At 39.5% G+C, this 62,182-nt stretch overlaps 1 protein-coding gene and 1 long non-coding RNA gene across 2 annotated transcripts in view; both read right to left on the bottom strand.

Moving 5' to 3' along the window:
• Nucleotides 1-1,546: 1,546 nt before the first annotated feature.
• On the bottom strand, nucleotides 1,547-22,330 carry MNS1 (meiosis specific nuclear structural 1). The gene is made up of 10 exons (XM_016224963.2): nucleotides 22,264-22,330; nucleotides 21,232-21,453; nucleotides 18,310-18,437; nucleotides 11,791-11,893; nucleotides 8,339-8,568; nucleotides 7,588-7,804; nucleotides 7,378-7,485; nucleotides 4,851-5,108; nucleotides 3,189-3,314; nucleotides 1,547-1,843 (listed from the first exon to the last, which is right to left on the bottom strand). Exons 1-10 carry the CDS (start codon nucleotides 22,264-22,266, stop codon nucleotides 1,751-1,753), a joined length of 1,488 nt encoding a protein of 495 aa, XP_016080449.1. The 5' UTR covers nucleotides 22,267-22,330; the 3' UTR covers nucleotides 1,547-1,750.
• Nucleotides 22,331-58,487: 36,157 nt separating this feature from the next.
• Nucleotides 58,488-62,182, bottom strand: part of LOC148094124 (uncharacterized) — a 7,646-nt gene continuing 3,951 nt past the window's right edge. Inside the window, exon 3 of the long non-coding RNA XR_015714054.1 lies at nucleotides 58,488-58,518. This is a non-coding gene — a long non-coding RNA (uncharacterized LOC148094124). The remainder of the gene's footprint in view (nucleotides 58,519-62,182) is intronic.

Here is a 62,182-nt window from a genome sequence, read left to right as displayed (position 1 = left end):
ATTTATATGGAACCAAAAAACACCCTGAATAGCCACGGCAATCCTGAGAAAGAACAAAGTTGGAGGGATCACAATACCAGATATCAAGTTATACTACAAAGCCACTGTAATCAAAACAGCCTGGTACTGGCACAAGAACAGACATACTGATCAGTGGAACAAAACAGAGAACCCAGAAATTGACCCATGCCATTATGGTCAATTAATATTTGATAAAGGAGGCAAGAACATACAATGGAGTAAAGACAGTCTTTTCAATAAATGGCGTTGGAAAAATTGGACAGATACATGCAAAAAAACGAAACTAGACCAACTTACACCATACACAAAAGTAAATTAAAAATGGATAAAAGACTTAAATGTAAGACATGAGACCATAAAAATCCTGGAGGAAAACATAGGCAGAGACATCTCTCATAGCAATATGTTTGCTGATACATCTCCTAGGGCAAGAAAAACTAAGGAGAAAATAAACAAATGGGACTGCATCAAAATAAAAAGCTTCTGCACAGCAAAAGAAACCAACAAAACAAAAAGGGAGCCCACTATGGGAGAACATATTTGCCAATGACTCATCGGATAAAGGGTTAATATCCAAAATATATAAGGAACTTATACAACTTAACAAAAGGAAGACGAACAATCCAATTAAAGAAAGGGCAAAGGACCTTAATACACACTTCTCCAAAGAGGACATACAAATGGCTAAGACACATATGAACAAATGCTCAGCGTCATTAATCATCAGAGAGATGCAAATTAAAACCACAATGAGGTATCACTTCACACCTGTCAGAATGGCTGCCATCAACAATCAACAAACTACAAGTGCTGGTGAGAGTGTGGAGAAAAGGGCATCCTAGTACACTGCTGGTGGGGATGCAGACTGGTGCAGCCACTATGGAAAGCAGTATGGAATTTCCTCAGAAGATTAAAAATTGACCTGCCATTTGATCCAGTGATCCCACTTCTAGGATTATATCTTAAGGAACCCGAAACAGCATTCACAAAGAACTTATGCACCACTATGTTCATAGCAGCACAAACTGCAGTAGCTAAGATCTGGAAACAGCCCAAGTGCCCATCAGTAGATGAGTGGATAAAAAAACTGTGGCATAGTTACACCATGGAATACTATGCAACTGTAAAAAAGGACCTTTTATCCTTTGGCACAGCATGGAGGGACCTAGAAAGTATTATACTAAATGAAATAAGCCATTCAGAGAAAGACAAGTACCACATGATCTCACTTATATGTGGAATATGATGAGCAAAATGAACTGATGAACAAAGTGGATCCAGAGACACAGAAGCTTGGAACAAACTGAGGGATCTTGGAGGAAGCTGTGCGTGGGGAGAGATTAATCAAGGAACCTATATGTTTATCAGCATGACACATGGACACAGACATTGGTTTGGGGAATGCCTGCGGGTGGGGTGGGTGTGGGGTGGAGGGGGTCTGAGGATAAAAGGGGGACATCTGTAATATTCTCAACAATAAAGATAAACAAAAACACACACAAAAAGACAGTTTGACTAAAAGCAATTAATTTTGCAGTTAAAAGTATTCAGTAATTTTAATTTTTATCAGAAAATAATTTTTTTCTTATAACCATTACAAATGATGAAATAGAGATGTTTTAGAAAATCCAAACAGACAAGATTCCTACTATCACTGAACTGTAAAACAACAGTTACACTGACATCTAGTGGTAACATACAAAAGAATCCAGGTTTTACCAAACCTTTATCACTTTCCTTCACAGCTTTCACTCCTCCTCTGATAGGCTTTCCGAAACTCTTCACCAAGCACCTCAATGTCATCCTCCTTTCTGAATACTCCCTATGAGAAAAAAATTTTGTGGGTTACTCTGAGTACCAGAATATTTCCCCAAGTGCTTGTAAGACTAGCAAATATAGACATGACATTTGCAAAGCTATTTCCAAGATAATAAAATCTATTTAATAGATTTATGGGAAAAAAGATTACTTTCTGAAAATTATGACTTGATATACAATACTGAATATTCTTACACTGACTTGACTTCCTGACTTATCGGTTCTGCTGTTGGAACTTGTCGTATAAAGTAGAAGATTCCTATGACAAGTACTACTGCTTGGACTGGCGGAATGGGAAGGAATTTAATCTGTACTCTGTGCTACTCTTGTCTTGAAACAGCCCTGCATATGATTATGAGGGGTGAGGGTGAAGAGTTTGAGCTTTGCCAGATTTTATGCATGAAATTAGCTCTTGCTTCAGTTCTTTGACCAATCAGCAAACATTCAGTCTTGCAGGAAAGAATCCAGGTTTAGAGTTAAGCCATTTGAGCAAGACTTTTTAAATTCTTGACGCTTTTGTTTTCCCTTATATTAAGAGGCTCTTTAAAACAAAACTGAACTTAAATATTTTCTTATAATGAAAGGATGTAAAGAATAATTTAGGTCATTTGGGGCCATTAGGACCCAGAGGCTAAAAAGTAATTTTAGGATATCAGGTTTATTTAGGCTCTCCCCATCTCCACAATTATTTCCCTACAGAAATATCTAAATCCCACGACTCTCCCAGAATTTATAGTCTATTTCACAGAATTTATCAATTCCATATGGCTTTTGTCATTAATACATCATTTTGTATTCATTAATCCTGTCTAAACAATTAGACTAAGGTCCTGTGGGCTGGCAATAATTACTCATGTTTCTTTCTCCTTCCTTAATCTGCACTGGACTAAATATAAAATATGCACTTGATTCTTCCAACTGACTAAAATGTCAAATGGCATAATTTCTATATTTGAAGGATGAAAATATTTACATGAGTCCAGATATTTATGTGGCCTGTGAAACTGTTTATAGTCACTGTATCTCAGATGTACATGAAAATTTCCTATCTTCTGGAAATTCTCAAGATTTTCCTGTTATTATCACAATTGCTTTATGGTAGTTTAGTTTTAGAACACCTACACTGAATGGTGAGAAAAGAATCTCTAAACAAATTCAATTCATTTAGCTCATACTTTTAAAATGTGCCAAGACTAGCTCTCATTTTCAGTGAGTGGCCAAGGTCCCACTGCTGCTTGGTAACAGCAAGAAGTGTACGAAACCCAGGACCCCTGTAATCCTAATACCACGGTTTTTTCCCCACCAAAAGATGTCATGAGGATTCCACTTTTGAGCTAAATCTCACTCACTTTAGGGAGATATCCTAATAATTTTGTAGCATGTTCTTTGAGAAGTTTTAGTCTTTCTTCTTCAATAATTGCATTAATACATCCTTGTCTTCTTTGCTGCAACTGCCATTCTTCCAGTTCATGTTGCTGGAAATGCAAATAGAATTTTGTCACACAATACATTAATCTTAAGTAGTTGTCAAGCCCTGCCGGTGTGGCTCAGTGGTTGAGCACTGACCCATGAACCAAGATGTCACAGGATGGATTCCTGGTCCGGGCACATGCCGAGTAGGGGGTGTGCAGGAGGCAGCCGATCAATGTTTCTATCTTTCTATCCTCCATTCCTCTCTCTTTAAAATCAATAAAAACATAAAAAAAAAAAAAGTTGTCAAAACCATTCTTGCAGTGAATTAGATAAAACTGATGAACTAACTTCAAAAGCTACTAGATGATGTACAGGGTGTAGCAAAAGGTTTACAGTTCATGTGAAAATGATACAATAATTAATACATAAGAATTGTTTTGTGTACTCACAACTGTAAACCTACTTTTGCCCCACTCTCTATATTGTATGTATTATATATACATAGCTTTTACAGTAATTTCTTAAAAGTTACAAGAACAATACAGGGTGGAGCAAAAGTAGGTTTACAGTTGTTCGTATGGAAAAATGCAATACTTAATAAATACAAGAATAAACTGTTTCACATACTTACAACTGTAAACCTGTTTGCCCTACCCTATAGTTATGACTGGGATTTTAGGAGGCAAGTACAGAGTTTTAGGACAATGTCTTCATTACCAAGGGAAAAAATGTTCAAAGAGGTAATTTCCTAATTCAATAACTATTTATTAAATCTTTACCATATGGCAGGTGCTAAAGGCAGCTCACAGTGTAAGACAAAAAATGTGGATACAACAGAATAAGGGATATCTAAAAGAAATATTTCCACGTGTGAAATTTTTAAAAGCCTGTATGAAGCACAAGAGTAGCAGCAAGAGTTCTACAGGGAGAACCAGCATTTCTCAGGAAAGAGTTCTGAACACTCAACCACACCAGAATTCGGTGCCATATAATATGGAAGAGATGTCTAGCTTTAAAAAGTTTTAGGACTTAAAAGAACTCTTGAGGAAATGTATCTAAAAAATCCTGTTGGACAAGGAAGGATGTTAAAAGGCAGCATTGAAATAGTGATGAATTCCTGCCAAGAATTATCGTAGTTCAAGTAGTAGTAATAACGCAAAGCTTTTCTTTGAAATAACTAGTTTACTAGGGTCACTATTTCTTCAGACCGCTCCTTGTCAAAGTCATGAAAACCAGAAAGGAAAAAAAATTATATATCATGTATGATTAATTAATAGCTAACATCATCTGGCACATAAAAGGTTCTCAGTTAACTGTTTAGTGGGTAAATACATGAGCTGATTGCTGTTAAATAATGACCAAAGCCTGGCTGGGTGTGGCTCAGCAGTTGAGTGTCGACCTAGGATCCATGTGATCGGGGTTCGATTCCCGGTCAGGGCACATGCCCAGGTTGTGGGCTGCAGCTGATCAATGACTCTCAAATCATTGATGTTTCTATCTCCCTCTCTCCCTCTCCTTTCCTCTCTCTGAAATCAATAAAGATATATTAAAAAAATAATAATAATAATGACCAAAAATAACCCCCCAAAAACACTTACTTTGTCTGCAAGGAACTGATTGCGGCGCTCTTCAATAAGTTTTTCCACGGCCCTCCTGTGCTCTAGCTGCTTCATCCTTTGCTTCTGCGCATTCATTAACTCTATCCGGTCATCCTCAGCGAGCTTCCTTAACAGAGCTTGTCTAAAGGCCTCCTCTTCCTCTTTTGCAGCCTGTAGTACCAGTTCCTTCAAGGCCATTTGTTCTATAAAATTTTGCTTCAACTCCTTTTGTTTTCTCAATTTCTCTTCTGCTTCTTCCTAAAAGAATTTATATATAGAAGTTAATTCAGTAACTGTTTCTTTAAAGCAGATTTATAAAGAAAAGGTAGAATAGTTTGGTTAAGCTTAGTGTTACAATATGAAATAAAACAGAAGCCTTTTCAAGGCAACATTTTGCCCTATTTTAAAGCTAGTTGGATAAAGGACATGTTACTTTTGAATTGCTTTCTAGTGTTTGTTTTTAAATTTTAATTTGTATATATTTACCATCTTGTTTCTGGATTCAGAAGAGAGCTGATATAAAAACTTTTTTTGCTCACCTAAGTTTATTAAATCTGTACTAACTATGAATTATTCTAGAATCTTGCATGAAACCTCTGTTAAAATCATTGATAAATACTTTCAGAACAATAACCTAGCAATGACAATCAGAATTTTTTCAGGGAAATTCAAATTTACTTGGAACAGTTAAAGTCCTTTTCTATAAAATTTAATTTTCCCAGCATTTTATTATGAAAAATTTCAAACATAACCAAAAAAACAAAGAATTTTATAGTGATCACCCACATACCTAACACCTGGGTTCTACTAATTATATTTTACTGTTTTTGCTTTATCATCTTCTATTCAGTTAGGACTAATGTAAATTTTAAGTCCTTCTCTAACCAAACTTGCCTAAGTCTTACACAAGCTCCATGAAGTCCAGTATCCTCAAGGCATTCAAAACACTGCCTTTACAGTAGCCATATGGATAGGGTTCTTACTTAGAGAGAACACACACTGTAAGGGATTTATTCCAGGCCATCAGGCGCACGTAGGACTTCCAGGAGCTCCAGGGAACCAGGCTCACACGCCACTGCTCGAATCCCCGCTAATAACCCTCCCAGAGCTGCCCCCAGGGACCCGGTCTCCCTCTGGCGGCTGCTGTCTCATTTTGCTCCTTTGCACCTTCACCTCCGAAAGGGGAAGAGAGACTGCTGGAGAGAGCCTAGCTAAAAGAGGACAAATGCAGTTTTAACTTTATAGTCTTTATAAAAACTAACACAAATGTTTTTAAAAAGGAATAGGAGTGGGTTTTAAGTGAGCGAATCTGCAGTATCAGCTGTAGCAACTTTGATCATTACATTGTATATTCAACTTCTTTTTCTTCATTCTCCCTGTCTAATCCCCGTTTCAGATCCTACCTTCTCATTAAAGTCTTTTCTTACCACTCTAATTCATACTTCTCTCTCTTTTTGGACTCATATACCATTTAATTTTTCCATTTTACTTCTTATGTACCTACCTTATCTCCTCACTAAAAATAACAGGCCATCCTATTTTTGGGGGGTGTACTATTTTCTTTATCTGTTTATTCATTGAGAGACACTTGGAGGTTATTTCTGTATCTTGGCTATTGTAAGGCTACAACTGGACATCCAAAAGCAAAAACTGAACCTTGACCTAAGTCTCACACTTTATACAAAATATTACTGAAAATGGATCACAGACTTACAAGTACAAAAGTAAAAAACCTTTAGGGAAAAAATTATTCAGGATTTAGGCAAAGAATTCCTAGAAGTAGTACCAAAAGTACAATTCATAAAAACAAATTGATAAATTGAACTTCCTAGAAATCGAAAACTTGCTCAGAGAAAGACCTTGTTAAGAGAATGAAAGACAAGCTACAGACTAGGAGAAAATATTTGTCACAAGGACTAGTACCTAAAATATATAAAGAGCTCTGAAGCTTTCATAATAAATGAATAAACAACCCAGTCAGAAAACGTGAGGTCAAGTTTGTTGATACTGCTTTTCAGCACTACTTCCTGTGGTTTTCTGACTAGTCTATACTGAGAAGGGGTATTGAAATCTTCAGTGATATGGATTTGTCTGTTTCTCCTTTCAGTTTTGCCAGTTCTGCCTCATGTATTCTGAAGCTTTATTTAGGTTCGTACACATTTAGGACTTGTATGCCCTCTAGATGAATTAACCCTGCTATCTTGATTTCCACTCTGACTTGCTTTTGAGTAGTGTCTGCAAGGTTTATCTTTCTCCATCCATTTGCTTTTAAACTACACGTGTCTTCATATTTAAATTGTGTTTCTTACAGACAACATAGTTGCATCGTGCTGCTTAAGCAGTTTGTGAACTGCTGCCTGGGTCTAGCTTTTTAAGCGGACTGAAATTTCTCTTAGTTGCAGTGTTTATACCATTTACATATAAGGTAATTATCAATATTGTTGGGTTTAAATCTGTCTTTCTACTGCTTCATCTCAAAGTGATATTATTCTCTATGTTAATCACTCTTTCAATTTCCAATACTTACTTTTAGTTTCTTCTTATGTATTTCAGCTTGTTCTTCCTGATATAATTCTTGTCGCACTTGTTCCAAATCTTCACGTTGCCGCAGCATTTCTTCCAATTTCTCAGTCAGCTATTGAATTAAAAAAGAACACACTTAGACATTTATAGGCACCAATCCTATAACACACATTCCAGAATTTCTCCAATGTTAAAGAAGTGAGTGTTTTAATACCATATTCTGAAGCTGTAGCCTTTTTTCTTCATTGTCTTGAACTCTTGCCATCCGCGCCTTTTCTCTTTGTTGCTGCAAGTTGGCAAACTCGATGATTTTTCTGTTTTCTTCTTCCATTTCCTCACGTTTCTTTTTTCTCCATAGAGCCTGCTCTTTCTGAAACTCTTCTATGTACCTTCGAGTTGCATTCATTTTTTCTAACTTTTGTTGTGTTTCTCTAAAATGCAATAGTGAGTACAGTTTTATAATAACAAACAATAATAAAATATCGAAAAATATGTGTCATTTCCTTCAGTCAATAATGTGGGGGAAATGTATAGTTTGTTCATTCATTCATGCAACAAAACATTCTGAGTGTCCCTTATATGCCACTAAATATATGACAGGTATACGTTTTTTCTGAGTAAAACACTACTGTGCCCCTTCTCTAACCTATTAAGCTTTATGCACCCACATCTGCCTCACATCACCTGTCTACCAAGGAAATACATCCAAAAACAAGTCCTCTGACATACGATATGGGCATATTTAAGAAAACCAAAGGTTTAGTCATTGTCACTTAGTAAGCACTTATTAACGACCAGATAATTAATTACCATGCCGAGAGACAGATAAAAGCGGCTCAGTTTGTGCAATGGTAACGTGGAGCCCTTCCTGTGCGGGAGGCACTGTTTGGGTGCTTTGCCTCTTCAACACAAGCCTGAGATTAATGTAAACGTGTAGGCACATGACAAAGCTGGGATTCGCTTACAGTTGATCTTCTTCATAGATTTTCCTAACGATTTCATCAATCATGAGTTTCTCCTTCAGCAGCTCCTCGTAAGCTTCCTGCTTCTTCCTCTCTTGCTCCTCAAGCTGTTTCTCCAAGTCAAGGTAGTACTGCGCTTTCACCTGACTGCGCCTCTCTTCCGCGGCATTCTCTTCCTTCATCGCTCTCTCCTGTTCTTCCATCATCGTTTTGGCTATTTCAGCATCACGTTTCTGTTAATAAAACAAAATTCACCTTTCCATTATCAAATCTGAGCAGAGTGTGATAGAACATTTTAAACAGATGTCATTGAATATGATAAAGCCTGTTACATAAACTCTTTTCATCTGTGTAGGTAAAAAGTAAAGGTAAGTCACTGTCACCTGGTTTGAATGGTGAGTCAAACTGTAAAGAGGCTTTCCTGTTCCTCCAGGCAGCTCTCGGGGCAGTACATAAGGATAACAACAACTGCACATGTGAAAAATATAAATAAAATGAGAAGTACTCTACTAGTGACTTGACTATGTTAACTGCCAAAGCAGTAGTCATCTTTTTCTTCTATTTAATGGTAGCAATTTTCACAAGTTTTAGCTCTGTTGTGTATGTGAATGAATAAAAGGGGTTCTATGGAAAGTAACCTCACAGGGTGATCTGACCAGATTCCTCACTGGGCAGGTCATGGTGGGCAGCCATGCCCCAGGCATATAACTTTTTAGTAAAAGGTTTATCTTCGCCTTAAGCAAGCCCTGTCCATTGTTTCTGTGCATCTAGGTTAACACACCTTCAACAGAGCACATAATCTCATTAACTGCCCAATAATCCAGTCCCTGCTTTGCTTTCTCCCACCTCCAATGTAATCTGCCTTATGTTCGTTCACTCCTTAATTTCAAATGCACAAAAGTAGCTGCAAAACTTATTTTCTGGAGCATTTGATATCTTACGCCCTGGCATATGTCATCAGCTTGGCTCAAATAAGCTCTTATAAAAATTCTCTACAAGTTTGGACATCTCTTACGTTCACATGTATCAGATGCTATTTAGAGTAAGGATGGTACGGCATACCTCGGAGATATTGCGGGTTCAGTTCAGACCACCACATAAAGCCAGTATCACCATAAAGCGATTCGTAATTTTTTTTGCTGGTGAAAGGTCTTGCCTTCAATATGTTAAAAAAACAGTATCAATGGAGCACAAGGAAGCGAAGTGCAATAAAACGAGGCATGTCTGCCTGTACTCTCTTGTTCATACAGGGTTGCTATTAATAGCTCTGAACAACTCAAGTTTCTCTCAGCCTAATCTTTCTTTCCTGCCACTGGCCTTTTAAGTCTCTTTTCTCATTTATTAAAGGCCCTTTGTAATCATTTTAACTTAAAAGGATCACATAGGTCACTGTGTCTGTTTTCTGCAGCTCTGACTTCACTCATTCAGTACCATTCCTTCTGAGTTAGTATTGCTTCTTGAATGGGTTAAACCCCTTATTTGTTTTGAGCATTTCAAAATAATTTAACAAAATAAGTTTTAGATTAAATATATATTGGGGCAATTTTTTAAATTCCCCTTTCCTATTATGATCACATCCCAAATGGTTAACAGCATCAAACATAAAAGATCAAAATATAAATGGTAAATGCCATTCCTGATCTAACTGATGCTTTTAACATATACACTGTTAATATGACTTAATCAAAATTGTTTTCTTAGCACATGTTGTACTAGGTTCTTTAGAAAAAATATAAAATGACAGAAACATGTATTACAGATTACCATACACTTATATAAAGACAGTGTTCTCATTTCACAGATAAGAAAACCAAGGCTTAGAAAGACTGAGCCAAAACTAGCACCTAGATATCCTGACACCTAGTCAAGTCCTAGGAGTATTTGACTTTAATTTTTGTGGATCAGTTTTATTTAGAAAATAGCTATTGTTTCATATGTCATAGAAAATGTCTACAATTGCCTTGAATAACTTCAATTATCAAGGAAATTAAAACTGCAAACTACAGTCAAATAGCATATTGTTTCTATTCTACTTTATTTTTGAAAGGGTAGAACAGAACTATATGGCTTAGGAAATTAAGTCTCCTCACCGTCTCCTGTCCATCACTGTTAAACACCTGCTGACCGGCTATTTCGAGCCAGAACTCGCCCGTGTGGCCGGCTACTGTTCGTCATGACCTGTCAGCAAGGTGTAACAGTATGCTAAGTAACCCTTCAGATTTTTTCTACACTCACATGCACATGCGTGTATACACACACACAAACACATCATTGTGGTCAAGATCTTTCTTTTTAATCCTCACCTGAGTATATACTTATTGATTTGAGAGAGAGAATCACTGATCAGTGACCTCTTGCCTCCACCAGATGTGTGTCCTGACCAGGAATCAAACTCACAATCCTTTTGATGTACAGACGATGCTCCAACCAACTGGGGTAGTATCTATTCTTACTTGGTGCCTATATTTCACTGTACCAGTTAAATATTTTGATATCACCCCTCTAATTGTATGTGTGTATGAGTATATGAGGGTATTGCTGTACGCAACACATATGAATATATACGCATGTCGACATCCACATACACACAGGTACAGGTTTTTTAAATAAAAATGGTCTATGATATGAATTATTCTCCAACTTGATTTTTTCTTCAAGTTTTTTCCCTTTAAACCTAAAATATATTCGGTCCAACTTTAAAAACCAGAACATTTACCTCTACCTGTCTCTCTAAAAGCCGTACATCTTTTGCAAGAGCTCTAGGAGGGAGCTCTACCAAAATGCTCTACAACACAGGAGGGGAATATAAAGGCTGTGTGTGTAACACTGAATCTGACCTCCCATCTACGTCTAGCCCTTCTTTGTGACAATGAGAGCTCAGCGAAGATACGCACCTGCTTTTAAGTGTTAACTCAGTAAACCCTATTTTATATTGGTGAGTGTGTCTGAAACTCCTTTGCCCAAGAGTAATTCTTGCCCTGAACTTTGCAGTATGTCAGGAGTTAGAAAAGGAGATAAAATAGAGGGAAACATGATAAGAGATTGCTGTTTATAAAAAAAAGTACCTAAAATTATAAAATAGTTTATTTCTTAGAACACTTAAAAAATGAAAAATTAACGACATTAAAATATATTAATTATGCTAACAACTTGTACTGTATTGGTTTGTCAAAGAATAATTGGTTAGAGATTATAAAGAATGCTGGGGGGTTTCTGAATACAGCCGTTCATTCTAAGCAGCAACCTAATCCTTTGTGTCTCTGAAAGGCTCTAATATGAAATTAAACAAGGCTCAATATTAAATAATATGATTTCTTATACTTTAAGGATCTGAAAAGTAGCAAGTATGAGAAATCTAGCACTGTAAATTCTTTATCGTATGTAACAATTTTCAAAAAATTGTATTTTAATGAACCTAAAAACACAGAAAACATAGTGGACAGAAACACGATTACCATTTGTTCATATTTAATGGCATCCTTTTCAGCAATCTGAGCTGCCCTTTCTTTATTCATGTAAGCTGCTTTCAATTTCTTCTCCAATTCTCTGATCTCAATACTGTTTTAAAAAAACACAGAAATTTAAATTTGAGAACCATTACTATAAAACTAATCTATATCTGAAACATAAAACATTTTTTTCTAAATGTGTAAAACATTTACATTATTTAAATATTTTGAAAAAATATCCCTTTCTCCCTTCATATAAAGAAAAATCAGAATGCATGTAAAATGGCACACTGTAATTAACATTCTAGACAAAATAGCCATTTTATTTTGAACAATAATCACTAAAATCTTTTTGCCAGTGTCTGGCTCAGAAAAGATGCTTTGTCAACATTGGTTAAAATTTCTGTTCAGCTACTAATATTATCAAACTAAAAGAAGAACTATATAGCAGAGAGGTTTAAACCTAAGCAAGTTGTTTAAATTTTGTTCCTTGCGCCCGGCCGGGCGTGGCTCAGCGGTTGAGCGTCGACCTAGGATCCTAGGCGATCAGGGTTCGATTCCCGGTCAGGGCACATGCCCGGGTTGTGGGCTGCAGCCGATCAATGACTCTCTCATCATTGATGTTTCTGTCTCTCTCTCTCCCTCTCCTTTCCTCTCTCTGAAATCAATAAAGATATATTTAAATTTTGTTCCTTGCTTTTACTTTATGTAAAAGGGGTAGTTGTGGGAATTAATTAATGTGTACAAAGAGCTTAGAAAAGTACCTGTTACACAGTAAACACTCTATAAATGGTAATTGTTTTCTGATAATGATGATGAAGAGGGAGTGACTATAGGAAAGTTTGTTTCACCTCTCTGGACTTGTTTTCTTATCTGTTAAAGAATGGAAATTGGCCTCAGATAATCTCTGAATTATTTTGAATCCATCATTTTCCTAACCTTAGTGAAAACAATATGCCATACAAAACTTTTTGTTTTAATGTGCAAGTCGCTATTCTGAATATGACAGAATATGAGAATTCTGAGTTGGAAGGGTACTTAGATGTCACCTAGATGTACATCTTAATTCTTACAGGAACACAGAGGGATTCACCTAATTATAAACTCAACTTACAAGTACCCCATACTTACAAAGAGATAATCAGAGGGGTTATTCACTTTCGCACTTTTATTCAACATAGTTTTGGAAGTCCCAACCACAGCAATCGGACAAGAAGTGAAATAAAAGGCATCCAAATTGAAAACGAGGAAGTAAAACTATTAGTTACAGATAACATGATACTATTGAGAATCCTAAAGATTCCACCAAAGAACTATTAGAATAAATGAATTCAGTAAAGCAGCAAGATACAAAGTTAATATTTAGAAATCAGTAGCATTTTTATACACCAATAATGAACTATAAGAGAAATAAGAAAACAATCCCATTTACAATTGTATCAAAAAGTAAAATACCTAGGAATAAATTTACCAAGGAGGTAAAATACCTGTACTTGGGAAACTATAATATACTGAAGAAAGAAATTAAAGAAGACAAATAAATGGAAGGGAATACTGTACTCATGGATAAGAAGAATTAACATCATTAAAATGTCCATATTACCCAAAGCAATCTACAGATTCAATGCAATCCCCATCAAAATACCAATGGCATTTTCCACAGAACTAGAACAAATAATTCTAAAATTTATATGGAACTGCAGAAGACACCAAATAGCTAAAGCACATTGAGAAAGATGAACAATGTTGGAGGTATCTTGCTACTTGAAATCAAACTATATGACAAGGCTATAGTAATCAAACAGCATGGTACTGGCATAAAAACAGACATATAGATCAATGGAACAGAATAGAGAGCCCTGAAATAAACCCATGCCTATGTGGTGAATTAATCTATGACTAGGAGGCAAAATATACAATGGCATAAATATACAGTCTCTTCAATAAATAGTGCTGAAAACTGGACAGATACATGCAAAAACACACACACACACACAAAAGAAACAAAACTGGATCACTTTCTTACAACATATCCAAGAATAAACTCAAAATGGATTAAAGATTTAAATGTAAGACCCCAAACCATAAAACTCCTAGAAGACGACCCCAAACCATAAGGAACTCATACAACTTAATATAAAAAAATCACAAATAATCCGATTAAAAAATGGGCAGAGAACCTGAATTGACATATCTCCAAAGAGGACATACAGATGGCCAACAGACACATAAAAAGATGCTCAATATCACTAATTATCAGGGAAATGCAAATTAAAGCCACAATGAAATCACCTCACATGTGTCAGAATGGCTATCATCAATAAAGCAACAAACAACTGCTGGCCAGGCTGTAGAGAAAAGGGAACCCTCATACGCTGTTGGCCGGATTATAAATTGTTGCAGCCACTATGGTAAACAATACGGAGGTTCCTCAAAAAGTTAAAAATAGAATGACCATATGACTCAGCAATTCCACCTCTGGGTATTTATCTGAAGAAATCCAAAACACTAGTTTGAAAAGATATAGGCATCCCGTGTTCATTTCACAACAGCTAAGATATGGTAGCAACCGAGGTATCCGCCCATAGATGAACAGATAAAGAACACGTAGTGCATACATACAACGACACATCACTCAGCCACAAAAGGGAAACGAGGCAGAGAAAGAACGACTAATACCACATGATTTCACTTACATGTGGAATCCAGAAAACAAAATAAATGAACAAACAAAACAGAAACAGACTCAGATACAGAGAACAAACTGGTGCTCTCCAGATTGGGAGGGCGGGGGGTAGGGGAATGGGTGGAAAGGTTAAGAGATTAAGTAGTACAGATTACCAGTTATAAAAAAATCACAGGGAAATAAAATACAGCATAGGGAATATAGTCAATTATATTGTAATAACTATGTATGGTGTCAGGTGGGTAGCAGACTTATCAGGGTGATCACTTCATAAGTTATATAAATGTCTAATCACCAGGCTGTACACCTGAAACTAATATAATGTATGTCAACTATAATTGAAAAATAAAATTTAAAAAATTTTATAGTTTTGAGTTTTTTTCTTAATCCCCTCACCTTTTTCACCCAACCCCCCCTTTTTTTAAAAGATGACATTAAAACACACACACACACACACACACACACACATATATATATATATATATATATATTTTCTTGGCCTCTTTAACTCCATGTAATTACTTCCTATCTCAATTTTGTTATAGTTTATTATACTTTTAACTCTTTACATATATTAAATTCCAAAAGAAATAATGATTTACACATTCATATTTCATCTAGATTTACTACACGTTTACCTTCCTGAAGTTCTGAAACTAATGTTGGATTCATTTCCATTCTTCTACCTGAAAAACTGGTAGTATTCCCTTTAACCCAGAGTTATTGGTGATCAATTCTGTTTTTGTTTATCTAAAAATGTTATTTTTTTCCATATCACATACTTAATTTTAATAATCAACATCTTGATTATGAGTCTGAAATATAATTGTACTGGCATCAGCAAGGAACAGGTTATACATTTAATAAGGGAAGTCTATATTTCTTCTTTGAGCTTGTTTTTTTGCTGAAGTGAGACACCAATTATATATATAAGGTCTTGTTTTTGCTTTCATAAACACATTTGTTTTCTATGTAATAAATATATAGTTGCTAATTATGCAATAATTATAAATTTTATAATTAATTATAATTATACAATTAATGGATGAAATGTAATACTTATAATTATAAATAATAATTGTGCAATTAATTATAATTATTCATTAATTTGTACTATATTTAATATAGGATTTCTAAAAATAGGCAGTGAGCTTCCCAACTCCACTTAAAAACAGTGATAAAATTGTCTTTAAATATTTTCTTGGATTAAAAAAAATGATGTGTTCAAAATCAAATAACAAAAGTCTCGTGACTTCTGAACTTTATTATTTTCAAAATAACTTTTGATTATTTTTAAAAATTTATCCTGAATTTAAAAAATTAATTTATTTTAAATGTAAGCAGCCTAATTGTAATATAGGTGACTGAGTTACTTTGGATTTTAAGTACCACAGCAAACATTTCCTTAGACTTGCCAATTTGCAGATGAACACACTCATCAGGAAAATGGTCATTTCTGTATGTCAGTCAAAATTTTACCATGGCTTACGCACAAAGTAAGACATTCTTAGCAGTGTTGCATTGCTGAGAGGCAGCATACTCTATTTGAAAGAGGGCTCAACTGAATTACTTTTGCCTTAAATTTGGAGAAAATTTTAGAATTTTAGATGGGCTATTATTTTCTTTCATCCCTTGAAAATCCACTGTCGACTAGTTTCTACTGTTGCTGCTGAAAATTCAGTCATACTTTTTATTGTCACTCCTTTGAAGTCTTTTTGTGTGGTTACTTTTGTTATTTTTATGGTTTTTCTCTACTGTTGGATTTTAAACATTTGACTATGACTTATGTGTAATTTTCATTACTAATTGCATCTTAACCTGTGGCCTATGTCTTTTACCATTTTTGGAAATCCTCAGCCAGTACCTCTTCAAATACTGCTCTGCATCTTCTTTTTATGTCTCCCACCAGGACTAAAATGATACATCTGTTAGAACTTTCCACCATATCCCATATCTCTTTTAAGTTCTCTAGTATATTTTTTTATCCTATTCCCTCTATGTGCTTTATATTCTGAGTATTTCCACTGATCTGCTAACACTTTATCTCTTCATCTGTTTCAATCAAATGAAATCTAATTAAATTCTGTATTATTGAAGTAAAATATACACTAAAGTGCACAAATATGAAGCATACAGCTTGTAGAATGATGTCAGATACCTGGTCATCTGCTTTATTGGCTAAGCTCTGCTTTACTTAACTCTCACCCATATTTTTGGAATCAGCAGATTACAAACTCCTGGGTCACCATTCCGGTTTCCTTCCTCTCCCAGATCTTAGTTATGCTTTCTCCAGATAGTCTCTTCTCAGAGGGAGCATTTCATTTATTTGCATCACCTAGTCTGCAATTGCTAGAAGTGGAAAGCTCCTCTATTTAAATCTTATATCAGTGAATTAGACAAAGACATGTCAGATAATATAAAACCATGAGTGATAGCTTATTAATGATGGGAAATTAAGTTCCAAAAGGATAGTTTGAGACTAGAACAATATGAAGACATTAGCAGTAATTCTAAACCTTTTTTAAGAATAATCCCTTAGAGAATTTTAAAATTGTGGACCTACAAAAATACACATGGATGTATTTGCCAAACATATAATTTAATGAGGCTCAAAACCCCTGAAACTCATCCATGGATCCTATCATATTCTACAGAAACCCTGATCAGTTAGGATAAAATGCCCAAAACTGTTGAAGTAAATTTCCAATATATTCAACTATATAAGTACAGGATGGGCATTTAGTTAGTCCCAAGTTTTAATCAAAAGGGTGACATGGCTGCTCCTAAAAAGCAACTCAATCTTAGGCAAGAAACATTCTAGAACAATGTGGTTAACAGTTCCACTATTAGGGGTTCTAAGCAGTACCCTGGAGTAAGTGCAATGATATAAAGAAAGAAATTGTGGGGGCATTATTTTGTTAAGAGACACCAATAATCTAAATTAGATCTACAGAAGAGAACCTGGACAGAGCAAATAAAGGAATGAGGGATATTTAACCTACAGAAGAGAGCAACTAATGGATTCATAAATATGAAAGGATTTCCTAAAGAACTAATTTTTTTCCCATTTTTTTCCCATCAGCAAAACTAAGATAAGCGCATGAAAGTTACAGGGAAATTATTATTATTATTATTAATCCTCACCTGAGGATATTTTTTCCATTGCTTTTCAGAGAGAGTGGAAGGGAGGACAGAGAGAAACATCGATGTGAGAGAGACAGATCGATTGTTTGCTTCCCCCAGGACCCCGACCAGGGCCAGGGCTCGAGCCTGCAACCAAGGTATGTGCCCTTGACAGGCACTGAACGAGAGGCCCTTCAGTCCACAGGCCACGCTCTAACCACTGAGCCAAACCGGCTAGGGCAGGAAATTAATTTTGAGACAGCAGGGGGAAAAGATTATTCAAAGTTAGGGCTGAATGAAAAAGAAAGTTCCTATCACAGTCACTAGAGGTGCTGACCACAGCTGACCAGCCACTTCCCAGAAACACTGTACGAAGTTTATGTAGGAGTATGAACTAAATGAGGCATCACCTGAGGTGCCTCTTAAGAGCAGAATTCCACGAGTCTATTTTTATAAGAGGTCACTTTAAAAATTATATTGAGGAAAGAGCAGAGGAAATGGATTTTTTTCCCCATCTTACATAATAACACTTTACTTCTAGGAATACAACTTCTTTTCTCAAATCTATATAGGATATAAAGCAGTAAGTACTTCCAGGCAAAATATTAACTAAGTGCAATGACATAAAGAAAGAAATTTCGCTCTCTGGTACTAAACATTACACAAAAGTTTAAAAATAAAGGCTACACAAATGAAATTTATAGAAACCAAGAGACCTGTTTTCTTTTACTTGTTGCCTCATCTTTTCATCCTTTAGGCTTTCGTGGTTTAGTTTGGCCAGTTCCGCAGCCAGCTTTTCTTCCTGTTGAAGCTGGCGTTCCTTCAGTCTTTTGTTTTCTTCTGCCTGAATAAAAAATACATAACTTTAGTTAGTTATCTTCCAGAATCAGATTTTTTTAATCAAGGTTGAATTTATTTGTTTATAGCAGAAAACTGCAAGTGCCTTCAGAGCAACAATCAATTATTTTTTAAAGTAAAAACTATTATTTAAATAAGCAATTTTCCAAATACTATTGGTGATGTTTGAAATTTTCCATGGTAAAGTAAGAAAAATATTGAAATACATCCCCAGGTAGACAGGATTCATCTCCAACGACTATCAATATTTTGCTAACCTTGTTTCTCTCCTCTATGCTACTCTTCCACTCCACTCTTATGTTTTCCTTTGTTGTTCTTTTTCTAGAGTATTTTAAAGCAAATCCTAGAGATGTCATTACCATGTATATAGTTGAATATTGATCTCTACCTAATAAGAATTTCTTCCTATATAACAACTATGCCATTAACATGAGTAAATAAATTAACAAGAATTCCTTAGTAAGGTCTAATACTTGTCCATATTCAGGTTTCCCCAATTGTTTCAAAGATGCTTTTATTTTTATTTTTGGTCTGTTCAAATCAAAATTCAAACAAGATCCATATATTGCATCTTGTTATTTCTCTTAAGTCTCTTATTCTGCAACAGTAACCCCCACATATACACTTTTTCTTTCCAAGCCTTTATAAAGACCCCATAGTCTGTAAAGATAACTTAAAAGAAAAGAAAAAGTAAAAAACTTTTCGACAAAATTTAAAAAAAAAACCAACATAGGCAGACACCAGTGGAAGTGACCAGGGAACCAATTCTTTACCCTGAAAATTAACGATCTCCCTTTCCAGTAAGAACTGTATTTTAGAGTACCAAATAAACCTAGCTGGTGAAGGAAGTTTTTTAGAGGAATTTCAGCTAAATGTGAAAGGAACAGCAGAATCAGAAATCACTGTTTTGCAACCCTGAATGAAGGAAAAGAGTCACTGGTGAAAACACAGACGAAAGTTTAATGGGGGTCTTTACAGTGGAGGGACCAGGCTGTCTCACTAAACCCACTGACCAACATTAGCATCACTAGAAGTGAAACGACCAGTCATCATGTGCCTGCTGATGTGATACAGTTCAAGGACAGCATTGTCTATGGAGTAGTTGCCATAAAGTTGTACAAATCTAATCATGCCTTTAAGGCTAACTTCCATTTGGAGGAAATATAAAAGATAGGAGAACAAATTAAAGAAACCAGTGAGGAAGTAAACAGATAAATTCAGAATGGGTGATATCCTATACAACAACTGGCCTAGTTAACAAGCTAGAGACAGGAAGTTAAAAAAATTAAGGATGAGCCCTAGCCAGGTCACTCAGTGGTTAGAGCGCCGACCCAGGGACTGAAAGGTCCCAGATTCGATTCCAACCAGGGACACGTGCCTCGGTTGCGGGCTCCATCCCTGGCTGGTTGGGGTGTGTGCGGGAGGCAACAAATTGATATGTCTCTCTCACATCGATGTTTCTTTTTCTCTCTCTCTTTCTCCCTCTCCCGCCCTTTCTCCCTCCCTTTCTCTCCCTCTGAAAAGCAATGAAAAAAGTGTCCTAGGATGAGGACTGAAAAAAAAAATTGATGATGGAAGCGCTGTCTTAGACTAAGGGACCTAACAGACATAACCATCAAATACACGGCATGAACCTTGTTTAGACTCTGATTAAAACAAACTCAGAAAGCAGATTCCTGACACAATCACAGAAATTTGCTTCTGAAATGACACCTAGAAGTTATTGATAATTCTATTGGGTGAGATAGCGGCATTATGTAAGAAAATACCTATTTTATAAGATGCAGATTGAAGCGTGCTGGAGATCGGTGCTGGGATATCTGTGATTATCTTTAAAGAAGAATCAGAATAAAAAGAATAAAGAAGTCTAAACTCGGGGATCTTGCTCAGGGTTAAAAAAATCATGTTTTAAGTTTCTGGAATTTGGAAACTCAGAGAGATGGAAACTACTTTCAATTAAAGAAACAAACCATAAAACAAACCGAAACCTCTTGCTTTTGCCACTTCTCACAACATCCTACAAAATCCTGAACATAAAACAGGTGCTCAGAATATACTGAAACATCAGAATACTTTTTTCACGTTCATGAGAACTCAATTCTTTTCTTACCGGTTTCCCTTTTTCTACCACCCTCATCCCTTTAAATATTTAGAAATTTCCACTGAAACATTATCTCCATATTTAAGGAATTATATACATATAAATTGTACCTGAATTCTTCACGGTAGTATTTAAAAAATAAAAAACATGAGTAAATTCATACTTAATACACAGTGTTCATTTTCTAACTCTTATATAATACACATGGTTAACCTCAGTAAGTTCAAATGGTATTAAATTTTTGTCTTTAGAATTTTATGGAAGGCAACAGAATTGTACTTATGTGAACAAAACTGTGGATATTAGTAATTCTGGATTTCATATTTATGGAAAAAACCTGAGTGCGAACTCTGTTCTGGGAACTATCCCAAGGGCTTTGCATGTATTAACTCATTAATTATTGAAACAGTCATACAAAGTAGGTATGAGGCATATGAAGTAAAAGCAATCCACCCAAGGTTCCACAACTAATATAGAACAGTACTAGGATTCATAACAGAACATAACCTAGTTCTAAAAACCCAGCTCTTAACCAATACACTGGGCTGACTTACCGTGAGGCATCCTTTGTCTGACGCTGTCATCTATCTACTCAATTCCAGTATGAGGAGTAATTTCATCATTTCCAAGGAGAAAATGAAGGAAAAAAAATGATGTAAGAATGAATAGTAAGACTTACCTTTTGAATGGCCTCTTCCATATCCAATTCAAACTGTTCATTCTGTAATAATCTGAGTAATCTTTTGCGCTCAGCACGGTCATCGTTTTCATTCTGCACGATTTGGTTCCTGATTTGATTCTCTATCTTTTTTAGTGCCTCCACCTGCAACCTTTTGTTGTAGTTTCTCTCTACTAATTGCTGATGCCTTTCACTGGCGTTCAATGTTCTCCTTTTGGAAGCCTGTAATGCGAAAATAAAAAAAATACAAGTACACATATTTTGGTGTTCCAAAATCTAATTTTTAAAAATATATTTATGTAAGATCCAGGAACAAATGATACAAAAATAGGTGATGGTAATAAAAGAAGGCCCATTGGCTTCCTTCCTAAATTCAGAGAGCTATACCAGAATAAAAGTGTAAATGTGCTGGGTAAACATATCAATATATCAATGGATTAGGTATTATCATTATTCCCCACCTTATAGGTGACGTATCAAAAAAGTAAAAGCAACTGTACAAGGTTCTTCCGCTAACAGTTGTACTAGGATTCATAGACACGCAGTCGAGCTCTGTACCCGCAGTTCTTCACCACTACGCAGGGGAGTCCTTCTCTCCCCATCCTGCCGCCCCTCCCCTCCCCCCTCCTTCCCCCTGCCCCCAGCTTGGCCATAAAGTTCTGTTCAGATGCCCGCCAGGTTTCCCTAATACAGATTTAATAGGTCAACCAACTGCTACTTAGTCATTTGCTCTCTCCTGAACTTTTATTTCCACTCATTCGTTTGTCCAGCGGTTCTTAATCTTTTTTTAAAGTTCCTGAAATATGGGAAATAAGATTTTTACCGGGCAGATCTAATAGTGTGGGGGAAAAGCGGGAAAAAGCTGGGAGCTACCACGAGCGGCCCTAAAGTAATTACACCTGAAAGCAAATGCAACTTCCCCACTAATTCTCAGGTTGGGCATTTCAAATCCTTTTTTAGAAGCAGGCGAGCTCTAAACTCAATCACTAGATGAACAAGTAGTTTCGAGACCGCCCCACCAAGCCCGCTCACCATCTTGGCTGATGAAAATCCCCGAAAATTCCCGCCTCCGGCTCGGGCAGCCGCCACAGCCCCTACAGCCAAACCTACGGCCCCGGGCTCTCTGGTGTTTACGCGGTTTCCCGGCAACGGCCTGCAAGGCGCGGCCTCCCATTGGGCAAGTAAGACCCAATCAGCTGCGAGCTTCTTGGGAGGTTGGCAGGGAGTCTACTTCTATAGGTCTAAGGGAGAGCGGCGGGCAGTGCGGATCCTGTGTCCGGACGCGCTCAGTCCCTTAGCACCGGCGGGGGAGCCGGTTCCCCTCTGCGACTGAGCTCTTCCGTGGGGTAGGGAGCCGAGCCGAGGAGACGACATAGGAACACACGAACTCCTATCTATACGCGAGGCTAAAGTCGCCCTCCACGCACAGCACGGCCGCGCAGCGCCTGTGTGCCTGGGCCGACGCCTGCGCGTGCCTGCAGCCGGAGGCAGCCTCCCGCCGCCCTCGGGGGGAACGGGTGGCCCGTGCCCGGGAGCCTTCACCTCCCCCCCCCCCCGAAGCTGTTGGCAAACTTTGGGGATAAAATGCATGGGCCACATGGACATTATTCTGCTATGCAATATACGGTCCGTACCAATGAGAGAAAATAAAGAGGATGGCAGGACGTAGGTCCGGTGTAGTTCACCGTCAGGTCAGACGCTGACGTCCATTTTAAATGGAAGAACTGAAGGACGGGAATGGGTCAGAGCAATCAGTCAAATATTTAGAGATGACATATTTAGAGAAATCTCATCAAAACTAAAATAAATAAATAAAAATAAAGTAGTTAAGTGTCACGACCTGGCTTAAGTTTGTGTGACCTAATTTGAAGCCCATCTTGTGTAGCAATATCTCTGCTTAAAGATTAATAAAAGGACTTCCAGTTTCAGCTACAAAATATAAAGAGCTTGGAAGGCATCATTTCCATCCTTGCTACCAGAAAAAGCTGAATGAACTAAAAATTAACCATTTTCCTTGGACTAATTATAGAACCAAGGTCACAGGGCAGCCTGCCACCCTGCACCCTGGACCCTGGAGGGAGGTGAAGCCAGGGAGTCACTGCCAAGACCTCCTTACCTGGAGCAGAAGCCCCTGGGGCCGTAAACGAGTAACACTTAAGTGTTACTTCTGATGAACTGATAGAGACGGAGTGTGGACTAGCGTGAGTGAAACTACTGGGACCTGCAGCCTTAGGGAGGCCCCCACGCTTCCACGAATTTTGCCTCCAGGAACCCCAGCAAGTTCTCCCAGTGAAAAACCAAGAAAGACCTCTGGGATGAGAAGAGTAATCATTGTGAAACATGTCCAGAACCTTCTCCGTAACAAAGGCCGACTGTCCAGAGGAAACTATTTTCCCACAGCCTCACCCCACCCGGGACGCTTCTTAGACTATAGCCTCCTCCAGCCTTCCTGTCTCACCGAAGTGGAGAGAGAGAAGCTAAGAGACACCTGTGAAGGTCACAGCCCTACAAATAAAAGCTTTTCCTCCGCCCCTCCCCCAAATATACGTTTATTGTTGAAAGTATTACAGATGCTCTCCCGCACCTTACCACCACACCATCAGTGCTCCAGTGTAATAACAGCTGATTACAGCTGCGAGTGCTACAAAGCACACACTGAGGAGAAAGCCTTAGGGAAATCCACAGACAACAGGAGACAAAAACAAAACACTAGAGGAATCCGAAGCCTCTGGCACCTACAGATACAACAAACATTAAACACAGCCCAACTTCTAGCCATATAATAAAAAACCTCACACCTCACTAAAGCCTCACCTATCTCAGTTCCTGTTATGCAATACAGCAGGTCCAGCTTTCAACAAAAAAACTACAAGGCTTAAGGGATATTACTAAAAGGCAAGGTAAGCATCAGAACTAGACTTAGCTTTGACACAGATTTGGTGATTATTAAACAGAAATTTAAAATAACTGTGGTTAATATGTGCAGAGTTCTGATGGAAAATGTGGACAGCATGCAAGAACAGATGGGTAATGCAAGCAGAGAAACAGAAACTCTAGGAGAGGATCCAAAAGAAATTCTAGAATCAAAAACACTAACAAATGAGGAATGCCTTTGATAAGCTTATCCGTAGACTGGATACCCCTAAGGAGAGAATCATTGAGCTTGAAAATATGTCAATAGGAACTTCCCAAACTGACATGCAAAAAGACCGATAGGAAAAAGATAACCCTTTTGGGCTTGGAGACCTCACCTTAGCCTCTAACTATCTACGTTAGAACAGGACTTATATGTATGCGTATGGTGGGTGGGTTTTGCCAGTGTTTCTGTCTTTTGGGGACCTTATTATTGTAAACCCAGATACCACAAAATTAAACTTGACTACAGGGTGTGTACAGTGCAAAACATTTTGTCATCAGGATTCAACGGTCATGTGCAATTAATCCTATTAGTTGAGCACCTTCCACAAGAACTCTACTGAAGACCTGGCTTATGCATAGCTTCTCGTAAAGTAGCCTCTAACCAAAACTTGCTGGCTAGGCTGCCACCAGAAATTTTTGTTTGTTTTGGACACTGATGTATCCCAAGCATTTACGATAGTGCCTGGCATATAACTGGTTCTAAGTAAGTATTTGCTACCTGAGCAAATGATTGAAATTATATTACTGTTGTGCACACAGAAAGCTCTACCCAGAAGTAACGGAAGAAATATTGTTCTTCAGTTAGTTTTATTTTATATTTTCAAAGAGCAAACTTTTGTTTTTGTTAATTCTTTTCTATTTTCAAGTCCATTGATTTCTGCTCTTACCATCATTAGTTCCTTCTCTGCTTGCTTTGGGTTTAATTTGCTCTTCATTTTATACTTTCTTAGGGTGGGAGCTTAAATCTTTAAGATCATTCTTCTTTTGAAATACAAATGCATAATATAAATTTCCTCCTAAGCTCTGCTTTAGCTGCCTTCCACATATTTTGATATGTTGTGTTTCCTCATTCATTCAAGTCAAAATATCCAAAGACTTCTTTGACCCATGAATTATTTAGAAGTGCTTTGTAAACTTCTCAAATATTTCAGTTGTCCAGGTATCTTTTTGTTATTGATTTCTAGTTCAGTTACATTACGGCCAGAGAACATCCTCCGAATGACTTGAAAGCTTTTAAATTGGTTGAGGTTTGTTTTATTGTGCAGAATATGATCCATCCTGGTACGTGTTTCATTGCACTGGAAAATAATGTGTGTTCTGGTGCTGGTGGTGAGGTGTCCTATAAAGGTCATAAGGCCAAGTCGGTTGAGCGTGTTGTTTAAGTATTTTATATCCTTAAACAATTTCTATCTATTTTCTTTATCAGTTTCTGAAAAAAGTGTTGAGGTCATCAAATATAATTGTAGATGTATTACTTTTCCCCCCCAGTTCTATCTTTTCTTTGCTGCATATGTTTTAAAGTTCTGCTGTTAGGTGTACACACCTTTAGGATTATTATTGTGTCCTGATAACATTTTGACATTAACATTTTGAAATGACTTTATCCCTGGTAGTAGTCTTTGTTCTGAAGTCTATTTGATATTAACGTTGCCACTCCAGCTTTATTTTAAACTGGTGCCCACATGATCCATTTTTCTCCATGCTTTTGCTTTGAATCTGTGTCTAAAATGGCTTTCTATAGATGGCACAGAGTTGGCTGTTGCTTTTTTATTAAATGTGACAATCATCTCAGTATTTTAATTGGTATATTTATGACATTTCTGTATTATTGATATGGATTAAAATCTACAATTTTGCTAATTTTAAAATTTGTTGCATCTGTTCTTTGTTCATTTTCTCTTCTTTTTTTTTTAAAATAATTTTTTGTGATTCCATTTTATTTTCACTATCAACTTATTATTTATACCCATTATTTTTTAGTGATTGCCCTAAGGTTTAATATATATGTATATTTAAATATTCAAATACTGTAATTCGGCATTTGTTGTGTATAAACCTTACAATAGTGTGATTCCAATTCCTCTATCCTATATTTTTTGCTATTGTTATCATACGTTTTACTTTTACATATATAAATTCACAATATATATGTTTCCACATATGTTAGACTGTTGGATATTGCCTCAATGCTCTCAAATGCTCTAGGTTTTTTTGGGGGGGGGGTGTTGTTGTTTTTCTTTTCCTTCAATTTTTTTCTCTGTTTCTGTTTGGGTCATTTTTATTGCTATATCTTCAAATTTACTGACCCTTTCCTGAGCTGCCTTAGGTCTTCTGTTGAGCTTGTCAAAGGCATTCTTCATGTTCATCACTGTTTTGGTTTTTATCTGACATTTCCATTTAACTTTTCCTTATAGCTTTCATCTTCGCAGCAAAAATTACCCATCTTTTCATGTATTGTCCCTTTTCCACTAAAGGCTTTAATAATATTAATCATAGTGTTTAAATTTTCCTGTCTGAGAGTTTCACCATCTGGGTCATATATGAATTTTGTTCTATCAATTGCTTCATATTTATACACTTTTTACAATGTTTTTCTCTTGGTTTTGTGGGTCTCACACTTTTTTGATTAAATGCCAGACATCATATGCCTAGAAATAAAAACATGTATTCTTCTGCTATGACATCAGTGCAGAGGCTGAGTGAGTGCAGTCCGGAGTTGAGCTGGATTTGAATGTGGTTGTTATTATGGTTACCTTCAGGGCTCCACTATCTTCAGCTCTCTTTAGCGTTATCCTGGGGGCTGGTTTTCCAGAAGGCTTCTCTCAATGTTCCCGATCCACCCCTAGCATGAGGCTTTCCCATGTTCCTGTGCATCGGAGTGTCTCTCTCCACACTCTAGCTCCTGCCCCCAGCAGCAGACCCTGTTCTTTGTGCTCATGCTTGCTGGCCAGGTGGAGGGAGGAGTGGATTTTCTTTTGCTCTTTTGGTTCAGCCTCAGTGTTAGGTCAGCTAGGTGTGAAGGGTCTTATAAACTGGAAATTTTTTTCCTTAATGGTAAGCATTCACTCTTTTCTCATTGCCTTTAAAGAAAATTCCCCGCCCCTAACCTGTAAAGGTTTATATGTCTACTTGAAGTTTCTTCTGCCATCTTTAGGCACAGTGGGCTCCTCTGAGCTCCTTCCTGCCAGAAGGCCTTTGTACGTGTGGATCTCTGGCCATAATAAGGCGGAAACTCCACCGGCCATCTTGTCAATGAGATAGTACCTGCAGATAGCAGAGCCGAAAAATACAAGGAGCTTTGGTTTTTTGGTTGGTTGGTTGGTTGTTCTTGTTTCTTTGTGTGTGTTTTTCTACCACTGAAGAGCTACCATACCAGCCCTGCCTAATTCTTGACCTCAGGTTATGTGAGAGAAAAATAAACATAATTTAGCTAAGCCTCTCTGTTCTCTTTTTCACCCGGGAGTCTATTACTGTTACCAAATGCAGTTCCTAACTGACACAGGCACCATCTCATTTTAATCTTGTGGGTGAACATGATTAAGAAAAACAAAACTTTTTGCAGCATTAATTACCTTTTTAAATCAATGTTGGATTTTGAAGATTAGTAACTAGAGTGGAAAACCTCTGACTTCCTTTCTCATATTTCCCTCTTTTATCTTCTAGAAGCTACTAGCCAGTTTTCCCCTTCCCTTTACCTATGTGCTCTCAGAGTCTTGGTCACAACATTTGATTCTCGATTTTGTTTTCTAAAATATCCATTCAACATGTTTGTCTAGTAATTTAATAAATCCCAGAGTTATGTCATTTACAATAAGCATAGCTTTTATATTTTCAAGTGCTTCACAGGTAAAAATGTAGGCTGAGACTGGGTGGACACAGAGCCCTGGCCTCCACCACCAGAATCTCTCCCACTGCAAAGAGATCAGCAACCTTTGAGCATGATCATTCAACTAGTTACCAGTGCACCAATTTTACTAATATACTACCAGTATTTCTATGCCTTTTCTTAAGAAGTTACTGGGAGAGTTCTCCAAAAAGACCTCACTAAAGTCGAGATCCCTTATAATTTTTTTCATTTGCCTTAACTGCCTAACACAGTCCAATTGATTGCTTGACAACCAAATAACAATTTTTTTGGTTGAATAGATTCAGGTCAACATTATTTACCTGAAATGCTCACAGATCAACAAATATAAATGTCTTTAAATCATAAACAGGGCATAAATCTGATCATTAAATGTTTAGTTACTTGATAAATGTAAATTCTGTCGTGTACAAGGAACTTCTAAATCACACTGGTATATTTTTGCAAGGAAATATCTGTAATTTAAAGATTAGTTAATGAAATACACAGTGTTTCACTCATCAATACATAGGTTATCTATTAGTCAGGCTGTTGAGTATATCAATACCACTTGCTTCTTAAAACACACAGTATTTCAGAACACCACACACCATAAGCAATATTTTAAATGCATTATATCTCTTGTAGCAATATTTTTGCTGATAAATCTCCTAGGGCAAGAGAAACAAAAGAAAAAATAAACAAATGGAACTACATCAAACCAAAAAGCTTCTGCACAGCAAAAGAAACCAACAAAATGAAAAGGGAACCCATTATATGGGTGAACATATTTGCTAATGATACATCTGATAAGGGGTTAATTTCCAAAATATATAAAGAACTTATACAACTCAACACCAGGAAGACAAACAATCCAATTTAAAAATGGGCAAAGGACCTGAATGGACACTTCTCCAAAGAGGACATACAGGTAGCCAAGGGACATATGAAAAAATGCTCAAAGTCACTAATCAGATAGATGCAAATTAAAACCACAATGAGATATCACCTCACACCTGCTAGGATGTGGAGAAAAGGGAACCTTCATGCACTGCTGGTGGGAATGCAGACTGGTGCAACCACTATGGAAAACAGTGTGCAGTTTCCTCAAAAAATTAAAAATGGAGCTGCCTTTTGACCCAGTGATCCCACTTCTGGGAATATATCCTAAGAATCCCAAAACACCAGTTCAAAAGAATATATGCACCCCATGTTCCTAGCAGCATTATTTACAATAGTCAAGATCTGGAAACAGCCCAACTGTCCATCAGCAGGTGAGTGGATAAGAAAGCTGTGGGACATTCACACCATGGAACACTACGCAGCTGGAAAGAAGAAGGATGTATCAGTGAAAATTCCACTATGTGAGATGTCTGTCAGTTTACTGCCTATGTTTTCTTCCAGGATTTTTATAGTTTCGCGGCTTACATTTATGTGTTTTATCCATCTTGAGTTTATTTTTGTGTATGGAGAAAGTTGGTGGTCTAGTTTCATTTCTTTGCACGTAACTGTCCAATTTTCCCAGCACCATTTGTTGAAGAGACTGTCTTTACTTCACTGGATGCTCTTACCTCTTTTGTCAAATATTAACTGACCATAATGGCGTGGGCCAATTTCTGGGGTCTCTGTTCTGTTCCATTGATCTATATGCCTGTTGTTGTACCAATACCAGGCTGTTTTGATTACAGTGGCTTTGTAATACAGTTTGATACCTGGTAAAGTGATCCCTCCCACTCTGTTCTTTTTTCTCAAGATGGCTGTAGCTATTTGCGGTCTTTTTTGGTTCCACATATATTTTCAAGATGTTTGTTCTAGATCTGTGAAATATGCTGTTTGGGACAGTATGGAAGGACCTGGAGAATATTATGCTAAGTGAAATAAGCCAGGCAGAGAAAGACAAACATCACATGATCTCACTTTTATGTGGAATCTAAAGAACTTAATAAACTGACAAACAGAATGGATTCAATGACATGGAAGCACAGATGAGACTGACAAATGTCAGAGGGATGGAGGAGGGCGGGTGGGTGGAGGGGGAGAGAGTAACCAAAGAATTTATATGCATATATGCACAACCCAAGGACACGGACAATGGTTTGGAGAGGGACTGAGGAGGGGGGTGGGATGGGGTGGAATGAGTCATTGGGGAGAAAAAGAGGCATCTGTAATATTTTGAAGAAAAATCAATCAATCAATCAAAGACAACTTTAATCTATTGCAATAATTAGCTTATTTCACCTGAAAAATTAGTCTAAAGATATTTTTTAATTAATAGACTTTGTTCTTTAGAGCAGTTTTAGGTTTACAAAAAAATTGACAGACCATAGAGTGCTCCCATATGTCCCCTCTCCCCTCCACATCCATACAATTCCCACTATCATTAGCATTATACATTGTGTGGTACATTTGTTAAAATTGACGAACCAATATTGATACATTATTAACTAAAGTTTATAGTTGACATTAGGGTTTACTCTTTTTTGTACAGGTCTATGGGTTTTGACAAATGTCATGTATCCACTGTTACAGTATCATGCAGAATAGTTTTGCTGATTTAAAAATCCCCTGTGAATACTATGCAGTGGTAAAGAAGAAGGATCTCGTACCCTTTGGGACAGTATGGATGGACCTGGAGAATATTATGCTAAGAGAAATAAGCCAGGGAGAGAAAGACAAACATCACATGATCTCGCTTATATGTGGAATCTAAAGAACTTAATAAACTGATGAACAGAATAGATTCAATGACATGGAAGCATAGATGAGACTGACGAATGTCAGAGGGATGGAGGAGGGTGGGTGGGTGGAGGGGCAGAGAGTAACCAAAGAATTTATATGCATATATACACAACCCAAGGACACGGACAATGGTGGGGAGAGGGGCTGGGGAGGGGGATGGGACAGGGTGGAACAGGTCATTAGGGAGAAAAAGGGACAGCTGTAATATTTTAAACAAAAATAAAATTTAAAAATTAAAATCCCCTGTGATCCACGTATTCACCCCTCCCCCTTCTTCCCCCAAATCCCTGGAAACCGCTAATCTTTCTACTGTCTCTATAGCTTTTTCTTTTTCAGAAATGTTATAGCGTTGGAATCATATAGTATAAAGCCTTTTCAGACTGACTTCTTTCACTTAGGAATATGCATTTAAGGTTCCTCCATGTCTTTTCGTGGCTTGAAAACTCATTTATTTTTATCGCTGAATAATATGCTATTGTATGGGTTTTTAAGAAACAATTATTACATTTAAAGATTATTTCTCATGATAAATTATTCCTATCATAAATGATATTTCATTGTTAAGGAAGGATTTATGCTCTCCCAGCATTAAGGAGACATCTTCTGGCTCATTTCCCTTTGGATGATAACTTTTCACCTACAGGTCTAGACTAAAGGTTTAGAGCACTGAAGAGAAAGTGCTTTTCCTAATAATAAATGATGGATTATACTGATTAATGTTTCCCAATAGTTACAACATAACAGGGTTGAACATATCAGAGTTGCTAATCTGAAATAAGGCATGTCAATAGGTATACTCTAGAATTTCTAACTATACAGTAGAAATTATTTACAAAATTGAATTGCTTTATAAAATAAATTAGAACAAAACAATTTTTCTTTTGTTAAAAAAAAAAGCCCGAATCTAATCTAATTTGCTGCAGCTGGACGCCACCTGCAGAAGCCTAAGTACTCTGAACATTACACACTTATCTTTTAAATATTGATAATGCCATTTTTCATTTTCTCGACATGAAATCCCACAGGGAATAATTATGCTAATAAACCTTAATGATTCTTGCAAATAAATGATCAAACCAAATTGCTACTGTTGATTTATATTAATGGATGCCTTTAGGACGAGATTTGCCAGTACGGTGCCGCCTCTTGAATCTCAATTCATCTTATTTAGCTGAAGAGTGTACGTAGTTTGTTAAATAGATGAAGTGTTTAAAATATAATGTGTTTGTGCAGTTTTTGCACTTCCTAATGTTCAAGCATTACCATCTTGCCTTGTGGCAAATCTGCATTTAATGGTTTCATTGTATATAACTTCCTTTCCTACTTTTTGTCTCTGTAATGTGCAGTTAGGAAGTGACTACTTTCTGCTCGATTCCAAATAGCCCAGCTTCCATATGTCGAGTCTGATTGTTTCATTAAGAAAGTCAGATCTGTTTCTGGATATTTTAGCCGCCACAGTCTGGAATCTCACTGACTACGTGATGATGTGATCAAGTGCTAAATAACTGTTGGGGGGATAAGGGCACCATTAAATGGCTTATGTGTTGCCCCATTTAAACCTAGATTCGTGGGTCTCTCCCTTTCCTGCCCTTTCTCTTTCCCTCTTGCTCTCACACCCTCCCCAGGCCTAGAGGAAAGAGGAAATTGCCGACTGTGAATTCTAAAATAAAACAGGGAAGTAACTTCAGAATCGTGATCGTGGGTGTCCAGGGTTGGGGAACACGACACAAAAGAATGCTTATTCATTGTGGATATGAATAAAATTCTATCTGGGTAATTCTGCAAAAAGCCACTTTTATTTAAAATGCCATAGAATTGGGGGAAAAAATGACCTTCATCCAGATGATTGCCTCAGTTGTCCATTTTCCTGCATGAAAAGTCAGATTTTAAGCATAGGAGAAAAGAGCAAATACACAACAGGTAGAGGCACAGAGCTGCATGAAAAGTGATGTAAATTCGTCAGCAGGGGGCTGGCGTTATGCATTATGTACACATAAACAGGGTAGAGAGCGTTCGCGTGCTGTAACAGGCGCTTAGGGATTTGTCCTGTGCGCGCAGAGACCGTAATTTGGTTAGTGGTGAAGCGGAGATGACCACGCTGAATTCATTGCGGAGAGCAGAGGAGTCCTCTTCCGAATTATAAAGCTCTTATTGATTTTTTAAAAAGTGCCTAATATCGTGAATTTATGAGAATTTTTTTCTAATGAAAAATTAACCAGACCAAAAAATTTAAACCGTTAAATGCATTATTTTACTTGTAGAATTTTCTAGTTTAGTAAAATATGTAATGATAAGGAAATGATTAAGTAAATGGTAGCACATCAGCTGTGTAGCTAGAGCAATGTGGGTGTGTCTGGAGGGCTAGAGAGGCAGGCCAGGGAGAGGGGATTTGTGGGGACCCTGAGCAGCCTCCTAGGAAAGCAGGTACCTGAGCAGCAACCGCCAGGTCCTGGGTTGGAGGAACACAACACCCCTCCCGGAGGAATAGCAGAGGAAGGAGGCCGTCGAGGAGCACCCGGGGGCAGCGAGGGGTCCTGGCGCCAGGCTGGTTAAGCTGCCCTCGGACCAGCCCTGTCCGTCTGCTGCCATGAGAGCGGGTGGGGAGGAGGGGAGAGAAAACAGCGGAGGGGGAGAGGGGCCATATCAGTTAACCGATAGAGCTGACAGACGACAATGGCTCAGAAACTGTGTGACAGATAAGCGGTACACTCAAGGTTTTTCAGAGGCAGAGTATTTATTATTGGAAATACAGGGAATTCAAGTGGAAACGGAGCCAGGCATAAAGGCGATTCTGGAGAGAATGGAAACAATGATTTTAATCCTGATTTTAAAAGAAGTCAGTGTCAAGGAATCCAATGTTAGATAAGTAGATCTATTTCCGGGAAATCTACGCAACAGATCCCCCCCTCACCCATCACCCTGAAGACAACTGGTACGCTTACTGAATTTGCTTGGTCCTCTGCTCAGTCCTTCTAATCACATATCAACATGAAAGTGAAAATCTCTGTCACACGTCCCGTTATACAAGATACTGCTGGGAGTGTGACAGAATAACCAGGACTATAAGGGAGACTATGGTCCATAAGTAAACATCAGTCATAAAAGTAGCACAAAAGAGAAAAAGAATGAGTAGAGTCAGAAGCAAAAGAGCTTATTTTCTTGCTTCTTATAATTTTTAATGCTTCATTGGATCTCTATTTCTATACTAATATATCCATAACAATAATTACCCACTGTACACCTCTCCATCAAATAATTCTGCTTTCTAGGGTTTTCTTTTCCTTTCCTAGTAGATATACCTAAGAAATAGCCAAATAATAACCCACACAGGCTAATTCAGCCCCTTAGTTCTTTTTTTAAAATATGCTTTTATTGATTTCAGGAGAGGAAAGGAGAAGGAGAGACAAACATCAATGATGAGAGAGTCATTGATCGGCTGCCTCCTGCACAGCCCCTACTGGGGATCAAGCCCGCAGCCCGGGCATGTGCCCTGACCAGGAATCGAACCGTGATCTCCTGGATCCTAGGCCGATGCTCAACCACTGAGCACACTGGCTGGCTCAGCCCCTTAGTTCTTTAGAATCTATTACAGTGCCTGGCATCTGGTGACCTGAACTGAGCTAATGTATTTTAGTGAATCTATGACACTGTCGGTGGTAGGGTGCACCATTATACTATTCACCAGTAAAGAAGAAAAAACTCTGCCAATTACATTGGCACATCATCTATTTCAAGACCCATCTCAATTTTAGAAAGGTTAAAATGCAAAAAAATAAAATAAAATTGTGTCTTACAATCTATGAAATGTGGATTTTTCCCATTGGAAGTGAATTTTACTACAATAGGATATATATCCTAAGGCCATGCCATCACAAAGGAGCACAGTTAAGGAGCTGCAGTAATGGCAACTACAGCAACCAACTAGAGACATTACTGTAAAGCCCCCACCAGCAAAGTAGGATCCCAATTCTTCCTCAAGTCATTCTTTTATCTGCTCTTGGCATCAACCAGGGTAATTGCTGTACTTTGCACCAGCTAGGGTCTTCTGAGAGGCAGATGCCAGGACAGAATTGGCTGGTCAGGACAATGGTGGGGAGAGGGACTGGGGGGGAGGGGGACGGGATGGGGTGGAATGGGTCTTTGGGGAGAAAAAGGGGCATCTGTAATATTTTAAACAAAAATAAAATTTAAATAAATAAATAAATAAATAGGTTATCTGGGGAAAAGCCTGTAAAAGATCAAGTGGGAGGGGGAAGTCAAGGTAAGTGGGGATACAGGTGTGACACCTGTAAAAGGAGAGAGGAAAAGAAAAAGCAGGAGCTTTAAACAGCAGCACAACTAAGCAAGTCTGTGCCAGGATTATGGGGAGTCCCCAGTCAAAGACTTCCCATTAGAGATCAGAGCCAGAAAGTCCTAGCTCGAACTCCCGGGTAGTGCTCAGGCCCTGGCTGGGAGCAGCTTTGGGAGAGCATGGCCTCGGCATGAACTCTGCAGCAGATCCAAAGGGGCAATAACTAGAGGTTCTCCACCAACCACTTCTGTGCAGCAGGCTCCCTCAAAGGCAGGTTTGAGCAGAGCATCTCCAAGGCTGCCACAGGGACACATTGTTTGTCACCATGCTTCCCCATTCATAGTGGCTGTCTCATTTCCTCTGACCTTCTCACATGTCTTCTTTGATGTCATTGTTTCCCTACTGATACCTGCTCTAAAAATACTCCATGCACCAGCCTTTTCTATTTACATCTTGGAATCAAGCACTAAGAAGCATAAGGGATGACGTGACCTGCAAGGTACCACAAGGATTTGGTGTCTCTCACACTGTCTAAATGGGTCCCCTATTTTCCCACAAGTCCGAGCAGGCTGTTCCTCTGTCTACAGTTCTGTTGAGTGTGTAGACTTAGGACAGCAGCCCTCCCACGTCCCCTTTGCTGCATAAGCATTATGGAACAGGCTTCAGATTTTAAAAACGGAGGCTTGGAAACCCTTGTAAGAAGAACATTTACAAGATGAATTTCCATGTATTTTGTGAAAGGCTATAACATAAGAAAAACTTGTGTTCAAGCAATATTTCAAGGTCAGATGCAAAGAAACTCAAAGGCTTTAAGGAAGCAATACTGAACCTATACACAGGACACAGTGGCAAGACAGACAGTACCTTTGACCTTGAACAAGTCATTTAACCTCTCTGCCGTCTGTTTCCTCCTCTATAAAACGAAGAGGGTGGGCTAGATAATCCTTGAGGCCTCTTCTAGCACTAACATCCTATGAAATAAAAGTCAACTTAAAGATTAATTGGGTTTCTGAGCCTCAAGCAATTAATTACACTGTCGCTGCCCTTTAACAGACCCATTGCAGAAGGAAATTAGATTCAACTGACAGATTTTAATCTTCACCAACTCATGTTGATTTTAAGTCCAACATTATTTTTTTAAGATTTGCAAATTAATGCTTCACAAAAGGTTCAATAGCTTTCTGGACAAGAATTTTGACCTGATAGACAGATTATAATACTAAGGCCATTCTTTTCATTTAAAAAAATAGTCATTGTAATGGCTTCTTCCCCCCCTCTCCCCCATATTCAGAACCTCAGCAGGCACTCTACCAGAGTTTTATAAAATGACAGACAGTGGTTTTATGAAATTCTTTACCAATTTCCGAAGTGCTCAAGGACATCTGTGGTCAGGGACTTTAGTTGTGCCCACACCTACTTCATCTAATTCCATTATGTTTTTCCTAATTCGTCTTTGGCTTCTGCATTTCCTTCCCTTGCCTTACCTTGGCTTTACTTTGGGTCAACACTGAATTATTAGTAGAGAAGCATGTTGCTTAATTTTTAGCAAAAAAAAAGTTTTGATTTCCAGTTAGCAAGGAAGTATTTTATTCTATCTTCCCTTTAATGCCTATTCATTTAAACAATACTGATGTTTTCCTATTTTCCCCTTAAGTATTATAGTTAATATCTAGTTTCAATTTTAAAAATTAAACCCCACCACATTTATGAAACTTTGATTTCCAATCTTATTTCTACTTCTGTCATGTCCACTAGCACTGGTGATATTTCTGACGTACAGAAAACCCTGGAGAATATGAACGCCTGTGCCCATGCGGGGCGTAGGGAAACTGTGGAAGCTGTGTGCTGTGTGCTGTGTGCGTCTTCCGGCCTCACTTCTTCCCCCGGGAGATAACGCTATTCTTTACTTAACAGACTTTGTCATTCCCAGGCATGGCTCTACACTTTTAATACTGAGTCAACCTTTAAAAATAGCTGATATTATTTTGCAAGCTTTAATGATAAGACTGAGCTATACTTCTGCAAATTGCTTTTAATTCCACATTATGTTTAGGAGATCATTCCATGGTATGACATGTACATCTATTTTGTTTTCTCCAAGCTATGACATATTTTTACCTTCTCAAAAATGCCTTTAATGTACAGAAATTTAAAACCCAATGCAGTTAAATTTATCAACTACTTCCTTTATGTGGGGGTTTTGCCTTATTTAAACAACGCTTTAAGAACACGAGACCATAAAGTTTTCATGATCCTTCTGTATTTCACATGGGATTTACAGGGTTTTTGAATAATGCGAGGCAGGTGTACAATTTTATTATTCTTTTGTCCATATGGATAACCGTTGTCCCAGCACTGTTATCTTTCCTTGTTGATCTGTAATACACCAGTTCACAGTTTTAATTACTATGCATTTATAATAATAACACTTGCTCCCTAGCATAGCAAGGCTCCCCCTGATTTATTCTTCTCCAAAATTTTCTTGGCTAATCTTTGCCCTCCATCCTCTACATAAATTTAGCTTTCCCTTGCCAGTTTCCATGAAAAGAAAAAAACACACAAACTGTTGGGAATTTGATTGGAATTTCATTAAATCTAGGGATCAATTTGGAGAAAAACCAATGTCTTCATGACAGTGTGCCCCTTTAACTATGTAGAGGGTATATCTCCACAGCGTCTTTTTAATTTAATTTAATTTTATTATTTTACTTTTATTTTATTTTATTATTTTATTTTATTTTATTATTTATTTTATTTTATTTATTTTATTTTATTTTAAATATATCTTCATTGATTTCAGAGAGAGGAAAGGAGAGGGAGAGAGAGAGAAACATCAATGATGAGAGAGTCATTGATCGGCTGCCTCCTGCACGCCCCTGACTGGGGATCGAGCCCGCAACCCGGGCATGAGCCCTGACCAGGAATTAAACCCCGATCGCCTGGATCCTAGTTCGACGCTCAACCGCTGAGCCACGCCCGGCTGGCCATAGCGTCTTTTTAAAAAATGTACTTTAATTAAGTGTTGTAATTGTTGCTATTGTAAATAATACCTAAATCATTTAAGATCTAAGTAGAAAACAGCACCCACGTTTGGGTCATTTAGAAAGACACAAATAGGGTTTAAGGAAACCACCAGGGACTGTCCAGTAACCCAGGGCCCAGTAACTTTGGGGAGCTATTACTACTCCTAAACCTAAGGGCAAGGGGGCAGGGGGGAAGGGAGGCAGTTTTCCAGAACCCAAAGACACAAAAAGCCATGTGGAGAGAATCCTTTGGTGGGAACCATGACCTTCAGTCACGCAGCCAGCCAGCCAGGAAGAGCCCGGCAGGGAGAGGTGAGGTAACATAATCCCCATACTTTCCTCCCTCCCTTGATCTCCAGCTGGTGCTACACCGACTGGAAGGAGAAGCCAGAGAACAAGGGCCCTGTTATTGGGAGTCAGTAAGGCATTGCAGTGTAGACAGGGTGAAGTCTGCAGGGGCAAATAGATGTCCAGCACTGTCTCTTTTGCAAAAATAATTTTCTGTTTACTGCTGTTATATATGCAAATAATTTCTGTATATTTACTTTATATCCACTAGTTTTGCTGAATTCTTTTTTCAATTCTATTTATCTGTGGATTCTTTTGAGTTTTCTGTGTTCATGAACATTTTTTTTCTTTTCTTTCCTCTACTTAATACCATTAAATTTTTTTCTTCCCTTATTGAACTGGTTAAAACCTACAATAAAATTATAAATAGAAGAATTAACAGGGGCATCCTTGACTTATATGCTTGACATCTCACTTCTAAGTATGATGTTTGCTATAGTTGAGGTTTTTTTTCTTTTATCATCGCTATAGCAGTATATGTATATTTTAGAAAGAATATATAGGGTCACTAAATATGATACCAGGACATTATATTTCTATCTCCCAGAGATTACACTTATTAACACCTTAGGAAACTACACACACATTTTTAGCAATTTAACAGAAGCCAATTAGACGGTCTATGACAGAAGCCAATTAGACGGTCTATGCTGTAGTGTAAACTTACACACTGTAAACTGCTTCTCATACTGTTTCATTCCCTTGTTTGTGAAGTTTTCATCCTAAATGGAAATTCAATTTTATCATTTATCTTTATATTTAGAGAATCACAGTTTTTTCTCATTAATCAGTTAATGTCTACCAGAATAGTGCTAACAACATTCTTACTTGATTATTTTGGGGGAGTAGGTGTGGGTGGTCTTATAATCTGGAGAGACAGCTTGCTAGCTCAGTTAACCTTGGGTATATAGATTCCAAAATATACTGTGTTAACATAGAAAATACCTTCATCTTATTTGTCTTATCATTTTTATTCCGTTTTTTATTTCTTTAATAAGTTAAACAAAGTTTATTGTATTTGATCATTTCATTACATAAACTTCTTAAGAATCTAACTTTTGTGATTAGATTTTTCTGCTGACTCTCACACTTGGTGATTATTTCCTTGTATAGTTCTAATTTTGGATCATGAGCTCATTTTTACAGAAGCATGATTTGTGGGAACACTGTGAGGCCTAGGATGAAGATATGTCCACCAACAGAAAGATTCATTTTTGTTTCAGGGAACCCTGACCACTTTTTAAATGCTTATTTCTAGGCTTTATTTACTTATTTTTTTGTTTGAGGTATCTGGAACAATTGGTAGATGTGAAAAAAGCAGAGAAAATATGGAAATATCACAGTAGGTAGCAGTTATTTCACATTTTAAATTACCCTCAAACTATAAGCATAGTCAGGTGTGAATTTTGTATAAATATTTATCTCTGTGCTTGGCCCTTTTACCATTTTTACCACAAATGGATCATCTGATATTTGGGGATGCAGGACCTGGGTGGATATCACTGGAATAATGTAGGTTCACAAACAACAGGAACATCTGTGAAACTTTAGGTATAAGTGCAGATGCCACATGCAAAAGAATAAAGTTGGACACTTATCTCATACCATATACAAAAATTATTCCAAAATGAATCAAAGACCTAAATATAAGAGCTAAAATTGTAAAACTGTTAGGGGAAAAGGTTCATGACATTGGGTTTCACAATGATTTCTTGGACATGACACCAAAGGCCCAGGCAACAAGAGAAAAAAATAAACTACAGTAAAATAAAAAATCTGTGCAAAGGACACAGTCAACAGAGTAAAAGGGCAATGGAATGGGAGAAAATATTTGAAAATCATATATCTGGTTGGGGTTTAACATCCGGAGAACTCTTACAATTCAACAACAACAAAAACAACAACAAATTTTTTAAATGGACAAAAGATCTGAATAGACATTTCTCCAAAAAATAGATACAGATGGCCAAGAAGCACATGAAAAGATGCTGAACATCATGAATCATTAGTCATTAGGGAAATGCAACTCAAAATGATGAGATACCACCTCATACTCCTTAGGATAACTACTGTTTTTAAAAAACCAAAACTAGGAATCAAGAATTATTGGCAAGGATATGGAGAAATCAGAATCCTTGTGCACTGTTGGTGGGAATTTAAAGCGGTACAGCCACTATGGAAAAGTTTGGTGCTTCCTTAAGAAATTAAAAATAGAATTACTATATGATCCAGCAATTTCATGTCTGGGAATATACCCAACAAAATTGAAAGAAGGGTCTTAAAGAGCTATCTATAGACCCAAGTTCACAGCATTATTCAGAGTAGTTGAAATGTGGTAGCAACCAAAGTGTTGTTCAATGCATTAATGGAATTTTTAAAATGTGATACACACACACACACACGCACACACACACACAACCAGAGGAATATTATTCAGCCTTAAAAAGGAATGACTTTCTGACACATGCTACAACATGGATGAATCTCAAGGATATCATGCTAAGTGAAATAAGCCAGTCACAAAAGGACAAATATGGTATGATTCTACTTATATGAGGTACCCAGAGTAGTCAGATTCATAAAGACAGAAGGTAGAGTAGTGGTTGCAAGAGGGAGGGGGAGGTTAGACTTTCAGTTTTGCAAGATGAAAAGAATTCTGGAGATGGGTGGTGGTTGCACAAAAATATTAATATGCTTAATGCCACTGAACTGTACATTTAAACATGGTTAAGATGGTCAATTTAATGTTATGTTTATTTTACCACATTTTTTAAAAGTTTGCAGATGAATGAACCCCACTCATCAGACATTTTGATTCAGGATGTCAGGAATAGAGCCCTAGCATTTCTCTCTCTCAGTCTTCACAGTAAAAGCCAAAATAAATTGAGATTCCTTTAAGTAAAAGGAAGGTGGCCAGAAAAAAGCAATAGAAGAGTGAAATGTAAATTAGTAAAATACCCAACTACAGCTGGATTATTTTCAATTTCTACTGCATGCTAGTCTTTCCTGATGTCTTCAGCAAAACTTTTATATTTTAAAAATATTCTCACCTGTAGTAGGTCAAGGTATCAAAGTGTTTACCAACAGTTATAATTTCAGAGGCAATAGTTCATTTTAACTTCCCTTTTTTCTCTGACTACTCCATCTTTCCTCTTTCTCTCTGACTATTGCATCTTGACTTTCTTGTGTTTCATTTTAAAGAAATAAACCTTAACTCCTCAAACTTTCTTAAAGATTGATATATGGGAAAAAGATTCACAAATCATATCATTTATTTAAGCTGAGTTTATACCTATCACTTTCTTCAAGAGAAGCTATATTAATGATAATCACGTTGCTCAAAGTCATCATCTCCAGGACCGATGACAATGATCTCTTAGCATTAATTAACAAATGTGTCAAATAGATGCATGATACCATGTGAGAAATAATGGCAATTTTACCAAAACACCATAGAGACGGGATCCCAGTTCTAAGGAAGCATAGAGTTGAGTCCATTTAGACTCATGAATGCAAAAAGGAAATTTTCACATATATACTTAATAGATTTTTTTTCTTTAATCCTCACCCCAGGATATTTTTTCCACTGCTTTTCAGAGAGAGTAAAAGGGAAAGAGAGAGAGAGCAGCATCAATGTGAGAGACATACATGGTTGCCTCCTGCACATGCCCTGACTGGGGCCAGGGATCGAGCCTGCAACCCAGGTACGCGCCCTTGGCTGGACTCAAACCTGGGACCCTTCAGTCTGAGGCTCTAACCTCTGAGCAAAACCAGCTAGGGCTGTACTCAATAGATTTTTCAAAGGTATTTGCCTATTAACCTTCTTTATCTTCCCTCCTTTTACCTCCACTCAGAACACCCACCTAATATAACTGGTTCATAATGGCATTCAATAAATCCTTGTTGAATTAATAAATATGAAAAATGTTCAACCAGAAAAAAGCAATATGATAGGAATATGATAGGTAAGAAACACTTCTCTAAAACACAAAGCCAACAGGCATTCTAACATAGAAGTTTAAGTTTTTCAAATAAAACACCTAGAGTGTAAGCAGAGTGCTAGAAATGTACTGGGTTTCACAGAGAACTGTTCCTCTGGCCCAGTGAATAAAACCCTAGTGGAGCAGAGCCTAAGTTGGCTTCAAGATCAAATCTGAAGTTCTGTTCTTGAAGGTCTTTTTTTGACAAATAAGTAAACTATTACTTATATAATTAGTACTTTCTTGCAAAAAAAAAAAAAAAAAAGCAGGCTGTTGAGTTTGGCAGGGCACATCTTGTTCTGCTCAGCTGAGGAAGGCTTTTTGGTATAGGAGGGTCTAGTTCCTTGACTGACTTGTGTCCTTTGTGATGGACAGAAATGTATTCCTTGACTTCCCCTGACAGCAATAGCCACTCCTAGCTCAACATTTAATACTAAAATTTGATGCTACCTTTGCTACCATTAAGTTGCTTAATCCAGCTCTCACAGTTTCATCTAACTTTAAAGAGGGAAACTATCTCATTGGTTTCAACTCTCCATGGAAACTATTCTTCTTTATCGCTATTTTCTTTTCTTAATTTTATGTATTCAAAGAATTGTCAGCTCAACAAAGGCTAGCTCCCCTTCTCTTTGTCCCAGAAATTGTTCACATGATCCTTAACCTAATCTTATACCTATGAACTCATTCCTAGCAAATAATAAGATCTCATATTTACTGGGTTTACTGGGTTTGCTATAGAGCATCAGCACTTCATATGTATTGTCTAATGAATGATTTTTAACAACTCTAGGAATAGGCACCTAAAGTTAATTGGTCATTGTTAATTTAGAGAGGAAAAAACAAAGGAACAGAGCAGATAATTTGGATGCCGAAGATAATACAAGTACTAAGTGATGAAGCCAGGGTTTGATAGTCACATGCCATGCCACTGGACCATATTGCCATCCAAACAAAACACTGAGTAGAGCATCCTCGGCAATGAACTGAAGCTGTGAGGAAGCAGGTGAACTATTCCCATCATCCTCAGATGCTGGGAGCAGTGCAGGGAAAGGGAGTTGGGCCCAGGAAGCACCTGGAACCAGCTCCTCATCCCAACCACATTAGAATTCCAGACAAGTAGACCATCTCGAACTAGGATCTATTATTGCTTAAGCCTTGCTCAGACATATGTAGAATTGACTAAGTATAAGTTCCTTGCTCTTTCATGTTCACGTGTTCTTCAGAGATGAACAAGTTAAGGTCTAATTTAATCTTATTTCAGAGGCTAAATTTGCCAGGATGAAACACCATAGTAGAAAGAAGGTCCTTGTTTTTGTCCCCTGGCTAGGCCTGAGCAATAAAGCCTGCAGTCATGGATCCTCGGTGCCTCACTTACACAGTGAGAATCATTTTTCCCCCTCATGGGGGCTGTCTCAGTTTATTTCCCACCTCTGAGCCACAGAACACATAATTCTCAACTGTGCTTACTCAAGGCCCCGATCTGCAGTCCTTACACACACACAACCGCAATGGGAAGCCAGAATAATTAGTTCCTCCAACATCGCGTAGGCTGGGGATTCAGTTTGTTTGTTTATTTTAAGGAAAACTCCTGGGACTTGGATTCAAATGAGTCTACAAAATTAATGAGAGTGGAATCTTATCTTTCTAATCAGCCTGACTGGCCGCTGCAGATGGCTAAAAAAAAAATCCCAGGAGCCTGGAGCATCCTGTGAATGCTTCCCAAAATGTTAAATAAGAGTGAGAATAACATCAAAAGTAAACCCTCCTAGCTGCATATGATTAGAGCACGTATTATGGATAGAAAAGTGGAAGTACTTCAGAAGCACAGCACTGAGAAGATTCCAGAGTAGTGCAGCCAACTGCCTTGCAACAGATAACCAGAATCATGTTAGCAACCAAACACAGCAGCAACATGAGAACGCTAGGTGTAATAAATGGGTGCCGTGCCATGTTTCCCAGACCCAGCTTCAGGTCTAAGTACTTATTCTCCTTTGTCCTCTGGGAGTGCTGTCAGGAGATAGTCCTGTGCTCTCAGCCCTCTCCAGAACTTGCCCTTGAGTACAGAGCAACCTCTCTCACCCAGAATTGGCTTGATCCAATCTCTGGGTGATGTGGGAGTGTGAGAGTCTAGCTGCCTCGCTGCAAGGGGAGTCAACTCTAAAAGGCCATCCCAGCTCTTTGGAAGAGCCCCCCGGGGCGGAGCTGAGGCCTTTGTTGAGGCTGCGCTGAGCTCAGCTTTTCCCTCCCCAGTCCTGCCTCCTTCCCTCCCACAAATGTTGATCCCAAGGGTGCTTCCTAATGCTTGCTCTGCATGATCATCTCTGTCTCCGAGTCTGCTTCTTGGGGAACCCGGGCTGGAATACTAGAAAAATCAAATTCTTTGTTTCTAACATGTTATTAAAATAAAAGTATTACCTTATAGAGAGAAAATATGTTTTTAACCAGCATTTAATAATATAACCTTGTTTAGGTATTTTATAACTACCTGCTACAGAACTATTTCCTCCGGATACAGTTGGGGCTCGTTGATTTACTGTGATTGAAAAACAAGGAGGAGGAAGAGGAGCATTGGGGACAGATCACCAAATTGTCAAATCTTCACACTTAGGAAATTACAGTGGGGATCGGGGAATGGAATTGGAGGTACATAGGGAGAGAGAAATTAGGAGGTTGCTAGTCCCCAATGGAATACACACAGAAAGTTTTTTGTTAAGGCCTAGAGCCATCAGTTCTCTATGGTGAAGAAAATGTAGCATGGTAATCATCTGCCTTCCCTCTGTTCCTAGTCCCTTCTGCTCTTGGTCTGATCTCTCAGAAAGTCTTTCTTCTCTAGTTTTTTATTAGCCAACAGACACATGCTGAGGGTATTTAAATTTTAGTATGGAATTCAAGAGAAGGTGGCATGAATCTGAATTGCCAATGGAGGAGTCTCAGGCACCATGACGAGAGGAAGAAAGGAAGTTTACGGCAGACAGCCTGCCCTTTCATAGAGTCTTCAATTAATCATGCCTTGTGCTGAGATGATTTCATCCAACTCACAGTGACTCCTTGGTAGAACAGTCTGCTTCACTATCACTTTGCATTTCAAGTCTGGATTTAACAATTTATTCAACAGATAATTATTGAGAACCTACCCGGTGCCAGAGAATCCAGTTTTAAACAAAATAGACATGGCCCCTGCCTTCTATTGGAGGAATACAGAGAAATAAACACAAACAAATATTATAATTTCAGATAATAAGAAAAGCTAAGAAGAGAAAGCCAAGTTAACATAGACGTCCATTGTGGGGAGGGGCAGTGATGATTTTAAGCTAGGGGGCTAGGTTGGTGAGGACTTTTCTGAAGAGGTAACGTGAGAAAAGATCTGAATGGCCGAAAGAAACAAGCTGGCGGAATACGTAACAACTGCACCCGCTGCCTCCCGCAACCACATCAAAATTACAACTAAAATACAGAACAACCATCACTCAGAGCCTCCTGAAATCTGGCTGAACAGGAGCCCCACAACCAGGGAACTGAAAGAGCATGGAGACCGGTAGGAGGGGCGGAGATGCACGCAGATCGGGGCTGAATCAGAGACTCGCTACAGGCCCACACCCGGTGCCGCGGTTGAAACCCGGGTGGGAATCTCGGCGGTGGGGGTTTCCTGGAGGAGGGACGGGTCCCAGCCCCACAGCAGGCCCCCAGCCCAGGGCTCCAAAACTGGGAAGAGACGTCCCCACAACTCCCCACAACTCCAGGCTGTGAAACCAGCGGGGACTGTCCCTGAGGGTCGCGGAGGCTGCGGGAGCCCCAGCAGCTCCTCCTAAAGGGCCCCGCACGGACTCACCCGGATGCTCCCTCTGAGCCCAGCGCCGGGCAGCAGCCTGAAAGGACCCGGGACACTCGGGGAGGAACTAACCTGCCTGAGATCCGGGCGAGAGGTGGAGGGGCGGCTTCCTCCCAGGCAGAAGAGCTGGCAGAGGCCATGGCTCTTTGGCGAGTCCTCCCCGCACACAGCCGGCAGGCAGGCGCCATGTTTGAATCGCCAGCACCTGACTCAACCCTTGGCCCCGCCCCGTGATTCCCGGAGGCCCCGCCCCTCCCCACCTGCAGCTCATCCAGGCCATTTCCAGGGGCTTTTCTGTGCAAGTGGCCTCTTGAGCCTCATGCTTAGGACTTTCCTAAAATCTCTCAAACAAGCAACAGCATGCCCCATATGGCTTGATAAGCAGCTCCAGGCCTGGCACTAGCGGCAGCCTGCATTAGCTCATAGCTTGGCCTCTCCTGGACACCTCCAAGCCCAGCACAAGTAGCAGCCAACTACGGTTTGCTGTGTAGCTCATGCTGGGTGGCCCTGGGTAAGGCACTGGCAGAGGCTGACTTTGCACCTCCTGGGAGGACCCAGAGACAGTGCACCTGGTGGTCAGACTCGACCACGCTGGATTACAACCCTACCACATCCACAAGTGACACTCAAGGGGTGCACTTGGTGAACACCAAAGCCCCACTGAAGTAAATCCTGCTCCATAGGAGTGTCTCCAGCACAGCAGCTCTTTGGCTGTAGTTGCAGCTGGTCCTCACAGCTGATTGGCCTGGGGGTCAATTCCTCCCAGGGACGGCAACAGCAACCAAGGCTCAACTACAACAGGACAGTGCACACAGCCCACACAGGGGAGCACGTAGAAGGCCCAGCTCAGGTGCCTGGGGAGGCTGAGTCACTGGACCCTACAGGACACGTACTATACAAAGCCACTCTACAAATTCCAGGGGACAAAGCAGCTCTACCTAATACATAGAAACAAACACCAGGAAGCAGCCAAAATGGGGAGGCAAAGAAACATGTCACAAAAGAAAGAACAGAAGAAATCTCTAGAAGAGGAACTAAATGAAATAGATCCAAGCAAGCTAACAGATACAGAGTTCAGAATTTTGTTTATAAGGCTGTTTAAGCAGACTGTTAGGGAAATAACTGAGAAAATCGATAACATAATAAAGTACCAATTTGAAATGAAGGCTACAGGAACTGAAATGAAGAATAACTTACATGGAATCAACAGTAGAGTAGAGGACTCTGAGAATCAAATCAGCAATTTGGAACATGAGGAAACAAAAAACACCCAACCAGAAGAGCAAAAAGAAAAAAGAATCCAGAAATATGAAAATAGTATAAGGAGCCTCTGGGACAACTTCAAGAGGCCCAACATTCGTATTATTGGGGGTGCCAGAAAAAGAGGAAAGAGACCAAGAAATTGAAAACCTATTTGAAAAAATAATGACCAAAAACTTCCCCTACCTGGGGAAACAAATCGACTTACAAGTCCAGGAAGCACAGAGGATCCCAAACAAGAGGAACCCAAAGAGGCCCACAGCAAGACACAGTGTAATTAAAATGCCAAAGGTTAAAGACAAAGAGAGAATCTCAAAAGCAGCAAGAGAAAAGCAGTTAAGTTACCTACAAGGAAGTACCCATATGACTGTCAGCTGATTTCTCAACAGAAACTTTGCAGGCCAGAAGGGAGTGGCAAGAAATATTCAAAGTGATGAAAAACATGGAACTACAACCAAGATTACTCTACCCAGCAAAGCTATCATTTAGAATTGAAGGTCAGATAAAGAGCTTCACAGATAAGAAAAAGCTAAAGGAGTTCATCACCACCAGACCAGCACTACAGGAAAAGTTGAAGGGTCTTCTTTAAGACGAAGCTAATGAACAAAAGAATCTGACAAACTAAATAGATCCAGAGACATTGACGCATGCAACAGACGATCATATCTCAGAGGAAAGAGGGAAGGGGGGTGAAGGGTAGGAAGAGATTAACCAAAGAAGTTATATGCATATATGCATAACCCATGGACACAGTTAATAATGGCGTGAAGGCCTGGGGAGGGGGTGGGAGCGAAGTGGAGGGGGTCAATTTGGGGGGAAAAATGGGACACCTGTAATACCCTCAACAGTAAAGATAAATTAAAAAAAAAAAAAAAAAAAGATCTGAATGGCCAACTTCAAGCCGTGTGAAGACTGAGGCAGGGAGCATGGAGGCAGCAGCTGTATTCAAACAGCAAAAACAAGGTGGATCAGGAACATAGCCATGAAGGGGAGAGAGAAAGAGGGGTGGACTAGTAGGAAAAGGGCCAGACCGTGAAGAACCTTGAAGGCCAGACTAAAGAGTTTGAATTTTGTTTTAAATGTAATAGAAAGGCACTGGACAGAATTTTAAAGAGGAAGAAATATGATATAATGTGAATTTTTGAAGGTCCATCTGAGAGTTGTATGAAGACTGAGGGCACAGGAGTGAAGCCAGCAGGACAGCTGGGAAGCTGCCGCTGTACAGCAGGCGAGCGCTGAGAATGGTGGTGGTAAAGGTGAAGGGAAGTGGTTGGGTCTAGAATGTGTTTTGGGTATAAAACTAACAGGCCAGGCCGGTGTGCCTCAGTGGTTGAGTGTTGACCTATGAACCAGGAGGTCACAGTTTGATTCCAGGTCAGGGCATATGCCGGGGTTGTGGGCCCGATCCCCAGTAGGGGGCGTGCAGGAGACAACTGATCAATGATTATCTCCCATCACTGATGTTTCTCTCTTTCTCCCTCTCCCTTCCTCTCTCTGAAATCAATAAAGACATATTTTTTTAAAAAAGAAAACTAACTGGACTTGAAGATGAATTGGATGTGGGGACTGACAAGAGACAACTTAGATTAGTCCCAAGTTATCTTTGCCAGCACAACTGAGCGAATGATGATGCTGTCATCTGGGATGGATTTGGGGTCAGGAAAAATCAAGAGTTCTACTTGGACTTGTTAAATTTGTGATGTCTATATCCCAGTGGACATTGTGAATAGGAAACTGTACACACAAGTCTACAGTTCAGAGGAGAAGTTGGGGCTAGAAGTATAGGTCTGCATGTCAACATGATAAGGATACTCTTGGAACCCACGGGACTAGGGGTATAGCCAGAGGTGGGTAGAGATTTAGGACTAAGCTCTGAGGAACACTGACATTTGCAACAGTCCTTTAGACATTGGAATCACCAAGAGAGCTCTACACAAATATTGAACTTGTGCCCGCCCTCACAAATTCTGGTTTAATTGGTGTGGGGTGCAGCTTGAGTATCAAGAGATTTGAAAGTTCCCGGTGACTCTAATGTGCAGCTAAGGTTGAAAACCCTTGATTTAAAAATTGGGAATAGGAGGTTAAGCCAGAATGACTAGAACGAAAGGGGTCATCAGTAAGGTGGGAAGAAAATCAAGAGAATAATGTCTTGGATGTTAAGTGAAGGGGACGTTCCAGGAATGCAATGGTTAACTGTGTCAAATGCTCATGAGAAGTTAAGTAAAATGAGAGAGTACAAAGGCGAGAGGGTGGGGGTGACCTAACAGTGAACAGTTCTGACCAGGGTGTGGGGATGAAGGCCTGAGGGTGTGGGGATGAAGCCTGCGGGTGGGCCCGGAGAGACTGGATTAGCAAGGAAGCAGGGACTGCTGCTCTCCCCTGTACTCTCTCTGCTCCAGGAGCAGGGCCACCCAAGTTTAGCTCAGGCCCAGAGACTCCAGCTGCCCCTTGTCCAGCAGCTGGGATATCCAGTGCCCCTCAAATAACACATCTCAATTATGTGATCATAAAGCCCATCAACATTTACTCCACAAACTCATTTAATTCACATTGAGCACTTCTATGTGCTAGTCATTGTTAGGCAGTGGGGATATAAAGTCAGATACGATACACTTCTTGGTCTCATAGAATTTTCAATCCATTGAGGAGGGTCACAAATAATTACAACAAAATATCATCTTGATTCTGCATCCACAGTGTCAATCTACTTTCCATTCCCAGTTCCAGGAACCTAGTTTAGGTCTTGAAAATGAATAAGTATCCTAACCAGCCTTCCTGTATCCAGTCTCTCCGTTCTTGCTAATCTAGTTTAAACCTTGCTGCCAAGTTCCTCTGCCTAAAGCACAACTCTGTTCATGTCACTTATTAACCGAGATGGCATTAACTTAGTACCTGCTGAGACAGAAAGAAATTCTACAGTCTTCCCTAAGACATAGGGTCAAGGTCTGGTTCAAAGTCCTGACTACACAATCTCAATCAGAAGTGACTTTAGCAGTTATCTAGTCCATGCCTGAGACCCCTTATGACTCTCTATAAGTCATAAACAGATAGCTGGATAAAAGCACATCCAGTCAGTACTTAAACCTCCAAGGATGGAAAATTTACTTCTTTAAAAGGAGTTCAATACATGTCCGAGAGGCAGGAAATTTTTTGAAGTTCTTCCTTTATGGTGCTTCCTGCTCAACAGTTGGTTGAGCTTTCTGGCTGGCATTCAAGGTCTGCTGTAATTTGACCCTAAGCACCACCACAACTTTCTCCAGTTCCCCCAGAGCTAATCCTTCAAAATCAGGTTCAAGTGCCACCCTCTCCATAAACCACCCTTTATTCCTCAGCTGACCTTTTATTTCCCTCACCAGAGACCCCTCAGACTTATTTTTACCTTCCTTGTGGGTTTCCACCTTCGGTGACTGGGGCACATGACCTGTTTCCATGCCTCACTGAAAGATCCACGAGAGCTGGGCTCACCTCTTGGACGTCTCTGTCTCCTCTACAGCACCCAGCATGGTGACTTGGAAGTTTCATTAGACACTTGTGGAATGAAGAAAGCAATTCTATGAATCTGTTTCCCATTTTGTGAAAGGAGGAAACTATATTAGCTTTCCCACTGACTCTAATTCTCTGAATTCCAAATTTAAAATATTAGACACTTACTGCATACCTGATACGTGTTTTTCCCATTTCAAAGTAAAAGACACCATTGTTATTGTTTTTTGGGTGGGAGGGGGAAGCAACACACATGAAACAGCTTATCTTATACGCTGAATATAATAAAGCGTTATAAGCAACAGGATATGAGAAAGGAACTCACTGAGGGGAAGAGACGCACGTGGTCAGGAGTCAACACGGAGGGTAAGTTAGCTGAACTGGGCTTTGAGTCTCCATTTAAAGATTTCCTAAGTCCTGGGCATTTTAAGCCTGAAATGAAGGCTGAGCCAGGGACGCTAGAGGGAGCCAAGGCCTGCGGTCTGAAGAGAGCTCTAGGGCTCAGCGGCCTTGGGCTCACGGATTCTAAAACATTTGCTTAGTAAATTGAGAAGGATACTCTACCACACATTCAAATGCTTCTACAGGACAATTTCAAAAATGAGAACTATCTTAAGACTATTTTCAGTTTTTCCTGGTGTTAGACTTCTTTTGAGGAGATAAATACTCAGTATTTAATGCCAGTGAATAGCCCCTGAATCTTCACTGTGAGCTCATCTAAGACAGTGAACAACCCCTAGTGGGTTGCTGGGCTGTGGAAGGGGAGAAGAGCCTGGTGGGACCTTGTTCCAGAGACCTCCCTGCCCATGGGACTGGCTTGGAGCTGGGCTGCTCTGTGGCCACAGGTCCCCAGTGCTGTCAATCATATCAGGCCAGGAGAATGGAGGTTGCTGCCCACGCTTTCAAATACCAGGCTGCTGGGGTCGATTACAAGACAAAGGCCACCCCTCTAGCCTTTTCCCTTGGTCCAAATCCCCAGAAAATCCTATGCAAGCTTTTTAAAGTACCTGGAAGCTCGGGGGCAGCAGTGCGAGCTCAGCCGGGCTCAGCACTGCCAGAGCCCGCGGATGGACAGACGGCAGGGTGGAGGCCCCCACCCATGGGCGGGTGACAGGAGTGAGGAGTATTTGGAAGGTGGAAAAAAGCAGCTCGGGCAAAGCCCTACTTCACTGCCCTACCTCAGACAGGGTGACAATGAACTAGCTGAAACTGCATTTCTACCCAAGGATTACAACTAGATCATATATTTTTGCCATATCTAAATGTTTACTTGTACTAAATTTGGGGATAAAGGAACTTAAACAATAAAAGGTGAAAAAGATATCACAACTCTAAAGCAACAGTGGGTTACAGCTTGCCCAGCCTAGGGGAGGAGCCTCAGGGCCCCCACCAGACAGATCATCAGGGCCAGGCCCTGGAGCCCCCAAGGCGCTCGCTCCCCTTCTCTCCAGGTGCCACTGTCAGAACCCCCCTTGATGTGGCTGTCACCCATTTCCGCTTCGTTGAGGGCAGGAAGCTAAAGACCCAGGTCTAGAGGAAAGGCCACAGAAGAAATTGTGGGGGCAGGCTTTTAAGTTAGAAGAGAGGTGCATTATCCAGCCTTTCTGTGCCACCTCCCCAAACCCCAAGCTGCTGTCCCAGCATCAGGATGCTTTCCCTCTCCCCCTAAATCCAAAGGGAATAAAGAAAGGGAGATGAAAGCAGGCAAGCAGCTGTGGAAGGTGGAGGGGGCTGGCCGCTGGAGATGCCCAGGGAGGGTGAGCAGGTGAGCAGAAAGGACAACAGGCTGGAGCTGCTACTCCTGTGGGTAGGAGAGACCCAAGTTCCAGGCAGGTCAGGGAGAATGACTAGGAGCGTCCTGGCTTGGGCAAAGGAGGACTCTTCTGTGCAGGCAGGAGAGCTGTGAAGAACCAGCCTGAAGGAGAAATGAGAGGGCTGTAGGGGCCTGAGGGGAGAGGCCTGGGGGGGGAGGGCTCTGGGCTCCTTGCCTGTGCAGTCTGAGCCAGCCTGGCTACTCTCTATGGAGAGTACATGCCCCGGAGGCAGAGTGCAAGCAGAGCTGAGAGAGCACTCTGTGCTGACTCCAGGGGCATGGTTTGAACCCTGTGCTCATCAGGGCCAGGCCCGAGGCAGGAGCATAAATGCAACCCACATGTGGGCAGTGAGGAGCTGGGCCCACAGGTGAGCCTTGGTCTAGCAGGCTGGGGCTGGGACTGATGGGATAGGGTCAGGGCCCCATCTCAGACTGTCCACTGCCAAAGGCAAGTCGAGCTGCAAGCTCCCCTGCATTTGGGTAGGGGGAGGCGAGGGGACGATTGAAACAGAAAAAAGAGGAGACAGCCCCCCTTGTGTGGGGAGTGGGGACACCACACTGAGGAGCTCCGATTCTGGTGGATGGAAGGTCCTCTCTCAGCAAACCCTCAGGAGGCTAACCATGGATGGCAGCTACAACCACAGTTGTCCCAGCTGACCCCCGTGGTCTGGTTTGGAGTCAGATGTAAAGCTTGGTGAAAGCCAAGATGTATTCATGCCTGAAACCTGTTCCACCCATTCCCACACAGCAAGTCCTTCAAGATCAGGTTCAGGTGCCACCCTCTCCATAAACCACCCTTTATTCCTCAGCTGACCCTTTATCTCCCTCACCTGCCACCCCTCAGACTTATTTTTACCTTCCTTGTGGGTTTTCACCTTTGGTGCTTGGGACACATGACCTGTTTCCATGCCTCACTGAAAGGTCCATGAGAGCTGGGCCTGCCTCTTGGATGTCTCTGTCTCCTCCACAGCTCCCAGCATGGTGACTTGAGGTTTTGATAGACACGTGGCCTGGATAAAGCAGCAATTCTACAAATCTATTTCCCATTCTGTGAAAGCAGGAAAGTTTCTACAAGCTCTTATTTTCTGATTCCTAACTGAGATTAAGTACTTGACACCTGATGCATGTCTGTCTCATTTCAAAGAAGTGAAAGACACAACTGTGATCTTATTGTGGTAACACAACATACAAGGAACAATTAGATTATGAGACTGAATGTAATAAAATGCTAACAGTATACTGTGAGAGGAGAGATGCCTGTGGCTCAGTAAGGGCCTGGGGGGCTTAAAGGAAGAGTGGAGCTGAGCTGAGCTTTGGGGATGGTGGACGTGCACCCATCAGCAGTCCCACAGGGGTCGCAGCCTTGCCCTTACTGCCCTGCCAATGGCGCTCCTCACTGCTGCTATGACCACTGAGTAAAGTGAGGCAGGTCAGGAGCCCGAGCAGCTCCTGGCAGAATATAACACCATCTCCTTGGCTGTCCTGCCCTCTTGACCTTCATACCTCCCAGGAAGAAGCTGCTCTGGGATGACATGGTCTGAAGCTTCCCACGGAGCTGCGCTGTGCTTCCTACCATGGCCACAATCTTCCCTCCCTGTGTGTAGCTTTGTGTCCTCAGTGCCTAGCACAGAGCCTGGCACATAGAGAATGTCGTATAAATGATGCTGAGTCCCGAGGGAGACACTTGGCAGGTGAGTGACACGAGCTAATGCAGCCTTAAAGGTATAGTATGACACGGTGATAAAAATAAATACCCTCTATCTCCTTTTGCAACAGTAAATGTGAAACCCCATCTTTCAGAAAGAGCATTGTCTCCACCGCGATGCCCACGTCAGGGTTCCTGCTTATCAAATTCTGTCGCTCGAGTGTGGAAGGCGCAGCTCTCTGTAATCTATTTACCTTAAGGAGCTCGGTCACGTGCTCGGCTCACAGCCCGTTTATCAGGATGAAGGATGCTCTCTGGAGAGAGCAGACGGCAGGACCGGCCGAGCTCGGATGACAGTCTGCCCTGTGGAGATTGACTTTAATGAAGCACAGAATAAACAGGAAGATTAAGAGGGTGTAAAAACCGGTGACAAGTTTTGAGTTCACCTCTCTGTAGGAAACAAGAGGCGCTCTGTACAGCTGAGAGCTGTCCCTGGGTTATAGATGGGGCATCTGCTCGGTCACTAATGATCCCATGCTACCTCAGTCGGCCTCTGCGCGAGGAAAGCAAAGTTCTCTCTTAATTTACAGGCCCACTCCTGTGCGGCTAATTTCCCCGTGATGCTATCTGCTTTATAGTGAGTAGAGAGACTGGAGTTCTTAAAGGCTTGAGAAATTATTTAATAAGCTAAAATGTTAGCCTGATAAACAGGGACTAAACATCCAGAGGACACAGCCTACAATTCACACTCAGTTTTTGGAGACAATGGTTTCATTTTAGAGGATCCAAATGGGGAGCCTTTCTTGTTTGTCATTTCTCTTTTGAAAACATACATCTTACTAAAGTATTGATTTGATATAGTATATTTCTTATTCTTTAATCAAGCTGTGAGAACGTGTGTATGTGTGCACATACATGTATTGAATGTGTACATTCCCTAGGCAGGATGTAATCGCGTTGATAATACTGTGGCATTTTTACCAGTAGATGGCGCTCTGTTTCAAACTGGCATTCTAAGCTCCCAGTTGTCCAGAAGTAACATCTATTGAGTGGTAACTGTGAGGAAGACACTGTACTAATGGGCTGTGCCCAAGTGAAAATATGCGACAACACAAAAGTAACTCAAAACCATGTTTGAAAACTGTTTTAGGGAAGTTGATATGTATGAGGATACAGGGCACAATCAGAGCGGAGCGATGAGAATGCCTGGACCTGGATGGGGCTGGCTGAGAACTCCTTTATGGAAGAGCTTCCCGAAGCAGAGCGCTTTGAATGGGGGGGAAGGGACACAAGGCAGCAAGAAGCAGACATTCCAGGGGGAGAATGGCTTACAGAAAGGCTTCTTGGAAGCCAGAAAAGGGTGTGTGAGGAATATGAAACCATTTGGGTCTACTTTGAGAAAGTTACCTGATGTAGGCTTAAAGTCAATCACTAAGCTTCATATAATGAGAAAAAAGTTGCAGGGCAGAGGAGACGGGAGAGCAAGAGAAACACTCAGCTTTGCAAAAATAAAAAAATAAAACTGGTCAGCAAAAGTTATATGTCTTGAGTCTGATTTTCAATTTTGATTATTTATTCCAATAAGTAAAATTCAAATCAACCAACTAAGCCAGTATCATTAATGTGTAAGCATCAATAAGTGTAAGTACTTACATTTATATTTTACATTCTGTAATTCTGGAGATGGTGGAACTTGTACTAGTCATCAAATCAAATGCTGAGTTTTCTACCTAAATGTAGGACTCTGAACCACGTGTCTCCAGCACTTCCCAAGGCCATCCACCAGACTTTAAATTTTTGTTACCTTAATAACTTCCTAACCTTCTGGCTGTGTCCTTTTACAAATTTTTGTGTATTGTTTGTTTATTTTGCCTAAGCTTAGGATAACAGAAAGGTCTTAGTGTAAACAGAGAAATGTATTCGGGTTGGGATTTAGCTTGTATTTATTTTTAGAGCATTTGAAGCTATAGAGGAATCTTATGTGGCTTTGTACTTTCTAATGCAAATGCAAAGGTAAAGCAGTAAGGAGGGGTTTTAAATAATTCAGCAGAAACAGCACCAAATGAGCAGTTAGTTAAATTTCTTTAAGGTCTCAAGTATAGTAAACCGTTAACGGGAACTATGTTGCTTAACCTACAGAAAGTGTTTTCCATTCACCATATGTTACCAGGATGACCATTAAAGTAGTAATTTATTATGAGGATGAATCTTTACAATGCTGTGCTGAGGCCCCAGGTTCTGGAACCACTGGCTAGGCCAGCACTTTGTGACTTTAAGCAGCGATGTGCCTTGGGTAAGAAAAAGAGAGTGAAGTTCCTTAATTATTCATGTGCCTTAAACACAAAAATATTGTACTTTTCTTTTTCCCTTAGAGGGGGAAACTACCCTTAAACAAATAGGTTAAATACTCTGGTTAGTTTTCCTCAAGAGTAATAATGTCTCCCTTTCCATGTGAATGGATGTTCCGGACAAGCTGTCACCAGGACAGGGCTTGGTGATGTGCCAAAAGGAGGGGTTTTCTGTGGTGCCTGCTGCGGTCACGGTTCTGAGCAATAGAAACAGTCTGCTAGAGGACTGGGGAAGTTAGGTGTTCAGTCAGGTAGGAGAGAGGAGGAAACGTCGCTGCCAGGCTGGGTGGCTGCACTCTTAGCTCAGCCACTGTCAGTCCCTCTGAGTTCCTGTGTTGCCACCATTGCACTGGAGGCTGGCCGGCCTTAGGGTCTGCAGACAGTCCCTAGGCCATATTCGTCCAATGGTGAGAATGCTTGTCCTGTTCAAGTAAGCTTGTGTGACTGGAGGGAGGCGTGGAGCTGAATTAGGAGTGGTAAAAGACGCATCTAGAAAGACACATCTAGAAAGACGGGAAGGAAGATGATCCCGTGGGGTGGGGGTCGGGGGCCTAGAACTGGGGTGTTTAGAAGCAAGTCTGGGGTTGAGGCCATTCACACACGCTTACATTTAGTCCCAGTTGTTTGTTTATAACGTATCTGCCAAAGCAGTTGCAACTTAAATTTTTTATTTCCAACCGTAACCCATGAAAAGAATCTTATAGGCCCTAAAATATTCATGTTATTGCTGCTGCATGTTCGTGCTAGAATTTGAGGGCTTGCCTTCAGCTATACCTTAGCATAAAAGAAATCGGAGTAAAAATAATTGGCATGAAGCCATCAGCTTGCTCATTTGCTGTCTTTCACTGTAAGACAATAAAGGAATTAAATGATGTCTCATTTGGTTTCATACATTTGCATACTTAAATGTTTGGATACTTCCTGCTAAGTAATTTGGGTCTGATCAGACAAGCCAGTAGTGGGTGAATACCTAAAATTTTCAAATGTATTCATTCTTTCTGTCTGTGGAATATTTTTATTGACTATTATACTATATCAAAGCTGTATTGTTGAATGGATGAAGCAGGGTAACAAAGCTGTAGGCTACTTGTGAAAAAAAGTTATATGCATGCTACATATGTTATATTTGTCTAAATACATATAAAATGATAATACACACACACATATAAAAACCAGTATGTCAAACCATATTATGACTACAAATAAAGCCGTATTAACACTAATGCCCAAAATACAATGGCCTTGAGTTCTTGCCCTGTTTTTATTCAGTCTTTTACAAAGTCCGCTTCCCAAAATATTTCTGAGAGCCCCAGCGGAGCTCGCATGCATTAAAAACTACTAGTCTCAGGCCAAATGACCCCATTAATGTGTAACCCCCATCTACGTTGCCGCCAAATTTGAGCTTTGTTCACACAGAGCAGGAACAATGAAAAAAAAAAAAAGTGGTTCCGATTAATTACCTATTCCTGCCCAGCACAGCAGTGAGCTTTCTCCTTTTGCCCAGGAAGCAGCAGTTTTGAAGGTAACAGCAAAGAATTATCTCTTTGTGTTTCCCCACCGTTCAAGATGCCCCAAAACAAAGCAGTTTGGTTCCCGAGTGAAAGGTACGCACATGCACACTCACATAGACATACGCACATTACCTCTCTCCAGGCTGTGAGCCATCCACAGGACCTAAACTGAAGCAACTTTCTTTAATTCTCCTTCCATGGTGAGAGCCTCATTAATTTCCTTCCTTCCTTCTCTACTGCCACTCTTCTTACAACTGTCAATAAAATACAAGCCTCCTTAAGAATAAGTTATTAGCATAGCTGACTCAAATTGGATACAGAGGGTAAAAACAAAAAAATCCCTCCCCCATCACCCAGCTCATGCCCAATTTTGTTTTACTGACACCAAGAGCCTGAGCCTATCTACCCTACCTACCTTCTGTTTGAGTATAGACACCCTATCTATCATGTATCATCATCACTAAGAAAGAATCCACTTCCTTTTCAAGCTCCTATGAAACGTTTATACAAATCAACTATGTAATAGCATGGCGGAAGCCACAATCAGTTCCAAAGAATCAAATAATACAGTATTACCTGACCCTGACCCTATGCAATAAAATAAGAAATCAGCAACAAGAAAATAAACTTTAAAATATACTAAAGTTTAAAATATACTATAGTATATACCATACTATACTACGGAAACTTAAAAAAGTAACAAAACCCTTTGGTCTTTTAAAGAGAAAACTTAAAATTAAACAGTATTAAAAATACACAGGTCACCCGGCCGGGCGTGGCTCAGCGGTTGAGCATCGACCTGGGATCCAGGTGATCGGGGTTCGATTCCCGGTCAGGGCACATGCCCGGGTTGCAGGCTCGATCAGTGACTCTCTCATCATTGATGTTTCTACCTCTCTCTCTCCCTCACCTGTCCTCTCTCTGAAATCAATAAAGATATATTTAAAAAAAAATACACCAGTCAAAATTTGTAGGACACATTAAATCACTATGTAGAAGGAAATTTATAGATTTAATAAACTTATATTTATCAAAACAACAAGAAAAACAAGAATGATTTAAAACTAATAAGGTCAGTTCTTACTTTAGGAAGTTGGAAAATGAACAACAGAGAAAGCCCAAACAAATATGTAGGAAGGAAATAATAAACAGAGGATGAGAAGTCAATAAAATACTGAACAACAGCAACACCAAGAAAATAGATTTAATTAAAGCAAGACCTTAATTTTTTAAAAAATAAATAAAATAGACAAGCTTTTGGCGAGAATGACAAAGTGGGGGAAAAGAAAGAAACTGGAAATAAATGAAATACAGAAAGAAATTTGAAATTTAAAATTATATACTCACATATATACATGTCAATAGATTTGAAAACTGAGACAAAAGGAATAAATGTCTATAAAAGTACACAAAGGCCAAAACTGTGGCGATATGAAATCTAAAACGTGAATAGACAAAACCACTAATGGAGTCAGAAAAATAAGGAAATAATTCACCTTTCCATAAAAAGAATTAGAATCCTCTAACCCCATACTGCTACACAAGTAAATTCTTCCAAATATTCTAGAAATATACAATTCTTACCATATGCAAGCCATTCCAGAAAGGAGAAAGAGAGCAAAAACTTCTCAACTCACTTTACGAAGTCAGTAAAACCTGGATTCCAATACAAAGTAATGGTAATAAAAGAAAATTATACTCATCTCATATATGAAAATGTGTGTGAAATCCTAAAAAAGAAAAAAGAACAATAGCTAACCAAATCTAGCAGTGTTTTAAAAATAATATATAATAATAAAATAGAATTTATCCTAGAAATGAAAAATAATTTTATAACAGAAAACCTGTCCGTGTAAATCATATTGATGAACTAACAGGAAAAAATTACACAATTATCTCATAGAAGCATAAAAAGCATTAGAAAAAATCAACTATTTGTAATGTAAAAATACAAGCTCTGAGGTAACTGGGAATAGGAGGGAAGTTCCAGAACCTGTTAGGCTCTATATTGCCACCTGCAGCAAATATCATACTTACTAGAAATACTTTAAATACAGCCATTTAAAAAAAAAAATCAGGAACAAGGCAAGAAAATAGCTATCATCACTTTTGTTCAGCATAATTTTTAAAAAATATATGTCTTTATTGATTTCAGAGAGAGGAAGGGAGAGGGAGCGAGATAGAAACATCAATGATGAGAGAGTCATTGATCGGCTGCCTCCTGCACGCCCCTGACTGGGGTTCAAGCCCACAAACCCGGGCATGTGCCCTGACCGGGGATCGAACCTCTATCCCCTGGATCATAGGTCGATGCTCAACCGCTGAGCCAAGCCTGGCTGGGCGTTCAGCATAATTTTGGAAATCCTGGCCAGTGCAATAAGACTGAAAAAAAAGAAAGAAAGAAGTAAAAGTAATGAAAGAGAAGAGAATTTATTGTATCATTATTTGCTGATAACATGATTACCTAATGGAAAAGTCTCAGAATCAACAACCTGTAAGAATAAGAGAGATAATGTTTTCATTACACTAACAACAATTAAAGAGAAAATAGAATTTAAAAAATGACACCATTCACAAGAACACCACCTATGTAATATCTAGGAATGAAATATCAAAGCATGAAAAAGACCACTATGGAAAAAAAGTCTAAAACTTTTAAAGGGTATAAAAAAGAATATAAAAAAATGTAGAGATTTTTCATGTTAATGGATGAAATGACTTATATGTTTTAAAATGTCAGCTCTCCCCAAATTAATCCATAAATGCAAAGGAATCCCAATTTTAATTTCAGCAGCAATTTTTGAGGAGTATGACAAGCATTCCAAAATTTATATGGAAGAATATCAGTCCATGGATAACATCAATTTTGAAAAAGAAGACTGGGTCTGGCCGGGCATGGCTCAGTGGTTGAGTGTTGATGTAGGATCCAGGCAATTGGGGTTCGATTCCCAGTCAGGGCACATGCCCGGGTTGCGGGCTTGATCCCCAGTCAGGGGTGTGCAGGAGGCAGCCGATCAATGACTCTCTCATCATTGATGTTTCTATCTCTCTCTCTCCCTCTCCTTTCCTTTCTCTGAAATCAACAAAGATATATTTTTTAAAAAAAGAAAATAAAAATAAAAAGAAGGCTGGGACTGGAAGACATTTGCCCTATCAGAAATAGATATCATAAAACATTGTGGCAATGCTATAGAAATAGACCGAACCATGGAACAAAATAGAGTCCTCAGAAATAAACCCATGGATGTACAGGTAATTGATAAATGAAAAAGGTGGGAAGAAATGGATTCTTTAGTAGATGGAGTAGGGCTAATGTTGGAGGAGGTCATTGAGAGGACATGACTTCTGGTTGACCTAAGAGCTGGACCCAAGCAATCAGAGGCTCCCCCACCCACTCCCTGTGTTTGGAATGTATGGTCTGCCCACCTGTCCGAAACTAGGAGCTATTTCAAGACATAGTCTTGGGAGAGTAGGGTGTTGTTAAGACCATCTAGACTGAATACCAGACTAAACCCACTTAAGGCCTCTATATGAACTTTTGAAAGTCTGGCGGGCAGATGTGGAGTTCTACTTATCTGTGGCCACCCAAGACAAGCCTCTTAAGTAAATTCCTTGCTTATTAAAACTTCCATCTACCAATCTGGAGTCATCTCCTCTTTCTTTGGTCTCTCCTTGCCTTCTGTGTACAGGGGCCAGTTTGGTAACCAACAAGCAACTTTCTCACTATTTGAAGGAAAAAATAAATCTAGATCCCTGCCTTACACCATACACAAAAGTGTACTTGGCATAAATAAAAGATTAAAACTATAGGGCTAAAAGAAGAAAATGGAGAAGAGTGTCTTTGTCCACTTGGGGGTTGGAGAGAATTTCTTAAATGAGACCTAAAATGTATATATCATAAGGTACAGGAAAAACCCT

The sequence above is a fragment of the Miniopterus natalensis genome, chromosome 1, assembly GCF_054644295.1.
Source record: "Miniopterus natalensis isolate mMinNat1 chromosome 1, mMinNat1.hap1, whole genome shotgun sequence".
Taxonomy (NCBI): Eukaryota; Metazoa; Chordata; class Mammalia; order Chiroptera; family Miniopteridae; genus Miniopterus; species Miniopterus natalensis.
The sequence above is the reverse complement of the archived record's forward strand: the minus strand, read 5'-3'. Positions and strand labels throughout refer to the sequence as shown.

Bases quoted from the DNA above. Each gene is read 5' to 3' on its own strand.
- MNS1 (XM_016224963.2), bottom strand. The intron at 18,438-21,231 runs GTAAGTCTTACT...TTTTTTATTCAG, and splicing joins TGGAAGAGGCCATTCAAAAG to GCAGAAGAAAACAAAAGACT. The intron at 7,486-7,587 runs GTATTAAAACAC...TTAATTCAATAG, and splicing joins GGCTACAGCTTCAGAATATG to CTGACTGAGAAATTGGAAGA.